General features: G+C 43.0%; 2 protein-coding genes across 4 annotated transcripts in view; one reads left to right on the top strand and one right to left on the bottom strand.

Annotated features, from left to right (window-relative positions):
- Positions 1 to 1,280: 1,280 nt before the first annotated feature.
- On the top strand, positions 1,281 to 22,269 carry LOC112239769 (desmin-like). Of its 2 annotated transcripts, XM_042306784.1 has the most exons (10): positions 1,281 to 1,981; positions 6,490 to 6,550; positions 7,077 to 7,172; positions 11,495 to 11,656; positions 13,482 to 13,607; positions 14,565 to 14,785; positions 16,389 to 16,468; positions 18,016 to 18,101; positions 18,552 to 18,590; positions 21,506 to 22,269. In XM_042306784.1, the coding sequence occupies exons 1-10, from the start codon at positions 1,410 to 1,412 to the stop codon at positions 21,545 to 21,547; spliced, it is 1,485 nt and encodes a 494-aa protein (XP_042162718.1). In that variant the 5' UTR covers positions 1,281 to 1,409; the 3' UTR covers positions 21,548 to 22,269. The 2 variants fall into 2 exon arrangements, with proteins under 2 accessions (XP_042162718.1, XP_042162719.1); XM_042306785.1 differs by lacking the exon at positions 18,552 to 18,590 and having other exon boundaries at positions 1,284 to 1,981.
- Positions 22,270 to 40,290: 18,021 nt separating this feature from the next.
- LOC112241805 (transmembrane protein 198-B) overlaps positions 40,291 to 61,794 on the bottom strand; it is a 76,013-nt gene continuing 54,509 nt past the window's right edge. For both annotated transcript variants that reach the window (XM_042307022.1, XM_042307023.1), the window contains exons 3-7: positions 55,380 to 55,615; positions 52,147 to 52,340; positions 50,373 to 50,518; positions 43,319 to 43,614; positions 40,291 to 40,691 (exon numbers count right to left, since the gene is read on the bottom strand). In XM_042307022.1, the coding sequence (XP_042162956.1) occupies positions 40,536 to 40,691; positions 43,319 to 43,614; positions 50,373 to 50,518; positions 52,147 to 52,340; positions 55,380 to 55,615 (1,028 nt within the window). In that variant the 3' untranslated portion in view covers positions 40,291 to 40,535. The remainder of the gene's footprint in view (positions 40,692 to 43,318; positions 43,615 to 50,372; positions 50,519 to 52,146; positions 52,341 to 55,379; positions 55,616 to 61,794) is intronic.

Raw genomic sequence — 61,794 nt, 5'->3', positions numbered from 1 at the left:
GTTTAGTTATTTTTTCATGGATTATCATTGGAGATAACGTGTATACAAGCCTTCACTGTGTCGTGGTGTCAACACATGGCATGTCTGCTTTCACTGAACATCTTTATAGGTCTTGATAAACTATCAGCAAAATAAACAGCACAGCGAGGAAACGTCAATTATCAATCAGCGACGGCTATGGAGGAGAACGTGGCGCTCTCGGGAACGTTCAGATAGAATTCGCATTGGCCCAATTCTCTCTCTCTCTCTCTATATATGACTCTGGGTTGGACCAGAGTATTTAGAGTGTTTGGAAAATTTTTAGAATGTTGAATGTTGTTCTAATTCTAGACATTCAGTTACATAGCATCATTTAAATATTCCCCATGTATGGTAATGAGGCGGAAACATGGCTGCCATAGAATTTTTAAGCGCCGTGTATAGTATATGCATCACAATGCTCAGTCAATCAATGCACGATGAATAAAATTCACCAATAAATGAAATGGCTAGGTAGTGGAATAAATATACCTAGCAGGTTGTACATCACAGGGGGTACATTTTTCTGTTGCTTCCAGTTATTTAGTAATGAACTGTTTCACTAACCCAATATTTTGGACAAAAACAGACGGAGAAAAAGGCCAGTGATTGGTCAAAATATCTACACAATCAATCTGGCTAAACACAGTAGTTTTGATGGGTTCTGATAGGTTCCACCAGTCAAAAAAAAGACTACAGTCCTTTAACACAGCAACGGTTTGAAAATATAAGAATAAATACGTGGTCGACTAGACATGTTTCTGTCCCTTTTATAGAATATGTGTAGGGTAACTTACGGTAACCGTAATCTCATGTTTTTCAGAAGGCCATGAGACTAACACCCCCCCACACACACTCCTACTCCCACAGCCACTTCCAACAACGACTACACCCCCCCACTGGCTAGCCTCCACACTGCTACTGGAAACCAGAGCCTATGACAGCTGAATCAAAGAGTGGGAATAGAAATGAGCGAGAGATAGATAGAGACATGAGAAGAGAGATAGGGAGAGATAGAGAGAGAGGGAGAGATAGAGAGAGACATGAGAAGAGAGAGAGAGAGAGACAGAGAGAGAGAGAGACATGAGAAGAGAGAGAGAGAGAGAGAGAGAGAGAGAGAGAGAGAGAGAGGGAGAGAGAGAGAGAGAGACATGAGAGAGAGAGAGAGAGAGAGAGAGACAGAGAGAGAGAGAGAGAGAGAGAGACAGAGAGACAGAGACAGAGAGAGAGAGAGGGGTGATTGAGGGAGTTGGATGCAGGGGGCTTGGGGTTATGGAGTGGGCGTTGTATGTCTACAAATAGCAGATCTCCTGTCCAACAGCCCCTCATTCAGTCATCAACCTCCAACAGCAACCCAGTTTCTCCAGCCAGACCCTCGGACAACGTCCACCATGAGCTTCTCCTCCCAGTCCGCCCAGTCAGCCTCTTCCTACCGCCGGACCTTCGGTTCTGGTATTGGATCCACCCCAGGCATGTCCTCCATGTTCTCCCACGGTGGACGCGGCTCCTCCGGCTCCTCCGGCTCGGCCCACATGTCCTCCAGAGTCTACGAGATGACCAAAAGCTCCGCCCGCCCCAGCTACTCCTCCGGCAGTATTCGTTCCTCCTCCGGCGGCGCGATGCGCTCGTACGCCGGGATGGGCGAGAAGCTGGACTTCAACCTGGCCGACGCCACTAACCGCGACTTCCTGGACACCAGAACCAATGAGAAGGCAGAGTTGCAGCACTTAAACGACCGGTTCGCCAGCTACATCGAGAAGGTCCGTTTCCTGGAGCAGCAGAACGCTACCCTGGTGGTGGAGATCGAGAGGATGAGAGGTCACGAGCCGACCCGCGTGGCCGAGATGTACGAGGAGGAGATGAGAGAGCTGAGGCGTCAGGTGGACGGCATGTCCAATGACCGAGCCCGCATGGAGGTGGAGAGAGACAACTTGGCTGACGACCTGCAAAAACTCAAACTCAGGTGAGAGGTCAGGGGTCAAAAAACATACAGCAAAATCAAATCAAAAGTTGATTCGTCACGTGTTACAGGATAGGGTGTCAACAGTACAATGAAATGATATCCTCTCATCGCTCTTCCAAAACAACACAGTGTTCAATGAGACAGACGTTAGTAAAATCATTATAATAATATAATACGCGCTTGATTAAGAAATCAAATGAGAGAGAAAAGACAAGTTAGTAAAAACAGAAGAGAGGAGGTTATTATATTCAGGATCAATGGAAGTAGATATATTTCAAACTGCATGACGTAGAAGTTAAAAGTTAAGGTTAAAAATGTAAATAAAGAGAATCACTGAAACTACCTGTTACCTATTACTACTACTGTAATATGTTCTTGATTAAGTTATTCGCTTGAGAAGTTTGGGCCGTTTGATTATGAGCCCTCAATATATATATATATCACTATATTGATATTCCAATAAGTGTACATTTTCAGTCTGGAGCTACCGGAGATGCATCAATACACAGTGGAACAGGTGTTATCTGTTGAGTGAAAGCCACTCCTTATCCAAAGACCTGAATGGTGATATGATCTGAATACGTGTCATGTCTTTTTTTCTGCTGAATTGGGGAGAGTAACGCGCTCCCGACAGCGATTTGGTTATCCTCCATCTTAGAGGGAGTATGTCAGTGAAGGTGTCAGTTGACATTGAAATGAACAAACAACATACTTGGAAGTTCTCTCTTGCTATGCTGAAGCTATATATATATATATATATATATATATATATATATATATATATATATATATATATATATATACTTTTCTAATTTACCCACAAGAGAAAACGGTTGAGAATGAATGCAGAAGAGATTGAGAAAGAGGATGTCAGAAGACAGAGAGAACGTGATGAGATTATAAATATGTGCCAACGGTCAAAGTGAGGGAAAAGCAGAGGATTACCAATATTGTGAAGGGCAGAAATAATGAGATCTGAATGCAGGATGGATAAACAGACATTACCCCTACTGTCTCAAAGTGTCCCCATAGTAGACAGACACAGAGAGAGAGAGAGAGAAAGAGAGAGAGAGAGACAGACAGACAGAGTCATGCAGACAGACAGACAGACAGACAGACAGACAGACAGACAGACAGACAGACAGACAGTCATGCAGACAGACAGACAGACAGACAGAGAGACAGAGAGACAGAGAGACAGACAGACAGACAGAGAGCGACAGACAAAGTCATGCAGACAGACGGACAGACAGACAGACAGAGTCATGCAGACAGACAGACAGACAGACAGACAGACAGACAGACAGACAGACAGACAGAGAGAGACAGACAAAGTCATGCAGACAGACGGACAGACAGACAGACAGACAGACAGAGTCATGCAGACAGACAGACAGACAGACAAAGTCATGCAGACAGACAGACAGACAGACAGACAGGGTCACAGACAGACAGACAGACAGACAGACAGACAGACAGACAGACAGACGGAGTCATGCAGACAGACAGACAGACAGACAGACAGACAGACAGACAGACAGACAGACAGACAGACAGACAGACAGACAAACAGCTCGTCTTTGTCCACCAGTTGCTCAGAGCCCTCTCAGGAATCAGCAGAATACCATTCCCATATTAGACCACTATTCTTATCCATCCCAATATACCCTGAGTGCCCACTGTACTCCTCCTAATAATAGCCCGATATCAGCAGGCCTATTGGATGCTGTGTCTGACTCTGTGCCAAGGCCTCATGAGAGTCTATGACCGTAAACTGTGGAAGCGTTCAACAGTGTTTCAAGTTTGACGTTTTGTTTTCATTGTCACGTGCTAAATGTCTTTTCTTGCTCTTTCCCAACGATGCGTTAATCGATGTCAGTAGTAGAAATAGACAAAGTAGAACAAAAACACAGGAGAAATAGAAATAAGAAGAACATTTAGTTTGGTTTGTTGTAGTGTTGTTAATAGACGTTTCTATTTCGAGGTACAGGATCAACGGTGTGAAATGGTCTCTGGGTTTTTTTTCTTCGTGGGATTTTCTCTGCACTGTGAACAGCTGACGTGATCTAGCTCCTCCAAGGCTCTGCGAGGGAAGGGGTTTGGGTGCAGTGTAGCCGGAGGAACGAGTGAGAGTCAAAACCAGTGTTGAAAGTGGAGGTGGAAAGGGGTTAAAGTTTGAGAAGGTTCTGGGGTAAAACACACAGCATGCTGGGTCATACTGACCTCAGATCAACGCAGGGTTGGGATTCATAGTGTTTCAGAGTAGCAGTAGCTTTTAGATTATAATGAATTAGATGTTATGACAGTATAGGAGTCTGCATCAACAGTACTGACAGTATAGGAGTCTGCATCAACAGTACTGACAGTATAGGAGTCTGCATCAACAGTACTGACAGTATAGGAGTCTGCATCAACAGTACTGACAGTATAGGAGTCTGCATCAACCGTACTGACAGTATAGGAGTCTGCATCAACAGTACTGACAGTATAGGAGTCTGCATCAACAGTACTGACAGTATAGGAGTCTGCATCAACAGTACTGACAGTATAGGAGTCTGCATCAACAGTACTGATACAGTATAGGAGTCTGCATCAACAGTACTGACAGTATAGGAGTCTGCATCAACAGTACTGACAGTATAGGAGTCTGCATCAACCGTACTGATACAGTATAGGAGTCTGCATCAACAGTACTGACAGTATAGGAGTCTGCATCAACAGTACTGATACAGTATAGGAGTCTGCATCAACAGTACTGACAGTATAGGAGTCTGCATCAACAGTACTGACAGTATAGGAGTCTGCATCAACAGTTCTGACAGTATAGGAGTCTGCATCAACCGTACTGATACAGTATAGGAGTCTGCATCAACCGTACTGACAGTATAGGAGTCTGCATCAACAGTACTGGCAGTATAGGAGTCTGCATCAACCGTACTGATACAGTATAGGAGTCTGCATCAACAGTACTGACAGTATAGGAGTCTGCATCAACCGTACTGACAGTATAGGAGTCTGCATTAACCGTACTGATACAGTATAGGAGTCTGCATCAACAGTACTGACAGTATAGGAGTCTGCATCAACCGTACTGATACAGTATAGGAGTCTGCATCAACAGTACTGACAGTATAGGAGTCTGCATCAACAGTACTGATACAGTATAGGAGTCTGCATCAACAGTACTGACAGTATAGGAGTCTGCATCAACAGTACTGACAGTATAGGAGTGCATCAACAGTACTGACAGTATAGGAGTCTGCATCAACAGTACTGATACAGTATAGGAGTCTGCATCAACAGTACTGACAGTATAGGAGTCTGCATCAACAGTACTGACAGTATAGGAGTCTGCATCAACAGTACTGATACAGTATAGGAGTCTGCATCAACAGTACTGACAGTATAGGAGTCTGCATCAACAGTACTGACAGTATAGGAGTCTGCATCAACCGTACTGACAGTATAGGAGTCTGCATCAACAGTACTGATACAGTATAGGAGTCTGCATCAACAGTACTGACAGTATAGGAGTCTGCATCAACCGTACTGATGCAGTGTCAGTCAGCTATGCTTAGCCATTCAGAAAGCAACCAGAACACAAAAAGGATATCAAATGATTTTGTTACAGCCATCTCTGTAGCTCACTGCCCTCTCTGCATTTCTGTTTGACCCTTGACCTGCCTTAGAACAGCTGAAAGGGGTCCACTGCACGAGGAATGTGTGTCTCTGGAGGAAGGGTCCATACCTCTAGGCACAGAGAGAGACTGTGCTTTAAAGATATAGTGATAACCGCACAGCATCGGTTCAACTGAGTAAAGTCTACTGTTCCAAATTGTTTGCATAGTCAGCTGACACACACACACTTACCCTACCAGACATGCCACCAGGGGTCTTTTCACAGTCCCCAGGACCAGAAACTAATTCAAGGAAACATACAGTATTATACAGGGCCGTGAGTGAATGGAACTCCCTTCTGTCTCATATAGTGAACAAGCGAACCTGGTTTCAATAAACAACACCTCACGGCACAACACTTCTCCTCCATGTGACCTACTTGTTGTGTGTACGAGCTGACGTGTATGTAGAACTGATAGATGAACACACACACACACACACACACACACACACACACACACACACACACACACACACACACACACACACACACACACACACACACAGACACACACACACACACACACACACACACACAGATAGGGAGGAAAAGGTTGTCTCTGAATCTGTTTAAACTCTTCACACTAAGCCTTTTCACTCCCTCCCTCCACACACACACACACACACACACACACACACTCACACACACCACACACAGAGAGAGACACACACCCACCCACACCACCCACACACACCACCCACACCACACACACACCCTCCCTCACCTCTGAATCTGTTTAAACTCTTCAACTAAGCCTTTTCTTTAATCTCCCTCCCTCCCTCCCTCCCTCCCTCCCTCCCTCCCTCCCTCCCTCCCTCCCTCCCTCCAGACTGCAGGAGGAGATCCACCAGAGGGAAGAGGCAGAGAACAACCTGTCTGCCTTCAGAGCTGTGAGTCACACTTTCCCTCTCCTTCTACATGCTGTCAGGTTAGATCAATGATAACAGCGCAGAGTGTGACACCAACATCAACCGAAGCTGCTATCGTTCCCAAGAGTAACTTCTGAGTCTCTCTCTCTTGCTCTCTGTCTCTCTCTCTGTCTCACTGTCTCTGTCTCTGTCTCTCTGTCTCTGTCTCTGTCTCTGTCTCTGTCTCTGTCTCTCTGTCTCTGTCTCTGTCTCTGTCTCTGTCTCTCTCTCTGTCTCACTGTCTCTGTCTCTGTCTCTGTCTCCCTCTCTCTCTCGCTGTCTGTCTGTCTGTCTGTCTGTCTGTCTGTCTGTCTGTCTGTCTCTCTGTCTCTCTGTCTCTCTGTCTCTCTGTCTCTCTGTCTCTCTGTCTCTCCATCTTTCTCTGTTTCTCAATCTGTCTCTCTGTCAATATGTTACGTCAACTCTCGTCTTGGGAAAGGCCTTGTGCTGAAACATCGACATTAAAACAGCCTCTACTACATCCACTGTTCTTGTTGCGTTTCTCTAGGACGTGGACTCTGCCACGCTGGCCAGGCTGGACCTGGAGAGACGCATTGAAAGCCTGCAGGAAGAGATCACCTTCCTCAAGAAGATCCACGAGGAGGTCAGTAGTGTCCCAGGCCCTTTATGCTAACCCTTCTCACCCTGCGATAGAATAGCGCCCTGCTCAGGGTGGTGTACTTGTACACCAAGCCTCATGATACAGAAACAGGAGAGAATTACCCATAGGGCTGGAGTCTGTCTCAGATAAGGTGACTTATTTATGCCCATTTAACACTACTGAGCCGAGCTGGGCCGAGTCAAGCTGAACTGGGCCGAGCCAAGCTGAATGTCTGCTTGCCATTTTTATGATGGGAAATATAATGTAAAATACTACACCCACACAACCAACTGTACACACCACACCACACCACACCTCACCACACCTCACCACACCACTCTACACCTCACCACACCACACCACTCTACACCTCACCACACTACACCACACCACACCTCACCACACCACTCTACACCTCACCACACTACACCACACCACACCTCACCACACCACTCCACACCTCACCACACCACACCACACCACACCACACCTCACCACACCACACCACTCTACACCTCACCACACCACACCACTCTACACCTCACCACACTACACCACACCACACCTCACCACACCACTCCACACCACTCCACACCTCACCACACTACACCACACCACTCCACACCTCACCACACTACACCACACCACACCACACCACACCTCACCACACTACACCACACCACTCTACACCTCACCACACTACACACACCACACCTCACCACACCACTCCACACCTCACCACACCACACCACTCTACACCTCACCACACTACACCACACCACACCTCACCTCACCACTCCACACCTCACCACACCACTCCACACCTCACCACACCACACCACTCCACACCTCACCACACTACACCACAACACACCACACCTCACCTCACACCATACCATACCATACCACACCACACCACACCCACGCCACACCCACACCACACACCAACTATACACACCACACCACACACCAACTATACACACCACACCACACACCAACTAAAATACACACCACACACCAACTATACACACCACACACCAACTATACACACCACACCACACACCAACTATACACACCACACCACACACCAACTATACACACCACACCACACACCAACTATATACACCACACACCAACTATACACACCACACTCACACACCAACTATACACACCACACCACACAACCAACTATACACACCACACCCACACAACCAACTATACACACCACACCACACATAACCAACTATACACACCACACCACACACAACCAACTATACACACCACACCACACCCACACAACCAACTATACACACCACACTACCAACTGTACACACTACACACCAACTATACACACCACACCAACACAACCAACTATACACACCACACCCACACAACCAACTATACACACCACACCACACCCACACAACCAACTATACACACCACACTACCAACTGTACACACTACACACCAACTATACACACCACACCCACACAACCAACTATACACACCACACCACACACCAACTATACACACCACACCACACACCAACTATACACACCACACCACACACCAACTATACACACCACACCACACACCAACTATACACACCACACTACACACCAACTATACACACCACACCCACACAACCAACTATACACACCACACCACACACCAACTATACACACCACACCACACACCAACTATACACACCACACCCACACAACCAACTATACACACCACACCACACACCAACTATACACACCACACCACACACCAACTATACACACCACACCCACACAACCAACTATACACACCACACACAACCAACTATACACACCACACCACACACCAACTATACACACCACACCACACACCAACTATACACACCACACCACACACCAACTAAACACACCACACTACACACCAACTATACACACCACACCCACACAACCAACCATACACACCACACCACACACCAACTATACACACCACACCCACACAACCAACTATACACACCACACCACACCACACACCAACTATACACACCACACCACACACCAACTATACACACCACACCACACACCAACTATACACACCACACCACACACCAACTATACACACCACACCCACACAACCAACTATACACACCACACACAACCAACTATACACACCACACCACACACCAACTATACACACCACACCACACACCAACTATACACACCACACTACACACCAACAATACACACCACACCCACACAACCAACTATACACACCACGCCACACTGTGTACAGTGGATGGGGAGAGGGACTTTTCTAGCTTCTAAAGCCAGAAGTCCTTTCATGCTCTGTCTCCTTCCCCTGACATTTGACTTCAGAGAAATGCTGGCTTGTGTCAGCTGGTTCGTGACATGGAGTGCCCTCTGCAACATTGTTCAACACATGCACAGCTATAATTAAACCATGAGAGAGAAGCTAGATGCTGGGAAATGTGTGAGTGAGTGAGTGAGAGAGAGAGAGAGAGAGAGAGAGACAGAGAGAGAGAGAGAGAGAGAAACATAAATTTCAACATACCAATTAGGATCTGGCTAAAAATACTTGAATCAGTCATAGAGCCCATTGCCCTTTATGGTTGTGAGGTCTGGGGTCCGCTCACCAACCAAGACTTCACAAAATGGGACAAACACCAAATTGAGACTCTGCACGCAGAATTCTGCAAAAATATCCTCCGTGTACAACGTAGAACACCAAATAATGCATGCAGAGCAGAATTAGGCCGATACCCACTAATTATCAAAATCCAGAAAAGAGCTGTTAAATTCTACAACCACCTAAAAGGAAGCGATTCACAAACCTTCCATAACAAAGCCATCACCTACAGAGAGATGAACCTGGAGAAGAGTCCCTAAGCAAGCTGGTCCTGGGGCTCTGTTCACAAACACAAACACACACTACAGAGCCCCAGGACAGCAGCACAATTAGACCCAACCAAATCATGAGAAAACAAAAAGATAACTACTTAACACATTGGAAAGAATTAACAAAAAACAGAGCAAACTAGAATGCTATTTGACCCTAAACAGAGAGTACACAGCGGCAGAATACCTGACCACTGTGACTGACCCAAAATTAAGGAAAGCCTTGACTATGTACAGACTCAGTGAGCATAGCCTTGCTATTGAGAAAGGCCGCCGTAGGGCAGACATGGCTCTCAAGAGAAGACAGGCTATGTGCTCACTGCCCACAAAATGAGGTGGAAACTGAGCTGCACTTCCTAACCTCCTGCCCAATGTATGACCATATTAGAGAGACATATTTCCCTCAGATTACACAGATCCACAAAGAGTTCGAAAACAAATCCATTTTGAAAAACTCCCATATCTACTGGGTGAAATTCCACAGTGTGCCATCACAGCAGCAAGATTTGTGACCTGTTGCCATGAGAAAAGGGCAACCAGTGAAGAACAAACACCATTGTAAATACAACCCATATTTATGCTTATTTATTTTATCTTGTGTCCTTTAGCCATTTGTACATTGTTAGAACACTGTATATATATATAATATGACATTTGTAATGTCTTTACTGTTTTGAAACTTCTGTATGTGTAATGTTTACTGTTAATTTTTGTTGTCTTTCACTTTATATATTCACTTTGTATGTTGTCTACCTCACTTGCTTTGGCAATGTTAACACATGTTTCCCATGCCAATAAAGCCCTTGAATTGAATTGAATTGAAATTGAATTGAGAGACAGAGAGACAGAGAGACAGAGAGACAGAGAGACAGGGAGACAGAGAGAGAGAGAGACAGAGAGAGAGAGTGAGTGAGAGAGAGAGAGAAAGAGAGACAGAGAGAGAGACAGAGAGAGAGAGAGACAGAGAGACAGAGAGACAGAGAGAGACAGAGAGAGACAGAGAGAGAGAGAGAGGGAAAGACAGAGGAAGAGAGACAGAGAGAGAGACAGAGAGAGACAGAGAGACAGAGAGACAGAGAGAGACAGAGAGAGACAGAGAGAGAGAGACAGAGAGAGACAGATAGACAGAGAGAGAGAGAGAGAGAGAGAGAGAGAGAGAGACCAGTGGTCCTGTATTGTAGGAGCCATGGTTTTTCCTGGTCAGTATAGTCAGTGTAACTCTGGGCCGGATGTAAAGTCAGTGAATCAGGAGAGTGGAGGAACAAAAATATTTGTTATGGCTAATGGCTCTAAATTAAATCCTGTATGTACCTCTGAGCCCTAACCTCTGACCCCTAACCTCTGAACCCTGACATCTATCCTCTGACCTCTGAAACCTGACCTCTGAACTCTATCCTCTGACCCCTGCAGGAGATCCATGAGCTGACGAGCCAGATGCAGGAGACCTCGGTGCAGGTCCAGATGGACATGTCCAAACCAGACCTGACCGTTGCCCTCAGGGACATCCGTATGCAGTACGAGGGCATCGCAGCCAAGAACATCTCCGAGGCAGAGGACTGGTACAAGTCCAAGGTGACACCATCTATATAATATGGTATAGTACAGAGGAACCATCTATAACAGTATTATATAATATGGTATAGTACAGAGGAACCATCTATAACAGTATTATATAATATGATACAGTACTGAGCACTGGTACAAGTCCAAGGTGAAAACACTAGACATATGGGTGGGTAGTGACAGTGGGGTCATAGTTAGAGAGGCTTGCTGCCATAGGGATGGTTGACAGAATTGGCTTAGGACAGTACAGAACAGGATTGGCTTAGGACAGTACAGAACAGGATTGGCTTAGGACAGTACAGAACAGGATTGGCTTAGGACAGTACAGAACAGGATTGGCTTAGGACAGTACAGAACAGGATTGGCTTAGGACAGTACAGAACAGGATTGGCTTAGGACAGTACAGAACAGGATTGGCTTAGGACAGTACAGAACAGGATTGGCTTAGGACAGTACAGAACAGGATTGGCTTAGGACAGTACAGAACAGGATTGGCTTAGGACAGTACAGAACAGGATTGGAGCCTATTCCGTTTCAGTTAAGTAATTCATTTGGAATTGGAATTAAATTGACTGCATTGAAATTAAATTAAATCGACCCCAAGTCCCCAACCCTGGCAAAGAACATGTGACTGCCAGTAAAGCACTGTTAAATAAGCTAAAATTGGATATGATATGTGGACAGTGACAGTAGCTAAGCTAACTACATCAGCACCACTACATAGTGACTGTAGCTAAGCTAACTACATCAGCACCACTACACAGTGACAGTAGCTAAGCTAACTACATCAGCACCACTACACAGTGACTGTAGCTAAGCTAACTACATCAGCACCACTACACAGTGACAGTAGCTAAGCTAACTACATCAGCACCACTACACAGTGACAGTAGCTAAGCTAACTACATCAGCACCACTACACAGTGACTGTAGCTAAGCTAACTACATCAGCACCACTACACAGTGACAGTAGCTAAGCTAACTAAGTTGGCACCACTACACAGTGACAGTAGCTAAGCTAACTACATCAGCACCACTACACAGTGACAGTAGCTAAGCTAACTACATCAGCACCACTACACAGTGACAGTAGCTAAGCTAACTACATCAGCACCACTACACAGTGACAGTAGCTAAGCTAACTACATCAGCACCACTACACAGTGACAGTAGCTAAGCTAACTACATCAGCACCACTACACAGTGACAGTAGCTAAGCTAACTACATCAGCACCACTACACAGTGACTGTAGCTAAGCTAACTACATCAGCTGTAGCTAAGCTAACTACATCAGCACCACTACATAGTGACAGTAGCTAAGCTAACTACATCAGCACCACTACACAGTGACAGTAGCTAAGCTAACTACATCAGCACCACTACACAGTGACTGTAGCTAAGCTAACTACATCAGCACCACTACACAGTGACAGTAGCTAAGCTAACTAAGTTGGCACCACTACACAGTGACAGTAGCTAAGCTAACTACATCAGCACCACTACACAGTGACAGTAGCTAAGCTAACTACGTTGGCACCACTACACAGTGACAGTAGCTAAGCTAACTACATCAGCACCACTACACAGTGACTGTAGCTAAGCTAACTACATCAGCACCACTACACAGTGACAGTAGCTAAGCTAACTACGTTGGCACCACTACACAGTGACAGTAGCTAAGCTAACTACGTTGGCACCACTACACAGGTGACAGTAGCTAAGCTAACTACATCGGCACCACTACACAGTGACAGTAGCTAAGCTAACTACGTTGGCACCACTACATAGTGACTGTAGCATCTATTCCACCCCATGTCTCCACCTCCTCTCCAGGTGTCAGACCTGAACCAGGCTGTGAACAAGAACAATGATGCTCTGAGACAGGCCAAACAGGAGAGCATGGAGTTCAGGCATCAGATCCAGTCCTACACCTGTGAGATCGACTCTCTCAAGGGAACCGTGAGTACTCTGTTACTACACCCTACTCTATATTACTACATTCTACTCTATATTACTACATTCTACTCTATATTACTACATTCTACTCTATATTACTACATTCTACTCTATATTACTACATTCTACTCTATATTACTACATTCTATTCTATATTACTACATTCTACTCTATATTACTACATTCTATTCTATATTACTACATTCTACTCTATATTACTACATTCTACATTCTACTCTATATTACTCTATATTACTACATTCTACTCTATATTACTACATTCTACATTCTACTCTATATTACTCTATATTACTACATTCTACTCTATATTACTACATTCTACATTCTACTCTATATTACTCTATATTACTACATTCTACATTCTACTCTATATTACTCTATATTACTACATTCTACTCTATATTACTACATTCTACATTCTACTCTATATTACTACATTCTACTCTATATTACTCTATATTACTACATTCTACTCTATATTACTACACTCTACTCTATATTACTACATTCTATATTACTACATTCTACTCTATATTACTACACTCTACTCTATATTACTACATTCTACTCTATATTACTACATTCTACTCTATATTACTCTATATTACTACATTCTACTCTATATTACTACACCCTACTCTATATCCTATTGGACTGTTACTACATGCTACTCTAGATCCTCCTGTACCAAGTTTACTCTTGTTTTCTTCCCTTCATGGATTTAACCGGAAAGGATTGGTGCTGGAAACTCCCTCTAGCCGTGTTTTATACCAATCCAATGCTTTTCCTTTTAAAAGGGGCGGGAGTAGTTCACACTTCAGGACAATTCTCTAACCTATCATCACTTCAATCACCTCTCCACCAGCTCCCCCCTCACCTCTCAATCTAACTATGATACCTGTTTATGTAATGATCTCTCTCTCTCTCTTTCCCCTACAGAACGAGTCTCTGCTGAGGCAGATGAGGGAGATGGAGGATCGTCTGGGAAACGAGGCTGGAGGTTACCAGGACTCCGTCACCCGTCTGGAGGCTGAGATCGCCAAGATGAAGGATGAGATGGCTCGTCACCTCAGAGAGTACCAGGACCTCCTCAATGTCAAGATGGCCCTGGATATAGAGATCGCTACCTACAGGAAGCTACTGGAGGGAGAGGAGAGCCGGTAGGAGAGAGGGATACGTAGGGAGAGGGATAGAGAAGAGGGAGGGAAGGAGGTGCAGGGGAGGGACTGAGAAGATGGAGGGGTAGGGGAGGGATAGAGAAGAGGGAGGGAAGGAGGTGCAGGGGAGGGACTGAGAAGATGGAGGGGTAGGGGAGGGATAGAGAAGAGGGAGGAAGGAGGGCAGGGGAGGGACTGAGAAGATGGAGGGGTAGGGGAGGGATAGAGAAGAGGGAGGGAAGGGTGCAGGGGAGGGACTGAGAAGATGGAGGGGTAGGGGAGGGATGGAGAAGAGGGAGGAAGGAGGTGCAGAGGGGAGACTGAGAAGATGGAGGGGTAGGGGAGGGATAGAGAAGAGGGAGGGAAGGAGGTGCAGGGGAGGGACTGAGAAGATGGAGGGGTAGGGGAGGGATGGAGAAGAGGGAGGGAACCAGGTGCAGGGGAGGGACTGAGAAGATGGAGGGGTAGGGGAGGGATGGAAAGAGGGAGGAACCAGGTGCAGGGGAGGGACTGAGAAGATGGAGGGGTAGGGGAGGGATAGAGAAGAGGGAGGGAACCAGGTGCAGGGGAGGGATGAGAAGATGGAGGGGTAGGGGAGGGATGGAGAAGAGGGAGGGAACCAGGTGCAGGGGAGGGATAGAGAGATGGAGGGGTACAGGAGGGATAGAGAAGAGGGAGGGGTAGGGGAGGGATAGAGAAGAGGGAGGGGTAGGGGAGGGATGGAGAAGAGGGAGGGAAGGAGGTGCAGGGGGAGAGACTGAGAAGATGGAGGGGTACAGGAGGGATAGAGAAGAGGGAGGGAACCAGGTGCAGGGGAGGGACTGAGAAGATGGAGGGGTAGGGGAGGGATGGAGAAGAGGGAGGGAACCAGGTGCAGGGGAGGGATAGAGTAGATGGAGGGGTACAGGAGGGATAGAGAAGAGGGAGGGGTAGGGGAGGGATAGAGAAGAGGGAGGGGTAGGGGAGGGATGGAGAAGAGGGAGGGAAGGAGGTGCAGGGGGAGAGACTGAGAAGATGGAGGGGTACAGGAGGGATAGAGAAGAGGGAGGAGTAGGGGAGGGATAGAGAAGAGGGAGGGGTAGGGGAGGGATAGAGAAGAGGGAGGGAAGGGAGGAGTGTTGGGGAGAGACTGAGAAGATGGAGGGGTAGGAGAGGAACAGGGGAGGGATAGAGATGATGGAGTGGTAGGGGAGGAACAGGGGGAGGGATAGAGATGATGGAGGGGTAGGGGAGGGATAGAGAAGAGGGAGGGAAGGGAGGAGTGTTGGGGAGAGACTGAGAAGATGGAGGGGTAGGGGAGGAACAAGGGGAGGGATAGAGAAGAGTGACAGATAGCCCTGGACATAGAGATCGCTGCCTAACAGGTGATAAACAGTATTAGGAAGTGGACTAGAGAGAGAAGTAAGTGGAATAGGTCCTGAATGCTTCTGCAGTGAGAAGAGCTAGAAGGATAGATCGTATTGATGGAGAGAGAGAGAGAGAGAGAGCGGGTGGTGGGGAGGGGGGCAGACGAGGCTAGATAGAGGGGTGAGGACATGTCTGTAAGTGCGTCATTAAAATCACCTGTAAATAACTATTCTGTTTGTGTTCTCTCTTTCTTCCCCAGAATCACTGTATCTGGCTCCCAGTCTTCTCACTCTGGCTCCCACTCTGCTGCCTCACTATATTCCACTGTTGGATTCAGAGGTGACCACAGAAAACACACTTCCTCACAACTGACCAATCACCAAAGAGTCCTATAAGACATGTACAGTAACTTAAAGTAAAGGGATGGTGAGAGCAGAATCACAATTTCACCACGAGGTGGAGCAGCTGTAGGCTGAAAACACTGACAGCATGAATTGATGCATTTCGGATATTTGCATCACTGAGACCACAATCAGTTCAACGATAACAATAGAGGATGATTGAAGTTAATTGATTGGTTGATTGATTGGTTGGTTGGTATATTAAACTGTGGCTATTGATGTTTGGTTGAGGCAGAGTGAATCATATAAACAACTCTGGGTTGATGTTGATGTTATATTGAGGCAGAGTGAATCATATAAACAACTCTGGGTTGATGTTGATGTTATATTGAGGCAGAGTGAATCATATAAACAACTCTGGGTTGATGTTGATGTTAGATTGAGGCAGAGTGAATCATATAAACAACTCTGGGTTGATGTTGATGTTAGATTGAGGCAGAGTGAATCATATAAACAACTCTGGGTTGATGTTGATGTTATATTGAGGCAGAGTGAATCATATAAACAACTCTGGGTTGATGTTGATGTTAGATTGAGGCAGAGTGAATCATATAAACAACTCTGGGTTGATGTTGATGTTAGATTGAGGCAGAGTGAATCAAATAAACAACTCTGGGTTGATGTTGATGTTAGATTGAGGCAGAGTGAATCAAATAAACAACTCTGGGTTGATGTTGATGTTAGATTGAGGCAGAGTGAATCAAATAAACAACTCTGGGTTGATGTTGATGTTAGATTGAGGCAGAGTGAATCATATAAACAACTCTGGGTTGATGTTGATGTTAGATTGAGGCAGAGTGAATCATATAAACAACTCTGGGTTGATGTTGATGTTAGATTGAGGCAGAGTGAATCATATAAACAACTCTGGGTTGATGTTGATGTTGGGTTGATGTTGATGTTAGATTGAGGCAGAGTGAATCATATAAACAACTCTGGGTTGATGTTGATGTTAGATTGAGGCAGAGTGAATCATATAAACAACTCTGGGTTGATGTTGATGTTAGATTGAGGCAGAGTGAATCATATAAACAACTCTGGGTTGATGTTGATGTTAGATTGAGGCAGAGTGAATCATATAAACAACTCTGGGTTGATGTTGATGTTAGATTGAGGCAGAGTGAATCATATAAACAACTCTGGGTTGATGTTGATGTTAGATTGAGGCAGAGTGAATCAAATAAACAACTCTGGGTTGATGTTAGATTGAGGCAGAGTGAATCATATAAACAACTCTGGGTTGATGTTAGATTGAGGCAGAGTGAATCATATAAACAACTCTGGGTTGATGTTAGATTGAGGCAGAGTGAATCATATAAACAACTCTGGGTTGATGTTAGATTGAGGCAGAGTGAATCATATAAACAACTCTGGGTTGATGTTAGATTGAGGCAGAGTGAATCATATAAACAACTCTGGGTTGATGTTAGGTTGGTTTTGTGATTGTGTTCGTACGAGGTTGTCTTAACTCTGTTCGATCCGCAGAGACCAGCCCAGACGTCGGACGATCAGCAGAGGTCCACTCCAAGAAGACTGTCCTGATCAAGACCATCGAGACCCGCGATGGAGAGGTAAAATCAACACACAAAATCCAATATCAGTTTGTTCCAAGTAAACAGTTAATTCCCTAAATAGACCACTACCAGGATTCAGGTGAAAGGTAGTGCACTATATTTTAATTTAACCAGGCAAGTCAGTTAAGAACAAATTCTTATTTTCAATGACGGCCTAGGAACAGTAGGTTAACTGCCTTGTTCAGGGGCAGATTGACAGATTTGTGTTGTCAGCTCGGGGATTCGAACTAGCAACCTTTCGGTTACTAGTCCAACGCTCTAACCACTAGGCTACCCTGTCGTCCCAGGGAATAGGGTGCCATTTGGGTGGTATCGTTGGGAACCCACAGCTGACAGTCAGTCCGCAGGGGAAAGGACAACTATCATGCAGGCCTAGCTTAATAAAGGCAGACAAAAGTATCTCATAGCCTTATACAGCTTTTAATCAATGTTCATTTTTTGTTCTAGATTACATATTCTATGAGCAATGGAGCTAGTGCTCTGTGTGTAAGTGCGGCTTAAATATCAACTTTGGACCCAACCACCTTTTAATCAACTCACTTTTCATATTCTCACCCCCTCGGTATTAGACCTGATGACTGTGTCCTCTCCCTCAGTATTAGACCTGATGACTGGGTCCTCTCCCTCAGTATTAGACCTGATGACTGTGTCCTCTCCCTCAGTACTAGACCTGATGACTGTGTCCTCTCCCTCAGTATTAGACCTGATGACTGTGTCCTCTCCCTCAGTATTAGACCTGATGACTGTGTCCTCTCCCTCAGTACTAGACCTGATGACTGTGTCCTCTCCCTCAGTATTAGACCTGATGACTGTGTCCTCTCCCTCAGTATTAGACCTGATGACTGTGTCCTCTCCCTCAGTACTAGACCTGATGACTGTGTCCTCTCCCTCAGTATTAGACCTGATGACTGTGTCCTCTCCCTCAGTACTAGACCTGATGACTGTGTCCTCTCCCTCAGTATTAGACCTGATGACTGTGTCCTCTCCCTCAGTATTAGACCTGATGACCGTGTCCTCTCCCTCAGTATTAGACCTGATGACTGTGTCCTCTCCCTCAGTACTGATGACTGTGTCCTCTCCCTCAGTATTAGACCTGATGACCGTGTCCTCTCCCTCAGTATTAGACCTGATGACTGTGTCCTCTCCCTCAGTATTAGACCTGATGACTGTGTCCTCTCCCTCAGTATTAGACCTGATGACTGTGTCCTCTCCCTCAGTATTAGACCTGATGACTGGGTCCTCTCCCTCAGTATTAGACCTGATGACTGTGTCCTCTCCCTTAGTATTAGACCTGATGACCGTGTCCTCTCCCTCAGTATTAGACCTGATGACTGTGTCCTCCTCCTCAGTACTGATGACTGTGTCCTCTCCCTCAGTATTAGACCTGATGACCGTGTCCTCTCCCTCAGTATTAGACCTGATGACTGTGTCCTCTCCCTCAGTATTAGACCTGATGACTGTGTCCTCTCCCTCAGTATTAGACCTGATGACTGTGTCCTCTCCCTCAGTATTAGACCTGATGACCGTGTCCTCTCCCTCAGTATTAGACCTGATGACTGTGTCCTCTCCCTCAGTATTAGACCTGATGACTGTGTCCTCTCCCTCAGTATTAGACCTGATGACTGTGTCCTCTCCCTCAGTACTAGACCTGATGACTGTGTCCTCTCCCTCAGTATTAGACCTGATGACTGTGTCCTCTCCCTCAGTACTAGACCTGATGACTGTGTCCTCTCCCTCAGTATTAGACCTGATGACTGTGTCCTCTCCCTCAGTACTGATGACTGTGTCCTCTCCCTCAGTATTAGACCTGATGATCGTGTCCTCTCTCCCTCAGTACTAGACCTGATGACTGTGTCCTCTCCCTCAGTATTAGACCTGATGACTGTGTCCTCTCCCTCAGTACTGATGACTGTGTCCTCTCCCTCAGTATTAGACCTGATGACCGTGTCCTCTCCCTCAGTACTAGACCTGATGACTGTGTCCTCTCCCTCAGTATTAGACCTGATGACTGTGTCCTCACCGTCAGTATTAGACCTGATGACTGTGTCCTCTCCCTCAGTATTAGACCTGATGACTGTGTCCTCTCCCTCAGTATTAGACCTGATGACTGTGTCCTCTCCCTCAGTATTAGACCTGATGACTATGTCCTCTCCCTGAGTACTAGACCTGATGACTGTGTCCTCTCCCTCAGTATTAGACCTGATGACTGTGTCCTCTCCCTCAGTACTGATGACTGTGTCCTCTCCCTCAGTATTAGACCTGATGACTGTGTCCTCTCCCTCAGTATTAGACCTGATGACTGTGTCCTCTCCCTCAGTATTAGACCTGATGACTGTGTCCTCTCCCTCAGTATTAGACCTGATGACTGTGTCCTCTCCCTCAGTATTAGACCTGATGACTGTGTCCTCTCCCTCAGTACTGATGACTGTGTCCTCTCCCTCAGTATTAGACCTGTTGACCGTGTCCTCTCCCTCAGTATTAGACCTGATGACTGTGTCCTCTCCCTCAGTACTGATGACTGTGTCCTCTCCCTCAGTATTAGACCTGATGACTGTGTCCTCTCCCTCAGTATTAGACCTGATGACTGTGTCCTCTCCCTCAGTACTGATGACTGTGTCCTCTCCCTCAGTATTAGACCTGATGACTGTGTCCTCTCCCTCAGTATTGTGTCCTCTCCACCCCACCTCAGAGCACCTCACCCTCCTCTCACAGTTAAAAAACCTACAGAGGACACCAGGATTGGGTTCAATATCTTTTAAATTCAATCAATTCAGGAATTGTACATATTCCAACTCAAATTTTTCCTTTTAGAAAAAACGTTTAGCAGAATTGGAATTAAAATTTTAATTTTAGTTTACTTCCTGACTTGAACCCAACCCTGTAGGATACAATATTCTTCACATTAAACTACAGATGTGTATTCGCTGTCTTGTCCAAACTGTAACGGTCTCTAATGCATCTGATACTCTGATTTCTGTTCCATGCACACTACCGTTCCAATGTGTTGGGTCACCTAGAAATGTCCTTGTTTTTGAAAGAAAAAAATTCCTTTTTTTTTGTCCATTAAAATAGCATCAAATTGATCAGAAATACAGTGTAGACATTGTTGATGTTGTAACCGACTATTGTAGCAGGAAACGGGACTGTTGTATATATATTTTTAATTTATTTAACTATGCCAAGGTATTTAGATGAGGGGACTGTTGTATTTTATATATTTGTTAATTGAACGAAGCAAAGGCTCCCTTGTCAAGGAGACTATGGTCTCAAAGGGACAACGTGTCGAAATAACGGGTCAATATAAACCATAAAATACACTGTACTGTGTCTCTCGAAGCCATCTGTTTGTTGTCACTGTGCCTGACCTATCCACCCTGACCGACTCTCTTCTCCTCCCGCAGGTGGTCAGTGAATCTACACAGCACCAGCAGGACATCATGTAAACAACAACAACAGCAACAACAAGCTTAAATTAGGAAAAAAAAATGGATGTTTACATACAAAGATACGAGGGGTTCTCTAGCTGCCTTTTCTAAGGCAAAGCCTCGTTTAAAAAAAAGGTCTCTTTTTTGAGAGGGAGTGAGTTATGAACACCTTACGAAGTGTTATAACCACCTTATGAAGGGTTATATCCTTCATAGGAATGTTTATAACTTGTGAACTCCAACTAATCAGATGTTATATGACCCATCTCCGAAGCAGAAGAACATAAGAAGAAAGACAATGTTAAGTTACAGTAATCAGAAGGTGGGAACAAGGTGGACTGAAAGTCAAGTCAGGCCCTGGCCAGAACAGAACATGCATGGCTAGGAGGGATCTCCAGAAGGTCAAGAGATGGATCTCTGTAGTGCACGTCTGTGTGTGAGTGGGTCTCTTTGCTTCACAATAGTTTCACAGTGGCAAATTATTTGAAATAAAGATATACTGTATCTTCAAAAGAGAATACAATTGATTCTATTCCTTGGTTATTTTATATATATTTGTATCCCAAATGGCACCCTATCCCCTATATAGTGAACTACTTTTAACAGGAACGAAAAAGGGCTCTGGTCAAAAGTAGTGCACTAAATAGCGAATATGGTGCCATTTTGCTGAAGTAAAACAGGGATGGGTTAATTAATGAGCTTGTTTAATTTCTTGTCTGATTAAAGCTTACTATAACAGATACCAGTGTATTACAATGGAGTAACGAGGATTTAGCTTCCTAGTCTTCATAACATGAGGTAATACTAGTCTTCATATTAACAGGAGGAGGTAATACTAGTCTTCATATTAACAGGAGGAGGTAATACTAGTCTTCATATTAACAGGAGGTAATACTAGTCTTCATAACCGGAGGAGGTAATACTAGTCTTCATAACCGGAGGAGGTAATACTAGTCTTCATAATAACAGGAGGTAATACTAGTCTTCATAACCGGAGGAGGTAATACTAGTCTTCATAACAGGAGGAGGTAATACTAGTCTTCATAGGATATACTAGTCTTCATATTAACAGGAGGAGGTAATACTAGTCTTCATATTAACAGGAGGAGGTAATACTAGTCTTCATAACAGGAGGAGGTAATACTAGTCTTCATAATAACAGGAGGTAATACTAGTCTTCATAACAGGAGGAGGTAATACTAGTCTTCATAACCGGAGGAGGTATTACTAGTCTTCATAATAACAGGAGGAGGTAATACTAGTCTTCATATTAACAGGAGATAATACTAGTCTTCATAACAGGAGGAGGTAATACTAGTCTTCATAACCGGAGGAGGTAATACTAGTCTTCATAACAGGAGGAGGTAATACTAGTCTTCATAACCGGAGGAGGTAATACTAGTCTTCATATTAACAGGAGGAGGTAAAACTAGTCTTCATAACCAGAGGAGGTAATACTAGTCTTCATAACCGGAGGAGGTACTACTAGTCTTCATAACAGGAGGAGGTAATACTAGTCTTCATATAACAGGAGGAGGTAATACTAGTCTTCATATTAACAGGAGGAGGTAATACTAGTCTTCATAACAGGAGGAGGTAATACTAGTCTTCATATTAACAGGAGGAGGTAATACTAGTCTTCATCAGGAGGTAACTAGGAGGAGGTAATACTAGTCTTCATAATAACAGGAGGTAATACTAGTCTTCATAATAGGAGGAGGTAATATACTAGTCTTCATAACAGGAGGAGGTAATACTAGTCTTCATAACCGGAGGAGGTAATACTAGTCTTCATAATAACAGGAGGTAATACTAGTCTTCATAACCAGAGGAGGTAATACTAGTCTTCATAATAACAGGAGGAGGTAATACTAGTCTTCATATTAACAGGAGGTAATACTAGTCTTCATAACAGGAGGAGGTAATACTAGTCTTCATAACCGGAGGAGGTACTACTAGTCTTCATAACCGGAGGAGGTAATACTAGTCTTCATAACAGGAGGAGGTAATACTAGTCTTCATAACCGGAGGAGGTAATACTAGTCTTCATAATAACAGGAGGTAATACTAGTCTTCATAACAGGAGGAGGTAATACTAGTCTTCATAACCGGAGGAGGTAATACTAGTCTTCATAATAACAGGAGGAGGTAATACTAGTCTTCATAACAGAGGAGGTAATACTAGTCTTCATATTAACAGGAGGAGGTAATACTAGTCTTCATAATAACAGGAGGAGGTAATACTAGTCTTCATAACAGGAGGAGGTAATACTAGTCTTCATAATAACAGGAGGAGGTAATACTAGTCTTCATATAACAGGAGGAGGTAATACTAGTCTTCATAACAGGAGGAGGTAATACTAGTCTTCATAACCAGAGGAGGTAATACTAGTCTTCATAATAACAGGAGGTAATACTAGTCTTCATAACCGGAGGAGGTAATACTAGTCTTCATAACAGGAGGAGGTAATACTAGTCTTCATAACCGGAGGAGGTAATACTAGTCTTCATATTAACAGGAGGAGGTAATACTAGTCTTCATATTAACAGGAGGTAATACTAGTCTTCATAATAACAGGAGGTAATACTAGTCTTCATAATAACAGGAGGAGGAAATACTAGTCTTCATATTAACAGGAGGAGGTAATACTAGTCTTCATAATAACAGGAGGAGGTAAAACTAGTCTTCATAACCAGAGGAGGTAATACTAGTCTTCATATAACAGGAGGAGGTAATACTAGTCTTCATAATAACAGGAGGAGGTAATACTAGTCTTCATAATAACAGGAGGAGTAATACTAGTAATACTAGTCTTCATATTAACAGGAGGTAATACTAGTCTTCATAATAACAGGAGGTAATACTAGTCTTCATAATAACAGGAGGTAATACTAGTCTTCATAACAGGAGGTAATACTAGTCTTCATAATAGGAGGAGGTAATACTAGTCTTCATAACAGGAGGAGGTAATACTAGTCTTCATATTAACAGGAGGAGGTAATACTAGTCTTCATATTAACAGGAGGAGGTAATACTAGTCTTCATAATAACAGGAGGAGGTAATACTAGTCTTCATAATAACAGGAGGAGGTAATACTAGTCTTCATAATAACAGGAGGTAATACTAGTCTTCATAATAACAGGAGGTAATACTAGTCTTCATAATAACAGGAGGTAATACTAGTCTTCATAATAACAGGAGGAGGTAATACTAGTCTTCATAACAGGAGGAGGTAATAAGTCTTCAGGAGGAGGTAATACTAGTCTTCATAAGGAGGAGGTAATACTAGTCTTCATCATAACAGGAGGAGGTAATACTAGTCTTCATATTAACAGGAGGAGGTAATACTAGTCTTCATAATAACAGGAGGTAATACTAGTCTTCATAACAGGAGGAGGTAATACTAGTCTTCATATTAACAGGAGGTAATACTAGTCTTCATAACAGGAGGAGGTAATACTAGTCTTCATATTAACAGGAGGAGGTAATACTAGTCTTCATAACAGGAGGAGGTAATACTAGTCTTCATAACCGGAGGAGGTAATACTAGTCTTCATAATAACAGGAGGTAATACTAGTCTTCATAACAGGAGGAGGTAATACTAGTCTTCATAACCGGAGGAGGTAATACTAGTCTTCATAATAACAGGAGGAGGTAATACTAGTCTTCATAATAACAGGAGGAGGTAATACTAGTCTTCATAACCGGAGGAGGTAATACTAGTCTTCATAATAACAGGAGGTAATACTAGTCTTCATAATAACAGGAGGAGGTAATACTAGTCTTCATATTAACAGGAGGAGGTAATACTAGTCTTCATAATAGGAGGAGGTAATACTAGTCTTCATATAACAGGAGGTAATACTAGTCTTCATATTAAGGAGGAGGTAATACTAGTCTTCATAACAGGAGGAGGTAATACTAGTCTTCATAATAACAGGAGGTAATACTAGTCTTCATAACAGGAGGAGGTAATACTAGTCTTCATAACAGGAGGAGGTAATACTAGTCTTCATAATAACAGGAGGAGGTAATACTAGTCTTCATAATAACAGGAGGAGGTAATACTAGTCTTTAATAACAGGAGGAGGTAATACTAGTCTTCATAATAACAGGAGGAGGTAATACTAGTCTTCATAATACTAGTCTTCATAATAACGGAGGAGGTAATACTAGTCTTCATAAGGAGGTAATACTAGTCTTCATAATAACAGGAGGAGGTAATACTAGTCTTCATAATAACAGGAGGAGGTAATACTAGTCTTCATAATAACAGGAGGAGGTAATACTAGTCTTCTTCACTAGTCTTCATTAACAGGAGGAGGTAATACTAGTCTTCATAATAACAGGAGGTAATACTAGTCTTCATATTAACAGGAGGTAATACTAGTCTTCATATAACAGGAGGTAATACTAGTCTTCATAACAGGAGGAGTAATACTAGTAATACTAGTCTTCATATAACAGGAGGTAATACTAGGAGGAGGTAATACTAGTCTTCATAATAACAGGAGGTAATACTAGTAAGGAGGAGGTAATACTAGTCTTCATAATAACAGGAGGAGGTAATACTAGTCTTCATAATAACAGGAGGAGGTAATACTAGTCTTCATAATAACAGGAGGAGGTAATACTAGTCTTCATAATAACAGGAGGAGGTAATACTAGTCTTCATAACAGGAGGAGGTAATACTAGTCTTCTAGTCTTCATATTAACAGGAGGAGGTAATACTAGTCTTCATAATAACAGGAGGAGGTAATACTAGTCTTCATAATAACAGGAGGTAATACTAGTCTTCATAACCAGAGGAGGTAATACTAGTCTTCATAACCAGAGGAGGTAATACTAGTCTTCATAATAACAGGAGGTAATACTAGTCTTCATAATAACAGGAGGAGGTAATACTAGTCTTCATATTAACAGGAGGAGGTAATACTAGTCTTCATATTAACAGGAGGAGGTAATACTAGTCTTCATATTAACAGGAGGAGGTAATACTAGTCTTCATAACAAGAGGAGGTAATACTAGTCTTCATAATAACAGGAGGAGGTAATACTAGTCTTCATATTAACAGGAGGAGGTAATACTAGTCTTCATAACCAGGAGGAGGTAATACTAGTCTTCATAACCGGAGGAGGTAATACTAGTCTTCATAACCGGAGGAGGTAATACTAGTCTTCATAACCGGAGGAGGTAATACTAGTCTTCATAACAGGAGGAGGTAATACTAGTCTTCATAACCGGAGGAGGTAATACTAGTCTTCATAATAACAGGAGGAGGTAATACTAGTCTTCATAATAACAGGAGGATAATAAGTCTTCAGGAGGAGGTAATACTAGTCTTCATAATAACAGGAGGTAATACTAGTCTTCATAATAACAGGAGGTAAAACTAGTCTTCATAATAACAGGAGGTAATACTAGTCTTCATAACAGGAGGAGGTAATACTAGTCTTCATAATAACAGGAGGCAATACTAGTCTTCATAACCGGAAGAGGTAATACTAGTCTTCATAACCGGAGGAGGTAATACTAGTCTTCATAATAACAGGAGGTAATACTAGTCTTCATAATAACAGGAGGTAATACTAGTCTTCATATTAACAGGAGGAGGTAATACTAGTCTTCATATTAACAGGAGGAGGTAATACTAGTCTTCATAACAACAGGAGGAGGTAATACTAGTCTTCATAATAACAGGAGGAGGTAATACTAGTCTTCATAACCGGAGGAGGTAATACTAGTCTTCATAATAACAGGAGGAGGTATTACTAGTCTTCATAATAAAGGAGGAGGTAATACTAGTCTTCATATAATAACATAATAACAGGAGGAGGTAATACTAGTCTTCATAGGAACAGGAGGTAATACTAGTCTTCATAACAGAGGAGGTAATACTAGTCTTCATAATAACAGGAGGTAATACTAGTCTTCATAACCGGAGGAGGTAATACTAGTCTTCATAACAGGAGGAGGTAATACTAGTCTTCATATTAACAGGAGGAGGTAAAACTAGTCTTCATAATAACAGGAGGTAATACTAGTCTTCATAACCGGAGGAGGTAATACTAGTCTTCATAATAACAGGAGGTAATACTAGTCTTCATAACAGGAGGAGGTAATACTAGTCTTCATAATAACAGGAGGTAATACTAGTCTTCATAATAACAGGAGGTAAAACTAGTCTTCATAATAACAGGAGGTAATACTAGTCTTCATAACAGGAGGAGGTAATACTAGTCTTCATAATAACAGGAGGCAATACTAGTCTTCATAACCGGAAGAGGTAATACTAGTCTTCATAACCGGAGGAGGTAATACTAGTCTTCATATTAAGGAGGAGGTAATACTAGTCTTCATAACAGGAGGAGGTAATACTAGTCTTCTATAATTAGGAGGAGGTAATACTAGTCTTCATAACAGGAGGAGGTAATACTAGTCTTCATAACAGGAGGAGGTAATACTAGTCTTCATAATAACAGGAGGTAATACTAGTCTTCATAATAACAGGAGGAGGTAATACTAGTCTTCATAACAGGAGGAGGTAATACTAGTCTTCAGTCTTAATAACAGGAGTAATACTAGTCTTCATAATACTAGTCTTCATAATAACAGGAGGAGGAGGTAATACTAGTCTTCATAATAACAGGAGGAGGTAATACTAGTCTTCATAATAACAGGAGGTAATACTAGTCTTCATAATAACAGGAGGTAATACTAGTCTTCATATTAACAGGAGGAGGTAATACTAGTCTTCATAATAACAGGAGGTAATACTAGTCTTCATATTAACAGGAGGTAATACTAGTCTTCATATTAACAGGAGGAGGTAATACTAGTCTTCATAACAGGAGGAGGTAATACTAGTCTTCATATTAACAGGAGGTAATACTAGTCTTCATAATAACAGGAGGAGGTAATACTAGTCTTCATAATAACAGGAGGTAATACTAGTCTTCATATTAACAGGAGGAGGTAATACTAGTAATACTAGTCTTCATAATAACAGGAGGAGGTAATAAGTCTTCAGGAGGAGGTAATACTAGTCTTCATAACAGGAGGTAATACTAGTCTTCATAATAACAGGAGGTAATACTAGTCTTCATATTAACAGGAGGTATTACTAGTCTTCATAATAACAGGAGGAGGTAATACTAGTCTTCATATTAACAGGAGGTAATACTAGTCTTCATAATAACAGGAGGAGGTAATACTAGTCTTCATAATAACAGGAGGTAATACTAGTCTTCATAATAACAGGAGGAGGTAATACTAGTCTTCATAATAACAGGAGGTAATACTAGTCTTCATAATAACAGGAGGAGGTAATACTAGTCTTCATAACCGGAGGAGGTAATACTAGTCTTCATAATAACAGGAGGTAATACTAGTCTTCATAACAGGAGGAGGTAATACTAGTCTTCATAACCGGAGGAGGTATTACTAGTCTTCATAATAACAGGAGGAGGTAATACTAGTCTTCATATTAACAGGAGGAGGTAATACTAGTCTTCATAACCGGAGGAGGTAATACTAGTCTTCATAACAGGAGGAGGTAATACTAGTCTTCATAACCGGAGGAGGTAATACTAGTCTTCATATTAACAGGAGGAGGTAATACTAGTCTTCATAATAACAGGAGGTAATACTAGTCTTCATATTAACAGGAGGAGGTAATACTAGTCTTCATAACCGGAGGAGGTAATACTAGTCTTCATAACAGGAGGTAATACTAGTCTTCATAATAACAGGAGGAGGTAATACTAGTCTTCATAATAACAGGAGGTAATACTAGTCTTCATAACAGGAGGTAATACTAGTCTTCATAATAACAGGAGGAGGTAATACTAGTCTTCATAATAACAGGAGGTAATACTAGTCTTCATAACCGGAGGAGGTAATACTAGTCTTCATAACCGGAGGAGGTAAAACTAGTTTTCATAACCGGATGAGGTAAAACTAGTTTTCATAACCGGAGGAGTTAATACTAGTCTTCATAATAACAGGAGGTAATACTAGTCTTCATATTAACAGGAGGAGGTAATACTAGTCTTCATATTAACAGGAGGTAATACTAGTCTTCATAATAACAGGAGGTAATACTAGTCTTCATATTAACAGGAGGTAATACTAGTCTTCATAACAGGAGGTAATACTAGTCTTCATAATAACAGGAGGTAATACTAGTCTTCATAACAGGAGGTAATACTAGTCTTCATAATAACAGGAGGTAATACTAGTCTTCATAATAACAGGAGGTAATACTAGTCTTCATAATAACAGGAGGAGGTAATACTAGTCTTCATATTAACAGGAGGTAATACTAGTCTTCATAATAACAGGAGGTAATACTAGTCTTTATAATAAACAGAGGTAATACTAGTCTTCATAATAACAGGCGTATTCACTACTATAAAACAGATAAATTAAGACATTAAGACTAAAATGTCATTTCTGTCTTCCCCACACCTCCTTTCTCCACCTTCCTCTCTCTCCCCACCTCCCTTCTCCACCTTCCTCTCTCTCCCCACCTCCCTTCTCCACCCCATCTCTCTTCCCACATCCCTTCTCCACCTTCCTCTCTCTTCCCACCTCCCTTCTCCACCTTCCTCTCTCTCCCCACCTCCCTTCCCCATCTTCCTCTCCGTCCCCACCTCCCTTCTCCACCTTCCTCTCTCTCCCCATCCTCCTTCTCCACCCCATCTCTCTCCCCACCTCCCTTCTCCACCTTCCTCTCTCTCTCCACCTCCCCTTCTCCCCACCTTCCTTCTCCACACCCCTCTCTCTCCCCACCCTCCCTTCTCCACCTTCCTCTCCCCACCTCCCTTCTCCACCTCCCTTCTCCCCAACTCCCTCTCTCTCCCCACCTCCCTTCTCCACCCCACCTCCCTTCTCCACCTTCCTCTCTCTCCCCACCTTCCTTCTCCACCCCCCTCTCTCCCCACCTCCCTCCTCCACCTTCCTCTCCCCACCTTGCTTCTCCACCTTCCTCTCTCTCCCCACCTCCCTTCTCCACCTCCCTCTCTCTCCCCACCCAACTGTCTTTCCTGTTGGTTAGAAGCAGCTCCGTGTGACAGACAGTGATATCTCAGCAATCTTTCCCTATCACGTCTGCTGCTGCTGCTGCCTCTGACTGTCTGTGTGTTCTGATGCAGCGTTGCAGATCAGCACTGTTATGAATTGAGAGGTCTATTAGGATGATGAAGACCTTTAATACTCTGATATGGACTGATCTAGCCTGGTCGCAGAACTGTTTGTACAATGACCAAAGGAGATTGCTAGACAGCACGAGCAGATCTGGGACCAGGCTATGAGCGATCTGCTTGACAGAATTAATTAACACTGAACAAAGACAGCAAATAGAAACAGAGAGAGAGAGACTGAGACAGAGAGAGAGACTGAGAGAGAGAGAAAGAGAGAGTGAGAGTCAATGTGCGTGCTGTAAAGATGGGGTCCTTCAATTTATAGTCAGTTTTAGCCAATAAAATCTTACGAGTCTTAAAAGATTAAGATGGTCAAAAGAACACAGGCACTGGACAGAGGAACTCAACATCAACAGTGAAGAGGCGACTCCGGGATGCTGGCCATCTAGGCAGAGTTCCTCTGTCCAGTTTCTGTGTTCTTTTGCCCATCTTAATCTTTTCCTTTTATTGGCCAGTCTGAGATCAATGGATTTTTCTCTGCAACTCTGCCTAGAAGGCCAGCATCCCAGAGTCGCCTCTTCACTGTTGACGTTGAGACTGGTGTTTTGCGGGTACAATTTAATGAAGCTGCTAGTTGAGGACTTGTTTCTCAAACAAGACACTCTAATGTACTTGTCCTCTTGCTCAGTTGTGCACCGGGGCCTCCCACTCCTCTTTCTATTCTGGTTAGAGACCGTTTTCTCTGTTCTGTGAAGGGAATAGTACACAGCGCTGTACGAGATCTTCAGTATCTTGGCAATTTCTCGCATGGAATAGCCTTCATTTCTCAGAACAAGAATAGACTGACGAGTGCACTGGGATTCGGCAAGCAATTTCAGGGAGTGCATTTAATAAACAAATGAACAAAACAAGAAACACGAACAACAAACAACACACAGAAACAGAAGCAATAATCCCTGGGGAAGGAACCAAAGGAAGTGACTTATATAGGAAAGGTAATCAGGGAAGTGATGGAGTCCAGGTGAGTCTGACAGGTGCGCGTAACGATGGTTACAGGTGTGCGTCATAACGAGCAGCCTGGTGACCTAGAGGCCGGAGAGGGAGCACACGTCACATGACTGACGAGTTTCAGAAGAAAGCTCTTTGTTTTCTGGCCATTCTGAGCCTGTAATCGAACCCACTGATGCTTCAAATACTCAACTAGTCTAAAGAAGGCCAGTTTGATTGCTTCTTTAATCAGAACAAGAGTTTTCAGCTGTGCTAACATAATTGCAAAAGGGTTTTCTAATGATCAATTAGCCTTTTACAATAAACTTGGATTAGCTAAGACAATGTGCTATTGGAACACAGGAGTGATGGTTGCCGCTAATGGGACTCTGTACACCTATGTAGATTTTCCATTAAAAATTATCCGTTTCCAGCTACAATAGTCATTTACAACATTAACAATGTCTACACTGTATTTCTGATCAATTTAATGTTATTTTAATGGACAAAAAAAATGAGCTTTTCTTTCAAAAACAAGGACATTTCTAGGTGACCCAACACATTTGAACAGTAGTGTACATTACATTATATACATTACATTATATACACTACATTACATTATATACACTACATTACATTATATACACTACATTACATTATATACATTACATTATATACACTACATTACATTATATACACTACATTACATTATATACATTACATTATATACACTACATTACATTATATACATTACATTATATACACTACATTACATTATATACATTACATTATATACATTACATTATATACACTACATTACATTATATACATTACATTATATACACTACATTACATTATATACACTACATTACATTATATACACTACATTACATTATATACATTACATTATATACACTACATTATATACATTACATTATATACATTACATTACATTATATACACTACATTACATTATATACACTACATTATATACACTACATTACATTATATACACTACATTACATTATATACACTACATTACATTATATACACTACATTATATACATTACATTATATACATTACATTATATACACTACATTACATTATATACAGTACATTACATTATATACATTACATTATATACACTACATTATATACATTACATTATATACACTACATTACATTATATACACTACATTATATACATTACATTATATACATTACATTACATTATATACACTACATTACATTATATACACTACATTATATACACTACATTACATTATATACACTACATTACATTATATACACTACATTACATTATATACACTACATTATATACATTACATTATATACAGTACATTACATTATATACACTACATTATATACATTACATTATATACACTACATTATATACATTACATTATATACACTACATTATATACATTACATTATATACACTACATTACATTATATACACTACATTACATTATATACACTACATTACATTAAATACATTACATTATATACACTACATTACATTATATACACTACATTATATACACTACATTATATACACTACACTACATTATATACATTACATTACATTGTATACACTACATTACATTATATACAGTACATTATATACACTACATTACATTATATACACTACATTACATTATATACACTACATTATATACACTACATTACATTATATACACTACATTATATACACTACATTATATACACTACATTACATTATATACATTACATTATATACATTACATTATATACACTACATTACATTATATACATTACATTATATACATTACATTATATACACTACATTACATTATATACACTACATTACATTATATACATTACATTATATACACTACATTACATTATATACATTACATTACATTATATACAGTACATTACATTACATACACTACATTACATTATATACAGTACATTACATTATATACACTACATTACATTATATACACTACATTACATTATATACATTACATTACATACAGTACATTACATACAGTACATTACATGACATACAGTACATTACATTACATACACGGTCTCTACCATTATAATATACATTATAATGCACATCCCCTGCAGGTATGGCCTGTCACATCTCAAATTTGCATACAAGACATGCATAAACAATGCTTGATTATATTAAAGTCATTACTGTAGAATATGTAGTTACTGTAAATTACTATATATATTCATGTTGTTACTGTAGGATATGTAATTACTCAAAATTGTAGGATATGTAATTACTCAAAATTACTATATATATATTAATGTTGTTACTGTAGGATATGTAGTTACTCTAAATTACTATATATATATTAATGTTGTTACTGTAGGATATGTAGTTACTCTAAATTACTATATATATATTCATGTTGTTACTGTAGAATATGTAGTTACTGTAAATTACTATATATATTCAAGCTGTTACTGTAGAATATGTAGTTACTGTAAATTACTCTATATATTCATGTTGTTACTGTAGAATATGTAGTTACTGTAAATTACTCTATATATTCATGTTGTTACAGTAGAATATGTAGTTACTGTAAATTACTATATATATTCAAGCTGTTACTGTAGAATATGTAGTTACTGTAAATTACTCTATATATTCATGTTGTTACTGTAGAATATGTAGTTACTGTAAATTACTCTATATATTCAAGCTGTTACTGTAGAATATGTAGTTACTGTAAATTACTCTATATATTCATGTTGTTACTGTAGAATATGTAGTTACTGTAAATTACTATATATATTCAAGCTGTTACTGTAGAATATGTAGTTACTGTAAATTACTCTCTCACATTGTATAAAATCCTCTGAGCACAGTATTCCTATCCAGCTCGAAGGACCATGAAAAAGTGCCTGTTTTTAAATACTCCAGTCTGAACTGCAAAGATGATAATGAACCACATTCTTTTTTTTTGTAAGTTTTATCTCTGAATTTGTTTTTTATCTTCAAATCACAGTATTTTCATTATAAGCTTTAGTGGATGTGGTTGATTTTGTGGTCTTAAACCGTATTCGCGGTGTGGATATTCGGACGCGACTGAGACAACCCGGCTCGATTTGGGTCCAGAAGCAAAACCAGTGGACCACTGATCTAATATATACAAGCCGTGCACTTCAAGAAGCCTTGATGACTGCAGAATATGTATAGTAGTCACTGCAAATTACTATATATATATATTCATGTTGTTACTGTAGAATATGTAGAGTAGTTACTGTAAATTACTATATATACATTCATGTTGTTACTGTAGAATATGTATAGTAGTTACTGTAAATTATGATATATATTCATGTTGTTACTGTAGAATATGTAGAGTAGTTACTGTAAATTATGATATATATTCATGTTGTTACTGTAGAATATGTACAGTAGTTACTGTAAATTACAATATATATTCATGTTGTTACTGTAGAATATGTACAGTAGTTACTGTAAATTACTATATATACATTCACGTTGTTACTGTAGAATATGTACAGTAGTTACTGTAAAGTACTATATATATTCATGTTGTTACTGTAGAATATGTATAGTAGTTACTGTGAATGCCTATATATATATTGTTGTTACTGTAGAATATGTATAATAGTTACTGTAAATTACTATATATATATATTCATGTTGTTACTGCAGAATATGTACAGTAGTTACTGTAAATTACTATATATATATATTCATGTTGTTATTGTAGAATATGTACAGTAGTTACTGTAATTAGTTGAAATAATAGACAAATTGCAGTAATAAATAGCGTAGTCAACATCTTTGGAATCACAATATTTATCATATCCAGGTTCATACAAATACATGCTCAATAATAATTTGAATATTAACAACAATAACAAAGCTACAAGACTCAGATCTTTTGTTTAACGCCCCCTTTACACACATGACAGAATAATGCTTTTAAAGGCCCAGTGCAGTCAAAAATGTGATTTACCTTGTGTTTTATATATAATTTACGCACTAGTGAGGTTGGAACAATACTGTGAATTATTGTTTTAATGACGATAATGCCCTTTTAGCGTAAGAGCTGTTTGAAGAGACCACATCAAATATCTGACTGTTTTTGGATGGACTTTTGGCCTGCCTGGTGACATCACGGTAAATGAGTGAATAGACCAATAAGAAAGAGAGTTCCAAACCTCTCTGCCAATAACAGCTAGTTTTCAGTTTTCCCCTCCCCACTCAGACCACTCCCAGACAATCCTAGCAAAATTCTTACTTGAGAAATTGCTCTTTGCTAAGGAGCAAGTTTTCTTTCATTTTGTATCTTTTTGATTGAAAACAATCCCAGTAAGGTACTTATCAGAAATGATTTAATCAGATCTTTAACTCATGCATTACATCCCAAATGGCAACCTATTCCCTTAGTATAGTGCATTACTTTTGACCAGAGCCCTATAGGCTGTCACACCCTGGTCTTAGTATTTTGTGTTTTATATATTTATTTGGTCAGGCCAGGGTGTGACATGGGTTTATTTTGTGGTGTGTTTATGTATGGGGGTTTTTCGTAGGTTTTGGGATTGTAGCTTAGTGGGGTGTTCTAGGAGAGTCTATGGTTGCCTGAGGCGGTTCTCAATCAGAGGCAGGTGATTCTCGTTGTCTCTGATTGGGAACCATATTTAGGCAGCCATATTGTTTGAGTGTTTCGTGGGTGATTGTTCCTGTCTCTGTGTTAGTCGTCACCAGATAGGCTGTATAGGTTTTCGCATTCCGTTTGTTGTTTTTGTATTGTCGTGTTTATTCATCATTAAACATGTATCGTATTAACCACGCTGCATCTTGGTCCGACTCTCTTTGGACGGAGGAAAACCGTAACATAGGCCAAATGAGCCCTAATTCAAAAGTAATGCACTATGGGCCTCGATCAAAAGTAGTGCCCCTATATAGGGAATAGTGTATCATTTGAAAATCAGCCATGGAAACCCACAGCTGACTAGTCAGTACATAAGAGAAAAGTACAACTCATATAATCATGTCGGCCTAGCCAATAAAGAGCAGCAGCGGCGCTCTACAGCCAGACATTTTTCCCAGGGACTTTAGCGGTGAGCGTATTCATGGTAAAACCTCTGAAAATGTCCGCGTAAAATGCCCCTTTTTTTTTTTTTTTTTTTTTCAATCTGTTATAGTATACTCCTTGAATCGCGGCCAACATACAGTATGTAATTATACTTATAGAAAAGGATAAATCAGAGCATTAAATCAATTAAACTACTAATTCTGACAATAATTATCAAGAACACACAACATAATATATATATATATATAAACACAACAATCAAAAACATGTACAGTATTTACAAAGACATTAAAAAGGATTTTGACGGTCACATAACAACAGGAAGAGAAAACTGTTCCAAAACCCTCAAGCCCTTATTCACTATGTAACAAAAAAACCCAAAAGGAGGATAGAGTCAAAGTAACTCCCCAATGTCTGGTCCTTCACTCATAGCGCTGTGTTCACCCCCCACCCCCCAACCCCAACAACCGAGATGAAGTCACGTTCAGGAATCTTTCTCCTGGGGAAGAAACAGGAAGAACGCCTCCATTGAACCCTGCCCCCAAAACATCTATTGACGTCTGCTCATTTAATAATATGTACAACACATTAGTAATATCTGTAATAAACACAACACAGCATCCCTGTGTGCGGCTCAGCGGCTCCGATACCTAAGGTCATGGGTTTGATTCCCGCTGGGGCCACCAATACGTAAAACGTATTCACGCTTCCACCACTTTGGATAAAAACGTCTGTTACGTGGAATATAAAAACTCACAAAAACAACACAGGCGATGGATCCCTGTTCAGAAATAATCCTCAGGACACTATTATATATATATATAATCTTGTCTTTGTTAGCTCCTGTATGTATTCAGTCACATCTTACTAACCACCAACACAAAAGACCATTTCACACTCGATCACAGGAAAGAACAGTGTGGAGGGAAAGATTTCAGTACAGTCATGTGGACGATGAAATGAGCCCCCCCCACCCTTCATGTGGACGATGAAATGAGCCCCCCACCCTTCATGTGGACGATGAAATGAGCCCCCCTTCATGTGGACGATGAAATGAGCCCCCCCCTTCATGTGGACGATGAAATGAGCCCCCCCCCTTCATGTGGACGATGAAATGAGCCACCCTTCATGTGGACGATGAAATGAGCCCCCCACCCTTCATGTGGACGATGAAATGAGCCCCCCCACCCTTCATGTGGACGATGAAATGAGCCCCCCACCCTTCATGTGGACGATGAAATGAGCCCCCCCACCCTTCATGTGGACAATGAAATGAGCCCCCCACCCTTCATGTGGACGATGAAATGAGCCCCCCACCCTTCATGTGGACGATGAAATGAGCCCCCCACCCTTCATGTGGACGATGAAATGAGCCCCCCACCCTTCATGTGGACGATGAAATGAGCCCCCCACCCTTCATGTGGACGATGAAATGAGCCCCCACCCTTCATGTGGACGTTGAAATGAGCCCCCCACCCTTCATGTGGACGATGAAATGAGCCCCCCACCCTTCATGTGGACGATGAAATGAGCCCCCCTTCATGTGGATGATGAAATGAGCCCCCCTTCATGTGGATGATGAAATGAGCCCCCCTTCATGTGGACGATGAAATGAGCCCCCACCCCACCCTTCATGTGGATGATGAAATGAGCCCCCATTCATATGGACGATGAAATGAGCCCCCCTTCATGTAGGAGTTGAAATGAGCCCCCCTTCATGTGGACGATGAAATGAGCCCCTCCCCTTCATGTGGATGATGAAATGAGCCCCCCACCCCCCTTCATGTGGACGATGAAATGAGCCCCCCTTCATGTAGGAGTTGAAATGAGCTCCTCCCCTTCATGTAGATGTTGAAATGAGCTCCTCCCCTTCATGTAGAAGTTGAAATGAGCTCCTCCCCTTCATGTGGACGATGAAATGAGCCCCTCCCCTTCATGTGGACGATGAAATGAGCCCCCCACCCCCCTTCATGTGGACAATGAAATGAGCCCCCCACCCTTCATGTGGACGATGAAATGAGCCCCCCTTCATGTAGGAGTTGAAATGAGCTCCTCCCCTTCATGTAGATGTTGAAATGAGCTCCTCCCCTTCATGTAGAAGTTGAAATGAGCTCCTCCCCTTCATGTAGACGTTGAAATGAGCTCCTCCCCTTCATGTAGGAGTTGAAATGAGCTCCTCCCCTTCATGTTGACGTTGAAATGAGCTCCACCCCTTCATTTGCTGTACCTGATATAGTGCTGTACCAGACACAGAGGGAGACATTATCACATGCTCTATAATATCCCCACATGGACTCTTAACAGTCCTTGTTTTCCCTCGCAGCACAAAATGTGTCTAATGGACGTGTGATGTTATTTTCTTATTGTACTGCAGTTTCAGAGGACTGTAGGGGTAAATACATTACAACGACAGAAGAGAAGAGGGGATGAGGAGGAGGAGGGGAGGAGGAGGGGAGGGGAGGGAGGGAGAGGGGGGGGAAGGGGGAGAGAGGGAGGAAAGGAGAAGGGGAGGGGGGACAAGGGGGAGAGTAGAAGAGGAAAGGAGAAGGGGGGAGGGGAGGAGAAGGGGGAGAGTAGAAGAGGAAAGGAGAAGGGGAGGGGGAGGAGAATAGAAGGGGGAGGGGAGGAGAAGGGGGAGAGTAGGAGAGGAAAGGAGAAGGGGGGGAGGGAGGAGAATAGAAGGGGGAGGGGAGGAGAAGAAAAGAGAAGGGGAGAGCAGAGGAGAAGGGGGAGAGGAGGGGAGAGGAGAAGGGGGAGAGGAGGGGAGAGGGGAGGAGAAGGGGAGAGGAGGGAGAGGGGGGGAGAAGGGGGAGAGGATGAGAGGAGAGGGGGAGAGGAGGGGAGAGGGGAGGAGAAGGGGGAGAGGAGGGAAGAGGAGAGAAGAAGGGGGAGAGGAGGGGGGGGGAGAAGGGGGAGATTAGGGGGAGAGAAGAGGAGAAGGGGAGAAGGGGGAGAGGAGGGGAGAGGAGAGAGGAGAAGGGGGAGGAGAGAAATAGCAGGTGATTTCTACTCCATCTCCCCCACAAGGCCAGTAAAGGCAACATCGAAGCCATAGCAGGCTTCTTTGAATAATACAGTAGATTTAAAGGTAACATCTCTTAGCCACGTTGAAGATGAGCAGATTAAAAGAGACTTAGTGCAGGGCTAATAATGGACTGTGGGCAGTAGACACACACACACAGACACAGTACAATGATATTAGACACACAACACATTAACACTAGCCCACATATCACACAGTAGGAGAAAAAAAAAACGGTATTTCAACTGTTCAACTGTGACATATTTCCAGGGAAGTTGATGTCTTTCTGGTAATGTTAAAATGTCCTTCCACACCTTTAAGACCCTTTACATGTTCAGGGGAAATTGTAACGCTCCAAAAATAGATGTCTTTTAAGAGCTGAGACGAAGGGAACCACAGCAGGGTTTATATGTTCCACGGCCCATGTAAACCACAGACTAAAGGACGGAATGGAAGAGAGGACAACGGAAGACATCAAAAGCCTTCCATTTCTATACACCCCCCTTAGAATAAGTCAGTCCAGGGTTCAAAGGTCAATCTCAGTCTGGACACTGATTTGCTTCAGGGTAAAAGAAAAGAGAAGGGGACGGGTGACATTAACCTTCTGATATCCACCTCAGATTACATTAATCCAGAGATTAACATTCAATCTGGACACTGGAGACCTTCACTGGACAAGGAAAAGGACAAACAGTACCACTCCAAACCTGTAGGAGCACTGTCACGGGATATAAAGGTTATTGTCAATGTCAAACTCGTACAGCCGGTCCATTGGGGGCGGTCAGGGGTACTTGGGATCCACAGTCGTAGTCACGGTCAGCCATGTGGTGCCTGGCGATCGGCCTGCCGTGGTGAGGGTAATCCCGTCTGTCCACCTGTCTGTCCCGGAAACTAGCGATGTAACTCTGAGGAGGGAAGGGGAGGGAGAAGGAGAGGGTAGAGGGAGAGAGTAAACGATTACTCCAGATGTCCAGAGACACAAGACACAAGACAGTGATGAAGACAGATGAAGATTATTTTGCTGTGACACTATAGGTCAAATTAAGATCCTACATCTGTAGTGAGGCAGTCATAGACGTGGTTGCGTCCAAAAAGGTACCGTATTTTCTATATAGTGTTGACCAGGACCCAAAGTAGAGCACTACTGTTGACCAGGACCCATAGTAGAGCACTACTGTTGACCAGGACCCATAGTAGAGCACTACTGTTGACCAGGACCCATAGTAGTCCACTACTGTTGACCAGGACCCATAGTAGTGCACTACTGTTGACAGGACCCATAGTAGTGCACTACTGTTGACCAGGACCCATAGTAGAGCACACTACTGAGCACTACTGTTGACCAGGACCCATAGTAGAGCACTACTGTTGACCCATAGTAGTGCACTACTGTTGACCAGGACCCATAGTAGTGCAGTGACCAGGACCCAGTACTATTGACCAGGACCCATAGTAGTGCACTACTGTTGACCAGGACCCATAGTAGTGCACTACTGTTGACCAGGACCCATAGTAGTGCACTACTGTTGACCAGGACCCATAGTAGTGCACTACTGTTGACCAGGACCCATAGTAGTGCACTACTGTTGACCAGGACCCATAGTAGAGCACTACTGTTGACCAGGACCCAAAGTAGAGCACTACTGTTGACCAGGACCCATAGTAGAGCACTACTGTTGACCAGGACCCATAGTAGTGCACTACTGTTGACCAGGACCCATAGTAGTGCACTATTGTTGACCAGGACCCATAGTAGGGTACTACTGTTGACCAGGACCCATAGTAGTGTACTACTGTTGACCAGGACCCATAATAGGGCACTACTGTTGACCAGGACCCATAGTAGTGTACTACTGTTGACCAGGACCCATAGTAGTGCACTACTGTTGACCAGGACACATAGTAGTGCACTACTGTTGACCAGGACCCATAGTAGTGCACTACTGTTGACCAGGACACATAGTAGTGCACTATATAGGGCCGGGGTTCTCAAGGAGGCACTGCACGGTATCATTGGGCTGATCTCCACAATAAAATAGTTTTTATTTTAGTTGTCCATTTGGCGGGGGGGTACTAATGGCAGATGAAACCAATTTTGGCCAAGGGATATGTGAGATATGTTAAGAGGGTGTAATAGAATACAATACAATGTACAATTACTCATTAGACATTTTATATTTATAAAAAAAGAATAATCCACTTTGACATTATGAGGGATTTTGTGTAGATTGTTGAAATCCTTGTTGTTAATCCTACTTTGTAACATAATAAAATGTATATAAATCCAGGGGGTCTGAGACACTGTACACAGTTACACTGCTTTAATTGGTCTAACGTTTTGATTGGTCTAACGTTTTGATTGGTCTAACGTGTTGATTGGTCTAACGTGTTGATTGGTCTCACGTGTTGATTGGTCTCACGTGTTGATTGGTCTAACGCGTTGATTGGTCTCACGTGTTGATTGGTCTCACGTGTTGATTGGTCTCACGTGTTGATTGGTCTAACGCGTTGATTGGTCTCACGTGTTGATTGGTCTAACGTGTTGATTGGTCTCACGTGTTGATTGGTCTCACGTGTTGATTGGTCTCACGTGTTGATTGGTCTCACGTGTTGATTGGTCTAACGTGTTGATTGGTCTCACGTGTTGATTGGTCTCACGTGTTGATTGGTCTAACGTGTTGATTGGACGTTGATTGGTCTAACGTGTTGATTTGTTGATTGGTCTAACGTGTTGATTGGTCTAACGTGTTGATTGGTCTAACGTGTTGATTGGATTGGTCTAACGTGTTGATTGGTCTAACGTGTTGATTGGTCTAACGTGTTGATTGGTCTAACGTGTTGATTGGTCTAACGTGTTGATTGGTCTAACGTGTTGATTGGTGTTGATTGGTCTCACGCATTGATTGGTCTAACGTGTTGATTGGTCTCACGCATTGATTGGTCTAACGTGTTGATTGGTCTCACGCATTGATTGGTCTAACGCGTTGATTGGTCTAACGTGTTGATTGGTCTCACGCATTGATTGGTCTAACGCGTTGATTGGTCTAACGTGTTGATTGGTCTAACGCGTTGATTGGTCTCACGTGTTGATTGGTTTACTGTTGTGTCTATCCAGATAATAAAAAGGCATCCAGAAAAGAAAATTAAAGAAATGAATAGTTACATTTAATTTGTGATGTGCATAATCATAAACAAAGTCATTGTAGCCTATCATTTAACTTCCCCAGTGATGGACAACCATATTACCGGAGCTTCATCTTATTCCAACCATGACAACCGGCTGACTTGGCTCTGCTGTACCGCAGCCGAAGCCTGCCAGCAGCCTACCCACAGAAGGTTGCACCGTGTCCATTACAATGTAGAAAAAAGCGTATCGGGCTATCTTTCAATAGTTATCCATATTACCGGAGCTTCATCTTATTCTTTCTAACCATTTCTAAGGCGGATGCCAAAACCTTGGAGATAACAATAGACGGCGAGGTCAAACATAGTACAGTGGGACACACTGACAGAGAAAGAAAGAGGGTCTTACAGGGGACAGCACGTCCCCATCGAAGCGTCGAATGGGGTTTGGTTTCCTGTGGTAGGTGATAGGCTCAGGGAGGAGGGGTTTGTTTGTGGTGGTGGTGGTGGCGGTGGTGGCGGCGGTAGGAGGAGGGTAGGTAGGTGGAGGAGGGCGGTGGTACTGCTGATGTTGGAGCTGCTCCGGCTGCTTCTGCTTTTGTTGCTTCTGTCTCTTCTTCTTCTTCCTCACTTCTTTCTGCATCCTCTCTTCCTTCTGGTGGATCCTCATCAACTGGACCCTCCGCTGCTGTCGACTGAGAACAACTGGAGAGAGAGAGCAGGAGAGGACGAGAGGAGAGAGAAGAGGGGGAGGGAGAGAGAGCAGGAGAGGAGAGAGGAGAGAGAAGAGGGGGAGGGAGAGAGAGCAGGAGAGGATGAGTGAAAAGAGGGAGGGAGAGAGAGCAGGAGTGGACGAGAGAAAAGAGGGGGAGAGAGAGAGAATGAGAGGAGAGAACAGAGGGGGAGGGAGAGAGAAGGAGAGGATGAGAGAAAGAGGGGGAGGGAAATAGATAGAGTGAGAGTGGAGAGGGGAGACAGAGGGAGGGAGAGAGAAGGAGAGGATGAGAGAAAGAGGGGGAGGGAAATAGATAGTGAGAGTGGAGAGGGGTAGACAAAGGGAGGGAAAGAGAGAGACAGTAGGATAGGATAAGAGACAATGAGAAACAAAACAGGGTGAGAAAGAGAAATAGAGAGAACGAGCCTGCTCCAAACATTGTCATCAAACATGTGCTATTTCAAACAACTACACTCAGAACGGGGATTCCACAAAGATAATCCTAAAATGTGTTAAGACACTCCCCTATGCAGGCAGCAGGACGAATAATACTGTTTCCTGTTCATTATCAGCAGCAGGACGAATAATACTGTTTCCTGTTCATTACCAGCAGCAGGACTAATAATACTGTTTCCTGTTCATTACCAGCAGCAGCAGGACTAGTAATAATACTGTTTCCTGTTCATTACCAGCAGCAGCAGGACGAATAATACTGTTTCATGTTCATTACCAGCAGCAGGACTAATAATACTGTTTCCTGTTCATTTACCAGCAGCAGCAGGTCGAATAATACTGTTTCCTGTTCATTACCAGCAGCAGGACGAATAATACTGTTTCCTGTTCATTACCAGCAGCAGGACGGATAACACTGTTTCCTGTTCATTATCAGCAGCAGCAGGACTAATAATACTGTTTCCTGTTCAGTACCAGCAGCAGGACTAATAATACTGTTTCCTGTTCATTACCAGCAGCAGCAGGACTAATAATAGTGTTTCCTGTTCATTACCAGCAGCAGGACTAATAATAGTGTTTCCTGTTCATTACCAGCAGCAGGACTAATAATACTGTTTCCTGTTCATTATCAGCAGCAGCAGGACTAATAATACTGTTTCCTGTTCATTATCAGCAGCAGCAGGACTAATAATACTGTTTCCTGTTCATTATCAGCAGCAGCAGGACTAATAATAGTGTTTCCTGTTCATTATCAGCAGCAGGACTAATAATAATGTTTCTTGTTCATTACCAGCAGCAGGACTAATAATACTGTTTCCTGTTCATTACCAGCAGCAGGACTAATAATAGAGTTTCCTCTTCATTACCAGCAGCAGGACTAATAATATTGTTTTCTGTTCATTATCAGCAGCAGCAGGACTAATAATACTGTTTCCTGTTCATTATCAGCAGCAGGACTAATAATAATGTTTCCTGTTCATTATCAGCAGCAGCAGGACTAATAATACTGTTTCCTGTTCATTATCATCAGCAGGACTAATAATACTGTTTCCTGTTCATTACCAGCAGCAGGACTAATAATACTGTTTCCTGTTCAGTACCAGCAGCAGGACGAATAATACTGTTTCCTGTTCATTATCATCAGCAGGACTAATAATACTGTTTCCTGTTCATTACCAGCAGCAGGACTAATAATCCTGTTTCCTGTTCATTACCAGCAGCAGCAGGACTAGTAATAATACTGTTTCCTGTTCATTACCAGCAGCAGCAGGACGAATAATACTGTTTCAAGTTCATTACCAGCAGCAGGACTAATAATACTGTTTCCTGTTCATTTACCAGCAGCAGCAGGACGAATAATACTGTTTCCTGTTCATTACCAGCAGCAGGACGAATAATACTGTTTCCTGTTCATTATCAGCAGCAGCAGGACTAGTAATACTGTTTCCTGTTCATTATCAGCAGCAGCAGGACTAATAATACTGTTTCCTGTTCATTACCAGCAGCAGGACTAATAATACTGTTTCCTGTTCATTACCAGCAGCAGGACTAATAATACTGTTTCCTGGTCATTACAGGCAGCAGGACTAATAATACTGTTTCCTGTTCATTATCAGCAGCAGCAGGACTAATAATACTGTTTCCTGTTCATTACCAGCAGCAGGGCTAATAATACTGTTTCCTGTTCAGTACCAGCAGCAGGACTAATAATACTGTTTCCTGTTCATTACCAGCAGCAGGACTAATAATACTGTTTCCTGTTCAGTACCAGCAGCAGGACGAATAATACTGTTTCCTGTTCAGTACCAGCAGCAGGACTAATAATACTGTTTCCTGTTCATTACCAGCAGCAGCAGGACTAACAATAGTGTTTCCTGTTCATTACCAGCAGCAGGACTAATAATACTGTTTCCTGTTCATTATCAGCAGCAGCAGGACTAATAATACTGTTTCCTGTTCATTATCAGCAGCAGCAGGACTAATAATACTGTTTCCTGTTCATTATCAGCAGCAGCAGGACTAATAATACTGTTTCCTGGTCATTATCAGCAGCAGCAGGACTAATAATACTGTTTCCTGTTCAGTACCAGCAGCAGGACTAATAATAATGTTTCTTGTTCATTACCAGCAGCAGGACTAATAATACTGTTTCCTGTTCATTACCAGCAGCAGGACTAATAATAGAGTTTCCTCTTCATTACCAGCAGCAGGACTAATAATATTGTTTTCTGTTCATTATCAGCAGCAGCAGGACTAATAATACTGTTTCCTGTTCATTATCAGCAGCAGGACTAATAATAATGTTTCCTGTTCATTATCAGCAGCAGCAGGACTAATAATACTGTTTCCTGTTCATTATCATCAGCAGGACTAATAATACTGTTTCCTGTTCATTACCAGCAGCAGGACTAATAATACTGTTTCCTGTTCAGTACCAGCAGCAGGACTAATAATACTGTTTCCTGTTCATTATCATCAGCAGGACTAATAATACTGTTTCCTGTTCATTACCAGCAGCAGGACTAATAATCCTGTTTCCTGTTCATTACCAGCAGCAGCAGGACTAGTAATAATACTGTTTCCTGTTCATTACCAGCAGCAGCAGGACGAATAATACTGTTTCAAGTTCATTACCAGCAGCAGGACTAATAATACTGTTTCCTGTTCATTTACCAGCAGCAGCAGGACGAATAATACTGTTTCCTGTTCATTACCAGCAGCAGGACGAATAATACTGTTTCCTGTTCATTATCAGCAGCAGCAGGACTAGTAATACTGTTTCCTGTTCATTATCAGCAGCAGCAGGACTAATAATACTGTTTCCTGTTCATTACCAGCAGCAGGACGAATAATACTGTTTCCTGTTCATTACCAGCAGCAGGACTAATAATACTGTTTCCTGGTCATTACAGGCAGCAGGACTAATAATACTGTTTCCTGTTCATTATCAGCAGCAGCAGGACTAATAATACTGTTTCCTGGTCATTATCAGCAGCAGCAGGACTAATAATACTGTTTCCTGTTCAGTACCAGCAGCAGGACTAATAATACTGTTTCCTGTTCATTATCATCAGCAGGACTAATAATACTGTTTCCTGTTCATTATCAGCAGCAGGACGAATAACACTGTTTCCTGTCCATTATCAGCAGCAGCAGGACTAATAATACTGTTTCCTGTTCAGTACCAGCAGCAGGACTAATAATACTGTTTCCTGTTCATTACCAGCAGCAGGACTAATAATAGTGTTTCCTGTTCATTACCAGCAGCAGGACTAATAATACTGTTTCCTGTTCATTTTCCAGAAGCAGGACTAATAATACTGTTTCCTGTTCATTATCAGCAGCAGCAGGACTAATAATACTGTTTCCTGTTCATTATCATCAGCAGGACTAATAATACTGTTTCCTGTTCCTATGTACATATTCTTACTAATTCCTTTACACTTATGTGTATAAGGTAGTTGTTGTGAAATTGTTAGGTTTTATTACTTGTTAGATATTACTGCATGGTCGGAACTAGAAGCACAAGCATTTCACTACACTCACATTAATATCTGCTAACCATGTCTTTGTGACCAATAACATTTGATTTGATTTAATTTAATAATACTGTTCCCTGTTCATTACCAGCAGCAGTAGCAGGATAATTTGTGTCACACCTGGGGATCTCTCTTTTTTTGTGTGCCTAGACAGCATCTGTCAGAGAGGTAGAGGCAACATCTGTTAGCGTATCCACTTAATGGATTTCCCCTCCCTACCCTCTCTCTGCCCCCTACCCTCTCTCTACCCCCTACCCTCTCTCTACCCCTACCCTCTCTCTCTACCCCCTACCCTCTCTCTGCCCCCTACCCTCTCTCTGCCCCCCTACCCTCTCTCTGCCCCCTACCCTCTCTCTGCCCCCTACCCTCTCTCTGCCCCCTACCCTCTCTCTACCCCCTACCCTCTGTCTGCCCCCTACCCTCTCTTGTCCTCCACCCTGCCTCCCGCCATCCTCTCCCTGCCTCCACTCACCCTCTCACCTCTCTCTCCCCCTCCATCTTCCTATCCCCTGACACCCTTCAAGCTCAGTAATCAACATATTTTAACCCAGGGGGACTAGGGAGCAAGGGTAGAAGGGGGGGGCACCATGTTACCAGGCTGTTACTATGACAACCACCGGATCAGAACCACACCACCTCCAAAGCTTCTTTCCCTCCCTTTTTTTGCTTTTGATCACAAGCCATCACATTTTCACAGCTTTATCACATTAGATGTGTGACTTTTTGTCAATGCATCAATATGGTAAATGGTAAAAAACTGTGGTTCTCTGAAACCACTGATTCTGTGGTGGTATATAGACTACCTCCTACCACACTATACGCCGGGTAGAACCTGATGAAAGGGATATTTCTTAAATGTTAATCATCACATTCATCACTTCCATTACCACCCCAAACATCAACATACACTATGTGACCAAAAGTATGTGGACACCTGCATGACAAACATCTCATTCTCAAAAATCATGGGCATTAATATGGAGTTGGTCCCCCTAACTGCCTCCACTCTTCTGGGAAGGCTTTCCACTAGATGATGGAACATTGCTGCTATAACAGCCTCCACTCTTCTGGGAAGGCTTTCCACTAGATATTGGAACATTGTTGCTTTAACAGCCTCCACTCTTCTGGGAAGGCTTTCCACTAGATATTGGAACATTGTTGCTTTAACAGCCTCCACTCTTCTGGGAAGGCTTTCCACTAGATGTTGGAACATTGCTGCTATAACGGCCTCCACTCTTCTGGGAAGGATTTCCACTAGATGTTGGAACATTGCTGCTATAACGGCCTCCACTCTTCTGGGAAGGATTTCCACTAGATGCTGGAACATTGCTGCAGGGACTTTCTTCCGTTCAGCAACAAGAGCATTGGTGAGGTTGGGCACTGATGTTGGGAGATTAAGCCTGGCTCGCAGTCGGCATTCCAATTCATCCCAGAGGTGTTCGATGGGGTTGAGATTAGGGCTCTGTGCAGGCCAGTTAAGTTCTTCCACACCGACCTCGACAAACCATTTCTGTATAGACCTCGCTTTGAGCACGGGTGCATTGTCATGCTGAAACAGGAAAGGGCCTTCCCCAAACTGTTGCCACAAATTTGGGAGCACAGAATCGTCTAGAATGTCATGGTATGCTGTAGTGTTCAGATTTCCCGTCACTGGAACTAAGGGGCCTAGCGCGAACCATAAAAAACAACACCAGGCCATTATTCCTCCTCCACCAAACTTTACAGTTGGCACTATGCATACAGGCAGGTAGCGTTACCCTGGCATCCGCCAAACTCAGATTCGTCCGTCAGATTGCCAGATAGTAAAGTGTGATTCATCACTCCAGAGAACGCATTTCCACTGCTCCAGAGTCCAATGGCGACAAGCTTTACACCACTCCAGCCAATGCTTGGCATTGCGCATGGTGATCTTAGGCTTGTGTGCGGCTGCTCGGCAAATGGAAACCCATTTTATGAAGCTCCTGACTAACAGTTCTTGTGCTGACGTTGTTTCCAGAGGCAGTTTGGAACTCGGTAGTGAGTTTTGCAAACAAGGACAGATGATTTTTAAGGGACACGCGCTTCAGCACTCGGGGGTCCCGTTCTGTGATCTTGTGTGGCCTACCACTTCATGGCTGAGCCGTTTTTGCTCCTAGACGTTTCCACTTCACAATAACAGCTCTAGCTGGACAGAAATTTGTCAAACTGACTTGTTGGAAAGGTGGCATCCTATGACGGTGTCACGTTGAAAGTCAATGAGCTGTCCGTAAGGCCACTTTACTGTCAATGTTTGTCTGTGGAGATTGCATGGCGGTGTGCTCGATTTTATACAACTGTTAGCAATGGGTGTGGCTGAAATAGCCGAATCCACTTATTTGAAGGGGAGTACACATGCTTTTGTATATAGTGTATTAGTGTATGTGAAAATGGGGCGTGTCTATGTTTTAGAGTAAAAAAGTTAGATGAAGATAAGTGGTTAAAATCACACGATGAAAAGCTCATCATGTTCCATCTTTTTAATTACAAAACCAAAGAAATCTACAAAATGGCACCATTTTCACATATGTTGATGTTGGGGTGGTGCTGGAGAGGATAAATATGAAGTTCAAAATGTTTAAAGTTTCCCTTTCAGCCTTGTCCTGGGGCCTTTTCTTTTATTGTCTTGGACTAGGCTTAATCATGTCTAGGACGACATTCAAACTTGGCATGACAATGACCACCGGAGCTGGTGTGTGAGTATCCCTCTGTTAGGGTTAAAGGTCAGGGTTCAGACGTACCCTCAGTGTGTGAGTATCCCTCGGCGGTGACCTTCCATTGGATGAGGACCCCCAGCAATGCCAGTACAGGCCACACCCCCATGATGACCCAGGTGAACCAGCAGACAGGACGGGGTGGAGCCACCTTGATCCTCTCAAATATGTATCTGCAATATATAATATTTATATGTAATATCATTTGTAAAATATAATAATATAATAAAAAATGTAATAATATATAATATGATATGTAATATATAATATGTATCAGTAATATATAATATGTATCTGCAATATATAATATCATATGTAATATGTAATATCATATGTAAAATATAATAATATAATAATAAAAAATATAATAATATATAATGTATTATATAATATGCATCAGTAATATATAATATGTATCAGTAATATATAATATGTATTTGTAATATGTAATATCATATGTAAAATATAATATAATAAAATATAATATGTATCAGTAATATATAATATGTATATGTAATATGTAATATCATATGTAAAATATAATAATAAAAAATATAATAATATATAATATATGTAATATATAATATGTATCAGTAATATATAATATGTATCAGTAATATATAATATGTATCAGTAATATATAATATGTATCAGTAATATATAATATGTATCAGTAATATATAATATGTATCAGTAATATATAATTTGTATCTGTAATATATAATATGTATCAGTAATATATAATATGTATCAGTAATATATAATATGTATCAGTAATATATAATATGCATCAGTAATATATAATATGTATCTGTAATATATAATTTGTATCAGTAATATATAATATGTATCCGTAATATATAATATGTATATGTAATATATAATATGATATGTAATATATAATATGTATCTGTAATATATAATATGATATGTAATATATAATATGTAATATATAATATGTATCTGTAATATATAATATGATATGTAATATATAATATGTATCAGTAATATATAATATGATATGAAAATATATAATATGTATCAGTAATATATAATATGTATCAGTAATATATAATATGATATGAAAATATATAATATGTATCAGTAATATATAATATGTATCAGTAATATATAATATGATATGAAAATATATATGATATTAATATATAATATGATATGTAATATACAATATGTATCGGTAATATATCATATCATTTGTAATATATAATATGTATCAGTAATATATAATATCATATGTAATATATAATATCATATTGTAATATATAATATGTATCAGTAATATCATATGTAATATATAATATGTATCAGTAATATATAATACCATATGTAATATATAATATAATATATAATATGTATCAGCAATATATAATACCATATGTAATATACAATATAATATATAATATGTCTCAGCAATATATAATATCATATGTAATATATAATATGTATCAGTAATATCATATCATATGTAATATATAATATGTATCAGTAATATCATATCATATGTAATATATAATATCATATGTAATATATAATATCATATGTAATATATAATATGTATCAGTAATATATAATATGCATCTGTAATATATAATATGATATTAATATATGATATGATATGTAATATATAATATGTATCAGTAATATCATATCATATGTATTATATAATATCATATGTAATATATAATATCATATTTAATATATAATATGTATCAGTAATATATAATATGTATCAGTAATATCATATCATATGTAATATATAATATATGTGTCTTTAATATACCTGACGAGGGCAAACAGTTCAATGAAGTAGTCCACAGTGACGGTGATGACAGCCGAGCCGAACACAGCAGTGGAGAGGGTGGTGAAGAAGCGCTGCCATTGGAGGGTGAGGACGGCGAACAGCATGCCTGACCCCAGCAACACCCCCAGGGGCACCCACACCGTACGGGGGTGGTGGAACTCCTCCATTACCACCTGAATGGAGAGCTTTCTGTTAAGTTGAGTTTATTCAGATAGCCAATATAGTACATCAGGAAAACATTTCTTGGTTTGATAGCGCAAGCTCAGACAATGCAATCTCCCAGCTACTATCTAATCAACCTAACATTGATATTATCCCACTACTTTGCTGGCTAGCCTCTATTGGCTTAAAATGCCAAACCTAAAACAATATCTGACTATTCATTTCCAGGAATATTGCACTGTCGGTCTGGTGTGCGCGTTTCGGTCTGGTGCGTCCGTTTGCTACACACTATGTGTGTAGCCAGTTGATGTCATAACCGTCTTGTGGGTTGACAGAAATACTTCCCCCAAAACCTTCTCAATTAAATGTTAACTGCAAAGTAGGCATACCTGGCAGAAGTATATCATGAGGAAGTATATCATGAGCAAGTAAATCATGAGCAAGTAAATCATGAGGAAGTATATCATGAGGAAGTATATATCATGAGGAAGTATATCATGAGCAAGTATATCATGAGCAAGTATATCATGAGCAAGTATATCATGAGGAAGTATATATCATGAGGAAGTATATATCATGAGGAAGTATATCATGAGGAAGTATATATCATGAGGAAGTATATCATGAGGAAGTATATCATGAGGAAGTATATATCATGAGGAAGTATATCATGAGGAAGTATATATCATGAGGAAGTATATCATGAGGAAGTATATCATGAGGCAGTATATATCATAAGGAAGTATATCATGAGGAAGTATATATCATGAGGAAGTATATCATGAGGAAGTATATATCATGAGGAAGTATATCATGAGGAAGTATATATCATGAGGAAGTATATCATGAGGAAGTATATCATGAGGAAGTATATATCATGAGGAAGTATATCATGAGGAAGTATATATCATGAGGAAGTATATCATGAGGAAGTATATCATGAGGAAGTATATATCATGAGGAAGTATATCATGAGGAAGTATATATCATGAGGAAGTATATATCATGAGGAAGTATATATCATGAGGAAGTATATCATGAGGAAGTATATATCATGAGGAAGTATATATCATGAGGAAGTATATCATGAGGAAGTATATATCATGATGAAGTATATATCATGAGGAAGTATATCATGAGGAAGTATATATCATGATGAAGTATATATCATGAGGAAGTATATCATAAGGAAGTATATATCATGAGGAAGTATATATCATGAGGAAGTATATCATGAGGAAGTATATATCATGAGGAAGTATATCATGAGGAAGTATATCATGAGGAAGTATATATCATGAGGAAGTATATCATGAGGAAGTATATATCATGAGGAAGTATATCATGAGGAAGTATATATCATGAGGAAGTATATCATGAGGAAGTATATCATTTCTATCTATTATTTATTATTTGCAAACTTGCCATGAAATGAGCAGCAGCAGTACAGAACCACCGCTAGAAGAGAACAGTAGACATTCCTCACTCGCTAGAAGACATTAGACATTCCTCACTCGCTAGAAGACATTAGACATTCCTCACTCGCTAGAAGACATTAGACATTCCTCACTCGCTAGAAGACATTAGACATTCCTCACTCGCTAGACGAGCACATTAGACATTCCTCACTCGCTAGAAGACATTAGACATTCCTCACTCGCTAGAAGACATTAGACATTCCTCACCCGCTAGAAGACATTAGACATTCCTCACCCGCTAGAAGACATTAGACATTCCTCACTCGCTAGAAGACATTAGACATTCCTCACTCGCTAGAAGACATTAGACATTCCTCACTCGCTAGAAGACATTAGACATTCCTCACTCGCTAGTAGAGCACAGTAGACATTCCTCACCCGCTAGAAGACATTAGACATTCCTCACTCGCTAGAAGACATTAGACATTCCTCACTCGCTAGACGAGCACATTAGACATTCCTCACTCGCTAGAAGACATTAGACATTCCTCACTCGCTAGAAGACATTAGACATTCCTCACTCGCTAGAAGACATTAGACATTCCTCACTCGCTAGACGAGCACATTAGACATTCCTCACTCGCTAGAAGACATTAGACATTCCTCACTCGCTAGACGAGCACATTAGACATTCCTCACTCGCTAGAAGACATTAGACATTCCTCACTCGCTAGAAGACATTAGACATTCCTCACTCGCTAGAAGACATTAGACATTCCTCACTCGCTAGAAGACATTAGACATTCCTCACTCGCTAGAAGACATTAGACATTCCTCACTCGCTAGAAGACATTAGACATTCCTCACTCACTAGAAGACATTAGACATTCCTCACTCGCTAGAAGACATTAGACATTCCTCACTCGCTAGAAGACATTAGACATTCCTCACTCGCTAGACGAGCACATTAGACATTCCTCACTCGCTAGACGAGCACATTAGACATTCCTCACTCGCTAGACGAGCATATTAGACATTCCTCACTCGCTAGACGAGCACATTAGACATTCCTCACCCGCTAGAAGACATTAGACATTCCTCACTCGCTAGAAGACATTAGACATTCCTCACTCGCTAGAAGACAGACATTCCTCACTCGCTAGACGAGCACATTAGACATTCCTCACTCGCTAGACGAGCACATTAGACATTCCTCACTCGCTAGAAGACATTAGACATTCCTCACTCGCTAGAAGACATTAGACATTCCTCACTCGCTAGACAAGCACATTAGACATTCCTCACTCGCTAGACGAGCACATTAGACATTCCTCACTCGCTAGACGAGCACATTAGACATTCCTCACTCGCTAGACGAGCATATTAGACATTCCTCACTCGCTAGAAGACATTAGACATTCCTCTAGAAGACATTAGACATTCCTCACTCGCTAGAAGACATTAGACATTCCTAGAAGACATTAGACATTCTCCTAGATGTGCAACTAAAGGGGAATTACGTTCAAAAATAAACGTGTTAATTTTCTCCCAGACTTAAACAAAACACACACACAACAAACACACAACTCCCCCCCACACACACACAGATAAAGACAGTATTCTCTTATTTACCAGTGAGGCGATGCCCAGCAGTAGTCCCAGCAGTAGCCCCACCATGTATAGTCCAACAGAGCGCACCAGCATGGTGACCAGGCCACAGAGGGTACCGATGCCCAGGCCGATGCCCACCGAGGCCTCCACACTCAGCTGGGTGTCCAGAACACGCTCCTTATAACACAGCAGAAAGATGATGACGGAGCCAAACATCAAGCCTGTTAGGAACATCACCGCCTTGAAGCAACGGTAACCTGGAGAGGAGAAGAGGAGAGAGAGAGACAGGTTAAAGCCTGCGAGAAGGAGAGGAGATGAGAGGAGAGCCTGAAGGGCAGACAGACAGACAGACAGACAGACAGACAGACAGACAGACAGACAGACAGACAGACAGACAGACAGACAGACAGACAGACAGACAGACAGACAGACAGACTGGTTAGAGACTGCAACACAGACAGACAGGAGAGAAGTTAGAGCCTGAAGGACAGACAGACATGTTAGAGTCTGAAGGACAGACAGACAGACAGACAGACAGACAGACAGACAGACAGACAGACAGACGAACAGACAGGCAGACAGACAAACAGACAGACAGACGAAAAGACAGACAGACAGACAGACAGACAGACAGACAGATGAACAGACAGGCAGACAGACAAACAGACAGACAGACAGACAGATGAACAGACAGACAGATGAACAGACAGACAGATGAACAGACAGACAGACAGACAGACAGACAGACAGACAGACAGACAGACAGACAGACAGACAGACAGACATAAACAGCTAACATATTTTAGATTGCTAAATTAGTTTCGGTGCCAGCTATTAAACTTGTTAACATGGCTGAATTACTGGCCCGGGGCCCCCCAAACCCATTTGATTTTGTTAGTCAGTGTCACTCAGATTTCATACTGCAAACATTGCAAATATTTCTCTCCAGCCTATGGCAAAATGTGTAGCATTGCAAGAAATTAGTTATAACATTGCTCTCCCCCCACTCCCATCAAAATTGCCCATCCCTGGATTAGAGCCTGCAGGCCAGACAGGAGAGAGGTTAGAGAATATCACTGACTTGAAGCAGAGACACACACCCACACAGACAAACACCCGCACACAGACACACACCCACACAGACACACACCCACACAGACACACACCCACACAGACACACACCCACACACCCACACAGACACAAACACACCCACACAGACACACACCCACACAGACACACACCCACCCACAGAGACACACACCCACACAGACACACACACACCCACACAGACACACACCCACACAGACACACACCCACAGAGACACACACCCACAGAGACACACACCCGCACAGACACACATCCACACAGACACACACCCACACAGACACACACCCACACAGACACACACCCGCACACAGACACACACCCGCACACAGACACACACCCACAGAAACACACCCACACAGACAAACCCCCACACAGACACACACACACACACACACACACAGACACACCCACACAGACACACACAGACACACACCCACACAGACAAACACCCGCACACAGACACACATCCACACACAGACACACACCCACACAGACACACACCCGCACAGACACACATCCACACACCCACACAGACACACACCCACACAGACACACCCACACAGACACACACCCACACACCCACACAGACACAAACACACCCACACAGACAAAAACACACCCACACAGACACACACCCACACAGACACACACACCCACAGAGACACACACCCACACAGACACACACCCACACAGACAAACACCCGCACACAGACACACATCCACACATACACACACCCGCACACAGACACACACCCGCACACAGACACACACCCACACAGACACACACCCACACAGACACACACCCACACAGACACACCCACACAGACACACACACCCACAGACACACACACCCACACAGACACACCTGCACACAGACACACAGACACACACCCACACAGACACATCCACACACCCACACAGACACACACCCACACAGACAAACACCCACACAGACACACACAGACAAACACCCACACAGACACACACCCACACACCCACACAGACACACACACACCCACACAGACACACACCCACACAGACACACACCCACACAGACACACACCCGCACACAGACACACCCACACAGACACACATCCACACAGACACACACACACACACAGACACACATCCACACAGACACACCCACACAGACACACCCACACAGACACACACCCGCACACAGACACACATCCACACAGACACACACCCACAGAGACACACACCCACAGACACACATCCACACAGACACACCCGCACAGACACACCCACACAAACACACACCCGCACACAGACACACACCCACACAGACACACGCCCACACAGACACACACACACCCACACAGACACACCCACACAGACACACACCCACCCCCACACAGACAAACACCCGCACACAGACACACATCCACACAGACACACCCACACAGACACACACCCACACAGACACACACCCGCACAGACACACACCCGCACACAGACACACATCCACACAGACACACACCCACAGAGACACACACCCACAGAGACACACATCCACACAGACACACACCCACACAGACACACACCCACACACCCACACAGACACACCCACACACCCACACAGACACACACCCGCACACAGACACACATCCACACAGACACACACTCACAGAGACACACACCCGCACAGACACACACCCACACAGACACACACCCGCACACAGACACACACCGCACACAGACACCCACCCACACAGACACACACCCACACACCCACACAGACACACACCCACACAGACACACACCCGCACACAGACACACATCCACACAGACACACACACACAGACACACACCCACACACACCCACACAGACACACATCCACACAGACACACCCACACAGACACACACCCACACAGACACACACCCGCACACAGACACACATCCACACAGACACACACCCACAGAGACACACACCCGTACAGACACACATCCACACAGACACACACCCGCACACAGACACACACCCACACAAACACACACCCGCACACAGACACACACCCACACAGACACACGCCCACACAGACACACACCCACACAGACACACACACACCCACACACACACCCACACAGACACACACCCCACACAGACAAACACCCGCACACAGACACACATCCACACAGACACACCCACACAGACACACACCCACACAGACACACACCCACACAGACACACACCCGCACACAGACACACATCCACACAGACACACACCCACAGAGACACACACCCACAGAGACACACATCCACACAGACACACACCCACACAGACACACACCCACACACCCACACAGACACACCCACACACCCACACAGACACACACCCGCACACAGACACACATCCACACAGACACACACTCACAGAGACACACACCCGCACAGACACACACCCACACAGACACACACCCGCACACAGACACACACTCGCACACAGACACCCACCCACACAGACACACCCACACAGACACACAGACACACCCACCCACACAGACAAACACCCACACAGACACACACCCACACAGACACACACCCACACAGACACACACCCGCACACAGGCACACACCCACACAGACACCAACCCACACACACCCACAGACACACACACACCCACACAGGCACACACCCACACAGACACACACCCACACAGACAAACACCCGCACACAGACACACATCCACACAGACACACCCACACAGACACACACCCACACAGACACACACCCGCACACAGACACACATCCACACAGACACACACCCACAGAGACACACACCCGCATAGACACACATCCACACAGACACACACCCGCACACAGACACACACCCACACAAACACACACCCGCACACAGACACACACCCACACAGACACACACCCACACAGACACACAACCACACACCCACACAGACACACACACACCCACACAGACACACACACACAGACACACACCCACACAGACACACACCCGCACACAGACACACACCCACACAGACACACACCCACCCACACACCCACACAGACACACACACCCACACAGACACACACCCACACAGACAAACACCCACACAGACACACACCCACACAGACAAACACCCACACAGACACACCCACACAGACACACACCCACACACACACCCACACAGACACACCCACACAGACACACACCCACACAGACAAACACCCACACAGACACACACCCACACAGACACACACCCACACCCGCACAGACACACACCCACACAGACACATATCCACACAGAAACACACCCGCAGAGACACACACCCACACACAGACACACACCCACACACACACACACACACACACACACACACACACACACACAGATAGACACACACACACACAGACACACACCCCACAGACACACACCCGCACACAGACACACACCCACACAGACACACACACACAGACAAACACCCACACAGACACACACCCACACACACCCACACAGACACACCCACAGACACACACCCACACAGACACACACACCCACACAGACAAACACCCCACACAGACACACATCCACACAGACACACCCACACAGACACACACCCACACAGACACACACCCGCACACAGACACACACCCACAGAGACACACACCCGTACAGACACACATCCACACAGACACACACCCCACACAGACACACACCCACACAACACACACCGCACACAGACACACATCCACACAGACACACCCACACAGACACACACCCACACAGACACACACCCACACAGACAAACACCCACACAGACACACCCACACACCCACACAGACACACACCCACACAGACAAACACCCACACAGACACACACCCACACAGACACACACCCACACAGACACACACCCACACAGACACACACCCGCACACAGGCACACACCCACACAGACACCAACCCACACACACCCACAGACACACCCACACAGACACACACCCACACAGACACACACCCACACAGACAAACACCCGCACACAGACACACATCCACACAGACACACACCCACAGAGACACACACCCGCATAGACACACATCCACACACCCGCACACAGACACACACCCACACACAGGCACACACCCACACAGACACCAACCCACACACACCCACAGACACACCCACACAGACACACACCCACACACCCACACAGACAAACACCCGCACACAGACACACATCCACACAGACACACACCCACAGAGACACACACCCGCATAGACACACATCCACACAGGACACACCCGCACACAGACACACACCCACACAAACACACACCCGCACACAGACACACACCCACACAGACACACACCCACACAGACACACACACACAGACACACACACACCCACACAGACACACCCACACACACACCCACACAGACACACACCCACACAGACACACACCCACACAGACAAACACCCGCACACAGACACACATCCACACCCACACAGACACACACCCACACAGACACACACCCGCACACAGACACACATCCACACAGACACACACCCACAGAGACACACACCCGCACAGACACACATCCACACAGACACACACCCACACAGACACACACCCGCACACAGACACACACCCGCACACAGACACCCACCCACACAGACACACAGACACACACCCACCCACACAGACACACACCCACACAGACAAACACCCGCACACAGACACACATCCACACAGACACACCCACACAGACACACACAGACACACACCCGCACACAGACACACACCCACAGAGACACACACACAGACACACATCCACACAGACACACACCCGCACACAGACACACACCCACACAAACACACACCCGCACACAGACACACACCCACACAGACACACACCCACACACCCACACAGACACACCCACACACCCACACAGACACACACCCGCACACAGACACACATCCACACAGACACACACTCACAGAGACACACACCCGCACAGACACACACCCACACAGACACACACCCACACAGACACACACTCGCACACAGACACCCACCCACACAGACACACACCCACACAGACACACACCCACCCACACAGACAAACACCCACACAGACACACACCCACACACCCACACAGACACACACCCACACAGACACACACCCGCACACAGGCACACACCCACACAGACACCAACCCACACACACCCACAGACACACACACACCCACACAGGCACACACCCACACAGACACACACCCACACAGACAAACACCCGCACACAGACACACATCCACACAGACACACCCACACAGACACACAC

The sequence above is a fragment of the Oncorhynchus tshawytscha genome, linkage group LG26 (genome assembly GCF_018296145.1).
Source record: "Oncorhynchus tshawytscha isolate Ot180627B linkage group LG26, Otsh_v2.0, whole genome shotgun sequence".
NCBI lineage: Eukaryota > Metazoa > Chordata > Actinopteri > Salmoniformes > Salmonidae > Oncorhynchus > Oncorhynchus tshawytscha.
This window is presented reverse-complemented; position numbering and strand designations above follow the sequence as displayed.

Excerpts from the sequence above, each read along its gene's own strand:
- LOC112239769 (XM_042306784.1), top strand. The coding sequence starts at position 1,410 with ATGAGCTTCTCCTCCCAGTCCGCCCAGTCAGCCTCTTCCTACCGCCGG. Across the intron at positions 13,608-14,564 it reads TCGACTCTCTCAAGGGAACC|AACGAGTCTCTGCTGAGGCA; the intron begins GTGAGTACTCTG and ends TTTCCCCTACAG. Across the intron at positions 18,591-21,505 it reads ATGGAGCTAGTGCTCTGTGT|GTGGTCAGTGAATCTACACA; the intron begins GTAAGTGCGGCT and ends CTCCTCCCGCAG.